Source organism: Rhinoraja longicauda, chromosome 23 (genome assembly GCF_053455715.1).
Source record: "Rhinoraja longicauda isolate Sanriku21f chromosome 23, sRhiLon1.1, whole genome shotgun sequence".
NCBI lineage: Eukaryota > Metazoa > Chordata > Chondrichthyes > Rajiformes > Arhynchobatidae > Rhinoraja > Rhinoraja longicauda.
Genome location: NC_135975.1, coordinates 5,658,926 through 5,719,873, shown reverse-complemented (window position 1 = coordinate 5,719,873; position 60,948 = coordinate 5,658,926). Strand labels below are relative to the sequence as shown.

Below are 60,948 nucleotides of genomic sequence, written 5' to 3'. Positions count from 1 at the left end.
TATGTAGGAATTATACTTCAGTTTATTATTAACACGTGTACCGAGGTATAGTGAAAAGCTTTTGTTTGCGTGCTATTCAGTCAAAGAAAAGACTGTACATGATTGGCGGTAGAGTTGCTGACTTACAGCGCCGGAGACCCGGGTTCGATCCCGACTACGGGTGCTGCCTGTACGGAGTTTGTACGTTCTCCCCGTGACCTGCTTAGGTTTTCTCCTAGACCTTCGGTTTCCTCCCACACTTCAAAGACGTGCAGGTTGGCAGGTTACTATGGCTTGGTATAAATGTAAATTGTCCCTAGTGTGTGCGTAGGATTGTGTTAATGTGCGGGGATCGCTGGTTGGTGCGGACATGCTGGGCCGAAGGGTCTGTTTCCGCGTTGTATCTCTAAGTTAAACAAAGAAATTACAATCTAGGTATCCACAGTGCCCAGATAAAGGTACCACGTGGAACATGGTTGAAACATCTGAAGCAGGAATTGACTGTCTCCACTTGAGTGAGGCACCATATCCTGGCACAGCTAGAAGCACCTTGTTCTACTTGTGTTTCCACATGTTGAGATGAGTGGAAGGCGGGAAGATGTTACCTTTGGGATAGACACAAAAAGCTGGAGGAACTCAGCGGGACAGGCAGCATCTCTGGAGAAATGGAAGAGGTGACGTTTCAGGTCGAGACCCTTCTTCAGACCAATGTCATACCTTTGGGATGACAGATTTAGCGACTAACGGGACAGATATCTTCTATTGCTCATATCTTGTGCAAATACACTGATATCTTTTGTGGCTCCAAATCACTGGGTCTCCGACGCTGTGCCAGGCTGGCCCCTTTTTTTTTTTCTTTTTTTAATTTTTTTTTTTTAATATAAAAGTTTTATTCCAAAGAAAAACATACAAACATACTAAGCAAAATGTGATCAAACAAAAGCCGCCCGTATCGGCAGTTTACAAATTAAACAATTATCACATTAAAATCCCGCCATCTCTGTCAACAATACATTCAACCCCCCGCGGCGACCAGCGTTCCCGGAAGGCCTCCAGAGTTCCCTCTCCAGGGACACGCGGGCACGGACGTAAGCCCGGAACAGGGGTAGGCAGCCGACTTCTGTGAGGCCGTCGACTGCCCGCTGCCTGGACCCGCGGATGGCCATCTTGGCCAGGCCCAGGAGCAGACCGACAGGGAGACCCCCTCCTCCCTCCTGACCCTCCCCCCTCTGTACCGGGTGCCCAAAAATTAAAAGCGTAGGGCTAAAATGGAGCCAGAACTTGAGGAGCAGCCCTTTCAGATACTGGAACAGGGGCTGTAACCTCACGCACTCTGTATACAAATGGTACACGGTCTCCTCCTCACCGCAGAAGCGACAGGCGGCAGACGAGACCGTGAACCGGCTCAAGTACCTGTTACAGGCTATAGCCTTATGCAACACTCTCCACCCCAGGTCCCCGATGTAAAGCGGGAGGACCCCCTTATAGAGAGACCTCCACTGGGGACCGCTCCCGCCGTCAGGTGGTAACACGGACCGCCAGGGCGTGTCCGGACGGAAGACGAGAGCGAGGAAGTGGAGAGTGTGCAGGAGCAGCCTGTACAAAACGCGCCTCTCCGCGTCACGGAACGGCACGCTGGGCATCTGGGAAAGGCGGCTCATATTGCGTGGGGCCGGCTCTCGGGAAGGGACCCGTGCCGTGGGCCCGATGAGCAATTCCGATGGAGCGGGGGTAAGCCCAGTCGGAATCGCTCCCCGCTCACGCCTCTCCTCGACACCCACCGTGACATGGTGAGGACCGGCCCCCCTCACAACCACAGCACCCCCCTCCCCCTGAGGAGCAGCGCCCTGGCTGAAGGTGACCAAATTCCTGGCTCTCAGGAGATCACGGTAAAAACCAGGCAACTCCCGCCTAGCGCGCTGACTCATGCCCGCTACCGGGAGCCGTGATCCCTCCTGGAGGCAGCGCCCCTGGCAGAAAAAGTACGTGGCCAGCGAGTGCCATCTGGGAGGGCACTCGGAGTACACGTACCTCCGCAAGGTCCTGAGTCGGAGGGCTGCCACCTGAGTGCGGACGCAGACCAGCGCCTGACCGCCCTCCTCCAACGGGAGACTCAGAACCCCAGCAGAGACCCAGTGGTTCCTCTCACCCCAGAAGAAGTTAACTAACCTCCTCTGTATCATGGCGATGAAACGAGAGGACGGGACCAGAGTGGCCAGCCGGTACCACAGCAGAGAGGCCACCAGCTGGTTTATGACCAAAGCCCTACCCCGATATGATAACACACCAAGGAGGCCTGACCAGCGCCCCACACGGGCGACCACCTTCGCCTCCAGCTCCTGGGTGTCGATGGCAAAGCTGCCCCTGTAACCCAGCTTGAATCCTGATGTCCGGTGCTGTCTCTGGGGCCACAGTTTGAGAATAAGGGGTAGGCCATTTAGAACGGAGATGAGGAAGAACTTTTTCAGTCAGAGGGTGGTGAAGGTGTGGAATTCTCTGCCTCAGAAGGCAGTGGAGGCCAGTTCGTTGGATGCTTTCAAGAGAGAGCTGGATAGAGCTCTTAAGGATAGCGGAGTGAGGGGGTATGGGGAGAAGGCAGGAACGGGGTACTGATTGATAGTGATCAGCCATGATCGCATTGAATGGCGGTGCTGGCTCGAAGGGCTGAATGGCCTACTCCTGCACCTATTGTCTATTGTCTATTGTCTATTGTCTGTGGAGTCTGCATGTTCCCCCAGTGACGGGTCAATTGCCCCAGTGTAAATTGCATCTTGTAACGATGTGTGGTGAAATCTGTTGTCAGCGGATGTAAATACAGGGAGAATAAAGAACACGTATCCATGACCACTACGACGCTAAAGATAGAAGCTTGACTCGTACTGTAGCTGTTGACCAGTTTGTTATCTGGTATTTGTTAGCAACATTTGTGTGACTGAAAAACAGAAGCTTGCTCCATAATCTCCATTTCTCTCAAATGACATGCTGGATAATCTGCTCTTAATTCCCTGGTAACGTTTTATCAAATCTTGGGAGGTTAATTGTTAACAGTACAATCCCAGCCTCAAATATGTTACTGTGTTTTGAGACTTGGTGGAAATGTAACTGCAGACCACAGAGGAAGTGATATCATGTGGTACTGGACTATAGAAAATATGTTGTCCAATTGTGTGCAAAATTTCAGTGATTATTTTGTCACCTTCTCAATTGTGGCGCAGCGGTAGAGTTGCTGCCTCACAGCGCCAGAGACCCGGGTTGGATCCAGACTACGGGCGCTGTCTGTGCGGAGTTTGCACGTTCTCCCCGTGAACTGCGTGGGTTTTCTCCAGTTGCTCTAGTTTCCTCTCGCATTCCAAAGACGTGCAGGTTTGTAGATTAATTGGCTTCTGTTCATTGTCCTGAGTGTGGGATAGTGCTGGTTGGTGTATGGGTATATCGGGATCACTGGTCGGCGCGGACTCGATGGGTCCAAAGGGCATGTTTCCACGCTGCATCTCTAAAGTCTAAAGTGAATTGGTGCTCAAAGGGACTAATATCCCGATTGTTCAAAAATTATATGAATCATCTCCATCAAAATGTCAAAAACTCTTCTTTAAAGCAAGGTTCGGGCCATTTTTATGTCTGTTCCTTAAATTTATGAATGACCAAATCCTTTCAACGTCCCTGCATCTAGGTATGAATCAGATATTTAAAGAGCCAAACAGCCTCTCTGAGTCATCGTGCGAGTCTGTGACTTACCTGAATTTCTGATGCGTGTTATTGAGGCACATATCAGATGATTGCAGTGTTGATTAGATGAGTCATCTTCCAGCCTGGGCTTCTCCACCTCTCCCCCCCCCCCCCCCCCCCCCCCCCAAACCCGTGAACCCCACCATCAATAAACGACAGGGCGGCAGGTATGTGTAAACACCGCTCGAACATGCTCCTCTTTTGCACTCGTCACCCCGGCTCCGAAATACATTGCCATCACCACATCAGAATCATGCATCAGCATTGTGGGATTAGTATATAGAATGCGGACGGAGACCCGAGCACCCTGAGGAAACCCACGAGGTCACAGGGGAAGGTGTACAAACTCTGTCCGCACAGCACCCAAGGTCAGGATCGAACCCGGTTCTCTGGCTCTTGTGAGGCAGCAACTCTACTATTGTGCCACCGTGCTGCCCCGTTGTCTTGATGCAAGGAGTAATCCTTGCTGCCCTTACCTTCACTGACCTGGTTATTAAGTACTTTGAGATGCTGGCAGCTATCGTTGGCTTTGACAGCAACGTGTACGATCTGGAAATAATTCATTTTTTTTTAAAAGATAGACTAAGAGCAGACCACCTAACAAGATGCATGGGACCAGGTCGGTTTCCTGTTACGTTTAGTTTGGGAGAGCACTGGGAAATCACAGCTCCAGCTATGTATTTAAAAACATGGATGCGATTTGTAGTGTAAGCCTCAAGAATTTAGACGGATGAGAGGGGATCTTATCGAAACGTATAAGATTATTAAGGGGTTGGACACGTTAGAGGCAGGAAACATGTTCCCAATGTTGGGGGAGTCCAGAACAAGGGGCCACAGTTTAAGAATAAGGGGTAGGCCATTTAGAACGGATGAGGAAAAACCTTTTTCAATCAGAGAGTTGTGAATCTGTGGAATTCTCTGCCTCAGAAGGCAGTGGAGGCCAATTCTCTGAATGCATTCAAGAGAGAGCTGGATAGAGTTCTTAAGGATAGCGGAGTCAGGGGGTATGGGGAGAAGGCAGGAACGGGGGTACTGACTGAGAATGATCAGCCATGATCACATTGAATGGCGGTGCTGGCTCGAAGGGCCGAATGGCCTCCTCCTACACCTATTGTCTATTGTCTAATTATTTGGACAACACTTGCATGGATTTTTAACTTGGCAGAGCCAAAGGATACAAGTGCAGAATGCATATAGAAGATAACCATTGGCAGCAACTGGCATATTTGGGCAACTTTACATCGGATATCGAAGCCTTATTATCTATATGCTAAAACTCTTGTTTGTTTGTTTGTTCCTGAACTACAGCCAACGCAGTACATGATAGCGTGACAATTTTAGGCCCACCTTACTCACCGTCGCCCTTTGGTGTTAATGGAAGAAGTTTCATTGAAATCGGTGTTATATTTTTAAAGTTATTCACATTTTAAAGTTGAAATCTATCTCGGAGGGAGGGAGGGGGTTGGAGGGAGGTTGAGGGGATGGAGGGGGGAGGGAGGTGGAGGGAGGGGGTGGAGGGAGCGTAGGGGATGGGGGGAGGGGAGGAGAGGGTGCTGCACCAATGCAGGAGAGAGAGGTTTGGGCCCAACAGGTCCACTTGGTCTAGTTACTAAATAAAACCCAGAGCACGTGACAGAAATAGTTATAGAACCTCCATTTAGTGTGAAATTCAGGTCAGCTAAATTTGACACTTGAATAATGTTTTCCTCAAAAAAATATTTTCCATCCTTAAGAAATAGTCTCTGTGTCTCAGACCAAATCTATAACAAATTGCTGAGTATCTGGATGAGAATTTATGAACACATACTTGGCATGGCCTCTTATGTATTATGCGCACAGCAATACTTTGCATTTTCATTAGATGTGTGGAACGAGCTGCCAGAGGAGGTAGTTGAGGTAGGGACTATCACAACGTTTAAGAAACGATTAGACAGGTACATGGATAGGATTGGTTTCGAGGGATTTGAGCCAATCGCAGGCAGGTGAGACTAGTGTAGCTGGGACGTTGGGCTAGTGAAGTCGAGCAGTCTGTTTCCTCGCTGTATGACTCTGTGGCTCTATCACCCCTGATCCTCCCGCGCTCCGAGGAATAAAGTCCTACCCTCTCCCTATAGCTCAGGCCCCCGAGTCCAGGCAACATCCTCGTAAATCTTCACTGCACCCTTTCCAGCTTAACAACATCTTTCCTATAACAGGGTGATCAAAATCGAACACAATACTGTAAATGTGGTCTCCCCAATGTCTTGTACAACTGCAACATGACCTCCCAACTTCCATGTTCAACACTCTTTCCCACAGAGGGCCATAAGGAGTAGTAGAATTAGGCCATTCGGCCCATCAAGTCTACTCCGCCATTCAACCATAGCTGATCTATCTCTCCTGCCTAACCCCATTCACCTGCCTTCTCCCCATAACCTCTGACACCCGTACCAATCAAGAATTGATTCTTGTGGTGGGCGTATGGAACGAGCTGCCAGAGGAGGTAGTTGAGGCAGGGACTATCGCAATGTTTGGACAGGTGCATAGATAGGGCAGGTTTAGAGAGATATGGGCCAAAAGCAGGCAGATGGGACAGGTGTAGATGGGACAAGTTGGCCAGTGTGGGTGAGTGGGCTAAAGGGCCTGTTTCCTCGCTGTGTTCACTCTCTGACACTCTCTGTGAATGGCGCAGTTTGTTTCTACGCAGTAGCAGTACTAAAGAACATTTGATTCATCCGTATTGTTGATTTATTCCCAGTGCGTTCAATGAGATGCTTCAGATCTTTGTTACATTGGAATTTCCCATATTTGAAGTATTCACCTGGGGGTTAAATTTCTACTGTGGGTTGAAATTTGACGTTGTGTTCAAGCAGAGATAGCATCTCATTCTCAGAAGGAAGCGGTTAACTGCAGTTCCACGTTTTATATTTACACACTGTATTTAACAACCCAAGATATCCTGGAGCATTTAGTGAGTCAGTTACCGTTGTGATGTGGGATGTACAGCTGCCACTATGGGTGCCATTGAACATTCGTACATTCCAGTAGGATAAGAAAATAACTGCAGATGCTGGTACAAATCGATTTATTCACAAAATGCTGGAGTAACTCAGCAGGTCAGGCAGCATCTCGGGAGAGAAGGAATGGGTGACGTTTCGGGTCGAGACCCTTCTTCAGACCGATGTCAGGGGGGCGGGACAAAGGGAATAAATCAATACGTACATTCCAAGCTCCTGAGAGGGACTGATTCATTCATAAGAGAGAAATAATCCAAAGAAGAGTTTATTTGTTCTTGGTGATATTTGTGTAGAGCACATGTTGGCTTTGCCTTTGTACAGAATTGGACTTTCTGTGGCTGAATTTTTTGCCTGTTGTCAAACAGTTCCAAGAATTATTTTTCAAGTTATGTTTAAATGTATACTAGACCAAGTGGACCCATTGGGTCCAAACCTCTCCTGCATTGGTGCAGCACTCCCTCCTCCCCTTCACCCCTCCTCCTCAACCCTCCCCCACCCCCTTCACCCCTTCCCCTATCCATCCCCAACCCCATCCCCTTCCTCTCTCTCCCTTCCTCCTCCCTACCCCCTCCCTCCCTTTTCTCCCTTTCCCCCCTCCCTCCCCTCTCTCCCTTTCCCCCCTCCCTACCCCATCCCCTTCACCTCTCTCTCCATTCCCCCTCCCTCCCCTCTCTCCCTTTCCCCCCTCCCTACCCCATCCCCTTCACCTCTCTCTCCATTCCCCCTCCCTACCCCCTCTCTCCCTTTCCCCCCTCCCTCCCCTCTCTCCCTTTCCCCCCTCCCTACCCCATCCCCTTCACCCCTCTCTCCATTCCCCCTCCCTCCCCTCTCTCCCTTTCCCCCCTCCCTACCCCATCCCCTTCACCTCTCTCTCCATTCCCCCTCCCTACCCCCTCTCCCCCTTTCCCCCCTCCCTCCCCTCTCTCCCCTCCCTACCCCATCCCCTTCACCCCTCTCTCCATTCCCCCTCCCTCCCCCCTCTCTACCTTTCCCCCCTCCCTCCCCTCTACCCCCTCCTACCCCATCCCCTTCACCCCTCTCCCCATCCCCTTCACCCCTCCCTCCCCTCTCCCTCCCCCGGGGCCATGGGTGGGTGAGAGTGGATCAGGAGAAGGCACTGTCCTCGGCCCCATTTCTCCTGCTGCGAGCGGCTGGCGACGGCCATCTTGTTGGACCCTCTGCGGCGCCCACCATTGACACCACCTGCGAGTCGCGCTGCCTCTGGAAAAACAACCAACATCATCGAAGACTTGTCCCACCTTGGTCCTTCCTTCCCCCTGCTCCTGTTGGGCACAAGTTTGAACGTGCACACCGCCAGACTCAGGAACAGCTTCTTCCCCTCTGTTACCAGGCCTCTGGATGGTTCTTCCATAAGCTAGGGTGCGGTCCAGTTCACCTCCACCCCATTGTGGACGTTCGACCTTGCCTCTCGAACTAGTGTGCGACAATGCTGTGAATTATATTCTGCACCGGTATTTTTTATTTTGCTCCTATCTATTGTACTGAGTTTGGCTTGATTTTGTCTAGAGACAATAGACAATAGGTGCAGGAGGATGCCATTCGGCCCTTCGAGCCAGCACCGCCATTCAATGTGATCATGGCTGATCATTCTCAATCAGTACCCCGTTCCTGCCTTCTCCCCATACCCCCTGACTCCGCTATCCTTAAGAGCTCTATCTAGCTCTCTCTTGAATGCATTCAGAGAATTGGCCTCCACTGCCTTCTGAGGCAGAGAATTCCACAGATTCACAACTCTCTGACTGAAAAAGTTTTTCCTCATCTCAGTTCTAAATGGCCTACCCCTTATTCTTAAACTGTGGCCCCTTGTTCTGGACTCCCCCAACATTGGGAACATGTTTCCTGCCTCTAACGTATCCAACCCCTCAATAATCTTATTTGTTTCGATAAGATCTCCTCTCATCCTTCTAAATTCCAGTGTATGTGTCTATGTGTGGTTTATCTTGAATACCATGCAAAACAAAGATGTTTGCTGTGCCTCGGTACGTACACCTCTAATGTGTTGAACTGTTGCTCGGCAGCATGCTTTCAAGCAGAGAGCTCTACTTCCCTCCCTCTTCAGGTGAAAAGACCTTTCCTCTATTCCTCCCACCACTTATTTTACATCTATCTCCCATGGTTACTGACCTCTGCTAAGATCTACAGTACTTCCTGTTTGCCCTGTTCAATTCTCTCACCATTTAATACTCCAAGATTAACTTTCTGCACACAGTTCTTTGTTCCAAAGGCACCTACTGAAATCAAGACAATATCTCCTCATAAACATTCTTTGACCCTGACAACTGCCCGATAAATCTTCACTGCACTCACTCGAGCGTTAATGCACACCCTGAAATGTGATCAGTAGGACAACAGAATAACACAAACCAACCTCCCTTCCATTGACTCGATCTACACTTCACGCTGCCTCGGTAAGGCCACCAGCATAACCAAGGACCAGCCTCACCCCCAGTCACTACCTCTTCTCCCCTCTCCCATCAGGCAAGAGGTACAGAAGTGTGAAAACGCACACACCTCCAGATTCAGGGACAGCTTCTTCCCAGCTGTTATCAGGCAACTGAACCATTCTGCTGCCTTCTCCCCATAACCTTTGACGCCCTTACTAATCAATATCCTGCCAATCTCTGCTTTAAAAATACCTAATGACTTGGCTGCCACGGCCATCTGTGGCAATGAATTCCACAGATTCACCACCCTCTGCCTTAAGAAAATCCTCCTCACCTCCTTTCTGAAAGTATGTCCTTTTATTCTTTCCTATCCATGTACTGGTCCAAATGCTGTCAGAGAACCTGCCTCAACTACCTCCTCTGGCAGCTCGTTCTATAGAGCCACCCATCCTCCGTGTGAAAACGTTGCCCCTTGGGTTCCCATTAAATCTTTCCCCTCTCACCTTAAACCCATGTCCACTGGTTCTTGACATGGATAGGTGGCGTTATTGCTCAAGAAATTCCTCCTCTTCTTCCTAAAGGTCCGTCCTTTTATTCCCCACTGGTCTTTGTGGGCGAAGGAGCATAAAAGCTCATCAACTTCCCTCCAATGGTTCCATTACATAATTAATCCTGTGCCGTGTAGAGATGGTGCACTCTGCCAAGGGATCTGTCCGTCCGTAGGCTTTGCATCCATTTCCTGACCTCCACCTACCCACCACGACTGGAGAACAGTCTTGTACCACTATCTACATTATTGGTGACCATCGGACTATCTGATAAAGACTTTACTGTCTTTATCTTGCCCTAAACGCTATTCCCTTTATCGGGTATCTGTACACTGTGAGCGGCTCGATTGTAATCATGTATTATCTTTCTGCTGACCAGTTAGCACGCAACAAAAGCTTTTCACTGTGCCTCGGTACACGTGACAACAAACTAAACTGAACTCTCCACTGTCGTCTTTACATAACCTGAAAATATTCCTCACCGGCCATTTTCATGCCGACCGCAATGTTTACCCTGATGCTCATGGCTGATCATTCTCAATCAGTACCCCGTTCCTGCCTTCTCCCCATACCCCCTGACTCCGCTATCTTTAAGAGCTCTATCTAGCTCTCTCTTGAAAGCATTCAGAGAATTGGCCTCCACTGCCTCCTCAGGCAGAGAATTCCACAGATTTATAACTCTCTGACTGACAAAGTTTTTCCTCATCTCCGTTCTAAATGGCTGACCCCTTATTCTTAAACTGTGGCTCCTTGTTCTGGACTCCCCCAACATTGGGAACATGTTTCCTGCCTCTAACGTGTCCAACCCCTTAATAATCTTATATGTTTCAAATAAGATCCCCTCTCATCCTTCTAAGTTCCAGTGTATACAAGCCTAGTCGCTCCAGTCTTTCAACATACAACAGTCCCGTGATTCTGGGAATTAACCTAGTAAACCTACGCTGCACGACCTCAATAGCAAGAATATCCTTCCTCAAATTTGGAGACCTAAACTGCATACAGTACTCCAGGTGCGGTCTCACTAGGGCCCTGTACAACTGCAGAATGACCTCTTTGCTCCTATACTCAACTCCTCTTGTTATGAAGGCCAACATTCCATTGGTTTTCTTCACTGCCTGCTGTACCTGCATGCTTCCTTTCAGTGACTGATGCACTAGGACACCCAGATCTCGTTGTACGTCCCCTTTTCCTAACTTGACACCATTCAGATAATACTCTGCCTTCCTATTCTTACCACCAAAGTGGATAATCTCACACTTATCCACATTAAACTGCATCTGCCATGCATCCGCCTACTCACACAACCTGTCCAAGTCACCCTGCAACCTCGTAGCATCTTCCTCACAGTTCACGCTGCCACCCAGCTTTGTGTCATCTGCAAATTTGCTAATGTTACTTTTAATTCCTTCATCCAAGTCATTAATGTATTTTGTGTCTACCTTTGGTGTAAAGCAGCATCTGCAGTTCCTTCCTGCACATGAAGCCAAGACCAACCCTTATCTGCCTGCACATGATCCATAGCCCTCCATTCCCTGCACATCTGTGCACCTATCCAAAGGCCTCTTCAATGCCACTGCCATGCCTGCTGAAGCATTATCTCCTTGCTTTAAACGGATGGATGGGTGATGCTTTAAATGGAGAAACGCCCATTGCTGCCCTTGCATGAGTTGAATGTTCTTTTTCCCCCCACGTGTGTGTTCCTTCGTGTTCATGAACGCAGCGACCCCCCCTGTCCGAAGCTTAAGGATAAGAGACAAGGGAGGATACAGTGTTCAAAAAAGGAAATACCATCCCCCCTCTCTGGGTCCCTCAACAGATCTCTGGAGCCAGAACCACAAAGTCACACAGCTGGATCTTGGCACTAGGCATCCCTCAGTCTGGGTCTAAAATGTTCACCATCCTTAATTATTGTGGATTTATGGAATGTGCTCTCATCACAGGAAGGAGGATTAGGAAGAGTGCCAGCGAGATCTGTGCATTTTTCTGAATCAACAATAATTTAAACTATGTCTTTGAAAGCTCCATGGGGTCCTTTTATCTTTCGGCTTTTGAAGAATAGTGGTAGCCTGCCTTTTTCTCAAACCCCATGCATGTCAGAAACCGTCCGACACTGTATTTGAAAACAGATTTGTTGTTCTGCAGGCGTGAAATTGGAGCGGGGCCTCGTGCTGTGACCGCCTGAGTGGAATCAGAGTTTTCTCCTGCCGTCTGAGGTATAGGAGCGACTCTGTGGCCCTTTTGACAACGTCAAACCTGTTTGTTGGCGGTGCTGGAATTGATACAGTTCAACATTTTATAAACAAGACATGTATCTCATTTCCAAATAGGCACAGTTTTTTTTAACAATGGTTGCTGTTGTGGAAAGTGCCCGTAAATCTCCGGGATTAATGTTTTTGCCCGTTTGACTGGAACTTTTAGCTGTTACTAAGTCTACTTGGCTTCAAACAATGCCCCTCGCCACTGCTTGTTCAAGCAAAGAACTCGAGTTATGTTTGACTGAGCCCAACGTGTGGGTGGCTGGCAGATCGGGTTCCTTCAGCGGTGCCTTTCTGAGCGTTTTAAAAAGTAGAAGAGTAATTGAGGCATTGTGTATAACGCTTGCCCAGCCTGAAAACCAACTGCTCTTGTGCAGTATGTGTAAGGAAAAAAATCTGCAGATGCTGGTCTAAATCGAAGGTAGACACAAAATGCCGGAGTAACTCAGCGGGTCAGGCAGCATCTCGGGAGAGAAGGAATGGGTGACCTGAAACGTCACCCATTCCTTCTCTCCCGAGATGCTGCCTGACCCGCTGAGTTACTCCGGCATTTTGTGTCTACCTACTCTTGCGCAGTTCACTCCCTGCCTTCCTTCTGCGGAAGGTGTTAACTTGCTTGGTTGTGCAAAGGCACAGCAGACTATCTCTTCTCCACGAGTGACCCTCATCTCCCAGTGTCATCCTGCGATGGACATCTTACCTGCTTCACGTTAAGGGGGTTGTTAGCAAGGGCCCAATGTCTCGCCCCTGTTGTGATATTGCAAGGGCTACTTTGTTGTATCACAGGGACTACTTTGCTTGCCTGTGTAGTAACATGTATATAAGAGAATGAGGTGATTTGGTGGTCACTCTGGTTCCAAGTGGCCATGGAATAAACAGCCTGGATTTAACCTCCAGCATTCTAACCTTTTAAACACGTGTACTTGTGGTCCATCCAGAGTCATAACAAAGGTATAACAGATACCGCACCACGAAGTACAACATCACTTATATACACGTATGGGGAGAAGGCAGGAACGGGGTACTGATTGAGAATGATCAGCCATGATCACATTGAATGGTGGTGCTGGCTCGAAGGGCCGAATGGCCTCCTCCTGCACCTATTGTCTATTGTCTATCGGGGACCCTCGGACTATCTTTGGTCAGACTTATTCAGACTTATTCACAAAATGCTGGAGTAACTCAGCAGGTCAGGCAGCATCTCGGGAGAGAAGGAATGGGTGACGTTTCGGGTCGAGACCCTTCTTCAGACTGATGTCAGGGGGGCGGGACAAAGGAAGGATATAGGTGGAGACAGGAAGACAGAGGGAAATCTGGGAAGGAGGAGGGGAAGGGAGGGACAGAGGAACTATCTAAAGTTGGAGAAGTCGATGTTCATACCACTGGGCTGCAAACTCCCCAGGCGAAATATGAGGTGCTGTTCCTCCAATTTCCGGTGGGCCTGACTATGGCACTGGAGGAGGCCCATGACAGAAAGGTCAGACTGGGAATGGGAGGGGGAGTTGAAGTGCTCAGCCACCGGGAGATCAGTTTGGTCAATGCGGACCGAGCGCAGGTGTTCAGCGAAGCGATCGCCGAGCCTGCGTTTGGTTTCGCCGATGTAAATAAGTTGACATCTGGAGCAGCCTTTACTGGATTTACTTTGCACAAAACGTTATCCCCTTATCATTTATCTAATCTGAACACTGCACAAGGCTCGATTGTAATCATGTATTGTCTTTCCGCTGACTGGTTAGCACGCAACAAATGGTTTTCACTGTCCTTTATTTCACAAGTGACAATAAACGAAACTAAAACTGAACTAAAAATATTCAAACAGTGCTTGGGTCTGTAGAGGCAGGTCACAAGGTAATGTGTGTAGTGGGTGTATGGAATGAGGTGCCAGAGGAGGTATTGAGGCAGTGATTATCACAACTATGACTCTATGACTCTAACTGCAGGTGCTGATTTACCAAAAAGGACACAAGTGCTGGAGTAACTCGGCGGGTCAGACAGTATTTCTGGAAGACATGGATAGGTGACGTTTCAGGTTGGGCTCATTCTTCAGACTTTCTCATCGTTGCTGAGGTGGTGGTTAGTCGTAAGGTCATAAGTGATCGGAGTAAAATTAGGCCATTCGGCCCATCAAGTCTACTCCGCCATTCAATCATGGCTGATCTATCTCTCCCTCCTAACCCCATTCTGCTGTCTTCTCCCCATAACCTCTGACACCCGTGTTGGGCAATGTTCAAGAACCTGATGGTTGCTGGGAAGAAGCTGAACCACTGGCCATGGTTTTCAAGCTCCTGTACGTCCGGGTTGAGTCTTGGGTCTGTACTTGAGCTACAGCTTGCAGGGTTATGAACCAAGTGCTGTATAGTTGGATTAGACTGGGACTCACTTTTTCACTCGTATTGTGAATGACCTCCTTTCGCATCGTGAATGTGCTCTGAATCTACAGTCTGGAACTGAAATGCCCCTCCAGCTCCAGATGTCAATTCCTGCACCCAGCTGTATTTTTAGTCAGGCAACTAGGAATGGGAAGGATGGTAATATCAGGACTAGGGTGTGCGTTAATGTTGTAGTCCATGTTATCATATCATATCATATCATATATATACAGCCGGAAACAGGCCTTTTCGGCCCTCCAAGTCCGTGCCGCCCAGCGATCCCCGTACATTAACACTATCCTACACCCACTAGGGACAAATTTTACATTTACCCAGCCAATTAACCTACATACCATACATGTTGCTGCCTTACTGTACCAGATTGTTAATAAGAGGCTGGAACTTGAAAGCAAAAACTGCTGCTGTAACATGGAGACAGCATGGAATTGGTGGGCATATGAGAGAAAGAGAATACACTGGTATTTATTTGAGAACACAGATTTCATGAGCTAAATTATTGTTCATATTGTAAGGTGAATATAAACTAATATCTAAGCTTTCTTCTAATCTCATTAGTTGTTTTAAATCCATGTCGCAATAGTTTTTGACCCTTCTACCAAGGGAGTTAATGTTTATTCTAACTCGACTCCTCATCCTTAAGGATTTTCTTAAGGCAGAGGGTGGTGAATCTGTGGTATTCATTGCCAGAAATGGCTGTGGAGGCCAAGTCATTGATATTTCCAAAGAGTTTGACAGCTTCTTGATTAGTAAGGGTGTCAAAGAGTATGGGGGGGTTATGGGAAAAGCAGGAGAATGGGGTTGAGGGGAAACGAGCGATCAGCTACGAGTAGAATCGATGGGCCGAATGGCCTAGTTCTGCTCCTGTGGCTTCTGAACATATGAAAGGTTTTAGAGGGATATGGGCCAAACGTGGGCAGGTGTGACTAGCCTAGATGGGGAATCTTGGTCGGAATGGGCAAGTTGGACCGATGGAGGTACTCGGTGCTGTGTGACTCGGACTGTGCTACTCGACCCGCTGAGTTACTCCAGCGTTTTGCGGGGGGGGGGTTTTGTAAACAAGCATCTGCAGTATCCTGTGTCGACACAGTCTCTCTCCTTTGCCTTGAAGTCTTGCGGGTGGAACATGGGTCTGGAGAGCTGTGAGGCAACGGCACTAACTGCTGCAACACAATGCTGTCCAAGTTTGATTTGGGTTGGGTTTGTTTTTGGAACAATTAGAGGGATGGACGGAAATTTGTTTCCTGGAAGGTTGCATCTGCAGGAAGGGATTCAACATAGAAATATTCAGACATTTGGCATGGATTTGGTTGGTTTCCCAAAGGAAGGAATGACTAAATATGAGGAACGTGGATTCCAATTATGCTCGTGACTGGTTGCCATGTGTCTTTGCGGTGTTGACTGAGCCACACGGTTTATCTTTACTTGCCTTTATGTCTAGCAGGTGAGGCATAACAGTGTCACCAACTTAGCAACTCGAAGTTAGATATCCCAGAATAATAAGGTGAAGTTATTGAAATAACAGTCTGTATCTCTCTCTGTATGCCTCAGTGTCATCTTCTAGCTAACAATAATCTATTCTATACTTTCCTTGATCTCAACCCTTTGATGTCACATTTTCACACCTTGCACTTCCTTATCTTTGTGGCTCCCTCTCCCCCTGACTCTCAGCCTGAAGAAATGTCTCGAGCCGAAACGTCACGCATTTCTTCTAACTAGAGATGCTGTGCCTGCCCCACTGATTTACTCCGGCATTTTGTGTCTATAGTCTGGACAATAATATGACTTTAATATCTACCATAGACCACAAATTAGTAGCATTAATCCTTGCTCAAAAACTATCAGTGACCAAAATACGTCTGACATATCTGCTGGTATGTTAATGGTTTAATAATCATCTTGTGATGGTGCGGATATCAAAGCAGTTAGTTATCAGAGTTATTTTGTAGTTAAACAGTATTGGTGCTTGTGGAAGGCCCTGATAAGGGAGGGGACCAAGCTGTTGCTGTGTTTGGGTGGGCACGCTTTCAAGCTTCTGTACCTTCTGCTGTTCAAGAACAGGGAGAGGAAAGAATGACCGGGATGGGACAAGTCTTTGATTATGAGGAGTCCAGAACCAGGGGCCACAGTTTAAGAATAAGGGGTAGGCCATTTAGGACGGAGATGAGGAAAAACTTTTTCAGTCAGAGAGTTGTAAATCTGTGGAATTCTCTGCCTCAGAAGGCAGTGGAGGCCAATTCTCTGAATGCATTCAAGAGAGAGAGCTAGATAGAGCTCTTAAAGATAGCGGAGTCAGGGGGTATGGGGAGAAGGCAGGAACGGGGTACTGATTGAGAATGATCAGCCATGATCACATTGAATGGCGGTGCTGGCTCGAAGGGACGAATTATCCAACTCCTGCACCTTTTGTCTAAATGTCTAAAAAATGTTGGCTGCTTTTCTGAGGCAGTGTGAAGTGTAGATGGAGTCAATGGTGGGAAGCCTGGTCTATGTGATGGCAGAGGTCGCAAGTTTGGGAAGTGTGTCAGAGCACCCTTGACAAGTAATTGAAATGGACTTTGTAGATGGTTCACACTGCAGCCATTCTGCGCCAACCCTGGAGAGGGAGAAAACAGCAAGGGAGCTAAACCATCTGCTTTATCCTCAATGGTTTGGAGCTGCTTGTGAGTTCTTGGTGCTGCACTCACTACTCATCTTGGCATGTCATATCATATCATATCATATCATATATATACAGCCGGAAACAGGCCTTTTCGGCCCACCAAGTCCGTGCTGCCCAGCGATCCCCGTACATTAACACTATCCTACACCCACTAGGGACAATTTTTACATTTACCCAGCCAATTAACCTACAAACCTGTACGTCTTTGGAGTGATAACATAGAGTGATACAGTGTGGAAACCTGCCCACACCGACCAACATGTCCCAGCTACACTAGTTCCACCTGCCTGCGCTTGGTCCATATCCCTCCAAACTTGCCCTAGCCATGTACCTGTCTAACCGTTTCTTAAACGTTGGGGTAGTCCCTGCCTCAACTACCTCCTCTGGCAGCTTGTTCCATGCACCCACCACCCTTTGTGTGCAAAAAGCTACCCCTCAGATTCCTATCAAATCTTTTCCCCATCACCTTGAACCGATGTCCTTGATTCCCTTGAATCCTTGATTCCCCTACTCTGGGCAAGAGATTCTACACGTCTATCCGATCTGTTCCTCTCATGATTTTGTACACCTCTACAGCATCACCCCTCGTCCTCCTGCGCTCCAGGGGAACAGAGACCCAGCCTGCTCAACCTCTCCCTACAGCTCAGACTCTCCAGTCCTGGCAACATCCTCGTGTAGAGCACGCGGAGAGCATTCCTGACCCGTGCTTCCATCGATGGTCAAACGACCTTGTTCTACGTTGCGGAATATCAGTTGGAAGTGTTGGAACAGCAGCTGATGATGATCATGCCTTATTGCCACATGTACCTATGTACCCACGCACAGTGACAATCTTTGCCTACATTCCAGTAAAACCACACTATAGATATGCTCAATCATAGATAAATACAAAAGTGCAATGATCGCGGTGCAATAGTAGACTTCACCAAGACAGTACACAAAGAGTTGTCATGTTTCTAGTGCAGACATTGAATGAATTAAACTTTCTTCACAAAATGCTGGAGTAACTCAGCAGGTCAGGCAGCATCTCAGGAGAGAAGGAATGGGCGACGTTTCCGGTTGAGACCCTTCTTCAGACTGATGTCAGGGGGGCGGGACAAAGGAAGGATATAGGTGGAGATAGGAAGAGAGTGGGAGATCTGGGAAGGGGGAGGGGAAGAGAGGGACAGAGGAACTATCTAAAGTTGGAGAAGCGATTAAACTTTATTGTCGCTAAGTTTGATTGCAGTCTTGGAGGCTCGTTGTCCTGATGACACTTATAGGTTTTACTCGAGTCCCTGAGTAGACCTGCCTGGCTTTGGAATTACTGGCAGTTCATCCACTCACAATTACGCTTATACCTGGCCCAATTGTAAGCTGGGCGACACACTGAGCGATGGACACCAGGGTCCAAGATTGCAGTCATTCTGCCTCTACAATCCTAGTGCACGGTTAGAATCCGTTTGCACAGAGAGATCAGGAAACAGTGGTGTGTCAGGAGGAACTGCAGATGCTGGTTTGTACCGAAGATAGACACAAAATGCCGGAGTAACTCAGCGGGTCAGGCAGCATCTCTGGAAATACCGAAGATAGACGCAAAACGCTGGAGAAGGGTTCTGACCCGCAACGTCATCCATTACTTTTCTGCAGAGACGCTGCCTGACCCGCTGGGTTACTCCAGGATTTTGTGTCTATCTTTGGTATAAGCCAGCATCTGCATTTCGTTGTTACTCTATCCTACGATGGAATCCTCAATGATTTGACAGGACTTGAGGCTCTTGCCCTGGCTGCCCCTTGTCCAGGGTTGGCATGGTGACCTAAATGTAGGACTGAGGCCTACCTGGCACTTGGACTCACTAAGCCTAACTCAGGGAATCAGGGAGGCCTAGGACAGTTGGGCCCGTGCTTTACTTCCCGGTGGAGTAGGCGTGCGTAACGCCGAGGTTCAGGGCTGAACCATGCACAAGATCTAGCCTGTAATGCTGCTGTTTCCATACTGAAGCTCTTTCTTCAGAGTGGTTTTGTCTGTGGTGTAACATGCATAAGTCTAATGAAAGGGCTTAACTCACAAGCTGAATATTTATCATCGACCACCAGTTCAACGATACAATTCCTAATCCTAGGAGTTCAAGAGGTTTTCTTCCAGCTGTTCATCTTGAGTGTGGGCAATTCATACAGTCTCCATGTGGTGCAGAAGAAATTCCAAACAAGTGTCTTGCCGGGTTAGTAACAGATCCTAGGCAACACTTTTACAACCTGTGCTTCAAGTAGACATCAGTCACCATCGCCTCATCAGCTTGTTTCTAATAGAAACATAGAAAATAGGTGCAGGAGTAGGCCATTCGGCCCTTCGATCCTGCACCGCCATTCAATATGATCATGGCTGATCATCCAACTCAGTATCCCGTACCTGCCTTCTCTCCATACCCCCTGATCCCTTTAGCCACAAGTGCCACATCTAACTCTCTCTTAAATATAGCCAATGAACTGGCCTCAACTACCTTCTGTGGCAGAGAATTCCACAAATTCACCACTCTCTGTGCGAAAAAAAACTTTCTCATCTCGGTCCTAAAAGACTTCCCCCTTATCCTTAAACTGTGACCCCTTGTTCTGGACTTCCCCAACATCGGGAACAATCTTCCTGCATCTAGCCTGTCCATCCCCTTAAGAATTTTGTAAGTTTCTGTAAGATCCCCCCTCAACCTTCTAAATTCCAGCGAATTTATCTATATCTTCCAGCGACTATATCTTCTATAGTTTCAGAAAACGGGAAATAAGTTTGCTTCAAAAAAAATGTATGTCATCGTCATACGCAATACTGTGAAACAATCCTAATACACTTCATCCTTAACTTCACATAGTTCAATTTAGTTTAGTGATACAGCATGGAAACGGGCCCTTCGGCCCACTGAGCCCGTGCTGACCGTCGATCACCCGACCACAGTAGTTCTATGTTATCCCGCTTTCTCATTAACTCCCCACACACTAAGGACAAGACCGGAGAAAACCATGCAATCACAGGGAGAACGTACAAACCGCGTGCAGACAGCACCTGTAGTCGGGATTGAACTTGGGTCTCTGGCGGTGTAAGGCAGCAACTCTACTGCAGCGCCACCGTGTTTCCAAATCCAAGTCATTGAGCAGAAGCATTGGTTGCAACAGCGCATCACGATAGGCCTGTGAAGAGAAAGAGGCAATTTAATATGTACAGCAACAAATTGCAGATATTGCTTTAAATCAAAGATAGACACAAAAAGCTGGAGTAACTCAGTGGGTAACTCAGAAGGAGTAGGTGACGCTTTGGGTCTGAAGAAGGGTCTCGACCCGAAACGTCGCCTATTCCTTCTCTCCAGAGATGCTGCCTGACCCGCTGAGTTAATACCAGATTTTTGTGTCCATATCTTCGTCAATTTAATATCTTGGGTGGGAGTGTTCTCTGTAAGCTGGTGTTTTCATTGAATATACCAGTCTCTAATAGAGTTGGAACCGCGCCTGGAACAATAAATTAAAAATTCATTTTGAATCCACCATTTCCGACAGTTAGCAATGTCGTGGCGATGCTCTGGGCATGTGGCAAAGTGGACCCGCCCTCAATGAAGCTTGGCTTTAAGTTGGCCACTCGGCTGTTACAACAAATAACCCGCGGCTTGGATAAATGACAAAGTGTTTGTGAGGCAGTGGAAAGATGAACAATGATCTAAGGCAACAAGTCCCAACTCCTTTGGGCGATATGACTAACTCCGGAACCACTATCAGATGAACTTGTTGAAAACAAAACCGGATTGTGTTTCTAATGCAAATGGAAACGAGGACAAAAAGAATATCTCTCGGTTCCCTTCATCCATTGTTCCAGTGTGGTGAATTATTCTACGTATCATGACACGCGGCCCTTCCTGGGCCATGAATCATGGCATGAAAACCATGGGAAGCGTGGCCCTGAGGGTAGGAATGTCAATAGACAATCGACAATAGACAATAGGTGCAGGAGGAGGCCATTCGGCCCTTCGAGCCAGCACCGCCATTCAATGTGATCATGGCTGATCATTCTCAATCAGTACCCCGTTCCTGCCTTCTCCCCATACCCCCTGACTCCGCTATCCTTAAGAGCTCTATCTAGCTCTCTCTTGAATGCATTCAGAGAATTGGCCTCCACTGCCTTCTGAGGCAGAGAATTCCACAGATTTACAACTCTCTGAAGATATGGACACAAAAAGCTGGTATTAAATCTAATGTTCGCAGAGGGGTAGAGGTGAATTGGACAGTACCCTAGCTTGTGGAAATGACCGTTCAGAAGCCTGATAACAGAGGGGAAGAAGCTCTTCCTGTGTCTGGTGGTGTTTGCTTTCAAGCTTCTGTATCTTCCTCTGAACAGGGGTGGGGAGAAGGCAGAATGACCGGGGTGGGGGTTATTGATTAGGTTGGCAGCTCTGCCGAGGCAATGTGTAGTGAAGATGGTATCACAAAATGCTGGAGTAACTCAGCGGGTCAGGCAGCATCTAGGAGTGAGGGAATGGGTGATGTTTCGGGTCGAGACCCATTCGTCACCCATTTCCCTCTCTCCTAGATGCTGCCTGACCCGCTGAGTTACTCCAGCATTTTGTGATACCTATGAGTTGAGTTGAGTTTAGTTTACTGTCACGTGTACTAAGGTGCAGTGAAAAGCTTTAGTTGTGTAGGAAGCAGTCAGTGGAAAGACAATACATGATTACAATTGAGCCGTCCACAGTGTGCAGATACTTGATAAAGGGAATAACATGAATAACGTTTAGTGCAAGATAAAGCCAGTAAAGCCCAATCAAAGATAGTCTGAGGGTCTCCAATGAGGTAGACGGTATCTCAGCACTGCTCTCTAGTTGTTGTCTGAAGAAGGGTCTCGACCCGAAACGTCACCCATTCCCTCTCCCCTAGATGCTGCCTGACCTGCTGAGTTTCTCCAGCATTTTGTGATACCGTCGATTTGTTCCAGCATCTGCAGTTATTTTCCTACATGAAGTGCAGATGGAGTCATTGCATTGCACTCCAGGTCTGTGCATTCATGCCATCAGAAAGGCATTGTCCCATGTAGTACCTGACGTCGTTTCACAGCTCTAACGGAGCAAAGAAAAACGTCAGTGACTAACGTATTTGTATTGCACGCACAGATGTGTGACCGCTGTACCTCGAGGCTAAAGAATGTTCCGGGTTGCAGTTGCGTGCTAAGATGTTGTAGACCCCTCTTTGGCGTTTGCTGGATCACAGAGCTAGAGTGAATCTGGCCGTCTTGTCAGCTGCACTTGCCAGGGGGGTGGAGAGTAGGTGGTTTAGAAATGTGTTTCCAATGGATTGTTGGCTTGTCGCCATTCTCTTTGAAGGTGCCTCGAACACCGAAGGGAGCTGTCAGCTCGCACCAGGGAGGCTTTGTACGTCTCCAGGCAGTTCTCTGACGTGTCATCTCACAAGGACACCAGAATCAATGCAGCCCTCAGTGAGGAGTGAAAGATGCCCACGCCATATCTACACAGGCAGCCCACACAGGTCCATCAACACAAAAGGAGCAAACCTACTTCAAACAATTAGCGGCAGCATGAAAGGAGCAATCTCCTCATATATATTGGTGCAATCTGTTTATTTAGCTTCTGGAAGGCATGGTGGCGCAGCGGTAGAGTTGCTGCCTTACAGCACTTACAGCGCCAGAGACCCGTGTCCGATCCCGACTACGGGCGCCGTCTGTACGGAGTTTGTACGTTCTCCCCGTGACCTGCGTGGGTTTCCTCCGAGATCTTCCGTTTCCTCCCACTCTCCAAAGACGTACAGGTCTGTAGGTTAATTGGCTTGGAGTAAATGTAAAATTGTCCCTAGTGTGTGTAGGATAGTGTTAGTGTGCGGGGATCGGCGGTCGGTGGGCCCAAGGGCCTGTTTCCGCGCTGTATCTCTAAACTAAACTGAGTGTAGTTCGGAGATGCAGCATGGAAATGGGATCGTCGGTCCACAGAGTCCACGCCGACCATCGATTGCCCGTTCACACTTGTTCTATGTTTAGAGATGCAGCCTAGAAACGGGCCCTTTGGCCTACCCAGTCCATGCCGACCATCGATCGCCCATTCACACTAGTAGGTTTAACAGTACAGCACGGAAACAGGCCCTTTGGCCTGCCGAGTCCATGCTGGCCATCGATCAACCCGTTAACACTATTTCTACAATCATGGCCCACCTAGTCAACACTTGCCATTGATCATCTGTACACTAATGCTACGTCATCCCACTTTCTCATCAACCCCCTACACACGAGGGGCACTTTACAGAGGCCAATTAATGTACAAATCCGCATTGCTTTGGGATGTGGGAGGAAAGCAGATCACCCGGAGGAAACCCACACAGTCACAGGGAAAATGTGCAAACTCCACACAGACAGCACCTGAAGTCAGCATCGAACTCTGGTCTCTGGCGCTGTGAGGCAGCAGCTCTACCCTCTGCACCACTGTGCTGTTATCTCAGTTTCCCATCCACTCCCTAAACACTGTTTTCCCCTGTCATATTTTTGGATTTATATACATGGAAAACCTCGGGAGATCTTCGGGCGCTTTATAACTATGAATTTGCAAATCAACTCTTGTGGAAAACCGGCTTGCCAATTTGATTTTGTTTTGTTTCTTAGGTTTCTGTGAGGAAGTTGGTTTGAAGGAATCTTCTCCATCCAAATGTCATGCATCAGATCTTTCCCTCCTGAGGTGAATTTTAAATTTATGTCGATTAAAGGCCAAATGGACTATCATATCATACTTCCTTTTGAATATTCTTTAAAGATATCATTCGTACAGGTGTCAGGGGTCACGGGGAGAAGGCAGGAGAATGGGGTTAGGAGAGATAGATCAGCCAGTATTGAATGGCGGAGTAGACGATGGGCCGAATGGCCTAATTCTGATCTATATTTTATGAGTGAGGATCGTCAGTCAGATCTCTAAGTGAGAGAACATGAAATGGAGTCTGATGAAGAGTCTCGACCGAAACATCACCCACTCCTTCTGTCCAGAGATGGAGTTGCTGTCTTGCTGAGTTACTCCAGCATTTTGTTTCTATCTTCAGTTTAAGCTAGCATCTGCAGTTCCTTCCTACACATGAAATGGAGAATTTAATTCATGGCTTGCACCGTTCAACGGAAGCAGTTGATCCTGGGAATTCAAAGGTTTGTTTAGATTTGTTGCCATTCCCCAGATCAGGGAATAATCAGTGAAAGTAGACACAAGGAACTGCAGATGCTGGTTTGCCAGCAAAGACACAAAGCGCTGGAGTGACTCAGCAGGTCAGGCAGCATCTCTGGAAGAAGTGGACGGGTGTCATTTTGGGTCGGGACCCTTCTTCAGACCACTTGTAGTAGGGAGGAGAAAGCTGGAAGAGAGGTGGGGGCAGGCGGATGGCGGAGTGGACTCGATGTGCCGAATGGCCTTATTCTACTCCTATAACTTGTGAACTTGTGAGAGGGGAGGGGTGGGGTGGAGGGAGGGAGGGACAAATGACGCTGTAATAACTCTCATTCTTTTGCAGGATGAAGTTCTGTGCGGGAAGGTGGGACATCGTTTGTGAATTTTCCTCCTCTCGCCTGTTTGTGGAGATTTATTACAGGTCGTCAAAGCTGCTTCGTTTTAAGCAAGAACGAATGGCTGGCCGTCTCTAGTTGGCATCTCCATCACCCCCAACAGGTATCAACATCTTTTGACTGAGTGGTTTAATGACTGCATCAGAAAAATGCAAATAAAGGGAGCGCCTAAATGCAAGTTAAGTGTTTTTATGCCAATACTCCCACACAAGTTCAAAGTCCCAACATTTTTTTAAAATATTCTTCTGCGGTTAACTTTGGAACCGTGACAATCCGCAAACATCCAGTGTTAATCGGGGCAGTGCTTCCCCCTCCTGGCCGTGTGGGGAGATGCAGTGTAGAAACATGCCCTTTGACCAAAGTCCACACTGACCATCACGTGTCCATTTTTACATGCGTTCAGTCTGAACACATCTTATTCTCCTCCCCAAACCCCCCCCCCCCCCCCCCCCCACTACGCCAATTTCTCTCAATTGCTCGCACGGTTCCACCATTTAGATTTAGAGATACAGCGCGGAAACAGGCCCTTCGGCCCACCGGGTCCGCGCCGCCCAACGATCCTTGCACATTTACACTATCCTACACACACTAGGGACGTTTTTTACATTTTACCCAGTCAATTAACCTACATACCTGCACGTCTTTGGAGTGTGGGAGGAAACCGAAGATCTCGGAGAAAACCCACGCAGGTCACGGGGAGAACGTACAAACTCCGTACAGACGGCGCCCGTAGTCAGGATCGAACCTGAGTCTCCGGCGCTGCATTCGCTGTAAGGCGGCAACTCTACCGCTGCGCCACCGTGCCGCCCTACAAATTACAGGCAATTGGGAGTTAACCTTCCAACACACGCCTTTACTTTAGTTCTTAACTTTAGGACTGCTGCACAGAAACGGGCCCTCAGCCCACCAGGCCCACGCCGACCAGTGACCATCCCGTACTCTATCACTGTTCTACACGCCCGGGACAATTTAGAATTTTTAACGAATCCAATTAGCCTACACACCTGCACGTCTTTGGAGTGTGTGGGGGAGGGGGGGGGGGGGGGTAAACCCACGTGGTCACATACAGGGAGAACGTACAAACCCCCTACATGCAACGCCCGTAGTCAGGATCGAACCTGGGTCCCTGGCGCTGTGAGGCGGCAACTCTTTACCGCTGCGCCACCGTGCCGTCGTCTTTTTGGGATGCTCACGGGGAGAATGTGCAAACACTCCCCAGTTAGCGGCAGAGGGCAGGATTGAACCCAGGGTCACTGGAGTCGCGAGGCAGCAGCTCCACCTGCTGCGCCACTCTGCCGACTCTGAAGATGCTGAGAAAGGTTTTATGGTGAGGAAGGCTATCCTACTTAGCCCAGAGCATCATGCAAACCAAACTCCCCCGCTCCCTTCAACTGACTCCATTTACAATTCACTCTGCCTTGGCAAGGCCACCAGGATAATCAAGGACCAGTCTCACTGCCTCTTCTCCCATCAGGCAAGAGGTGCAGAAGCATTGAAACACACACCTCCATATTAAGGAACAGTTTCTTCCCAGCTGTTATCAGGCAACAGAGCCATCTTATCACCAACTAGAGAGATCTCCTGATCTGCCATCTACCTCATTGTAGACCTTCGGGCTATATTTAATAAGACTTTGCTGGTCTTTTCCTGCACTAAACGTTATTTCCTTCATCCTGGATCTGTACACTGTGGACGGCTTGATAGTAAGTCTTTGCTGACTGGATCGCATGCAAGATATTCCTGCTGTTGGCACTGGTCACGATACATCCTTGACATAGTAAGACCATAAGACAGAGGAGCAGAATTGGGCCATTCGGCCCATCAAGTCTAGTCCGCCATTCAATCATGCCTGATCCATCTTTTCCTCCCAACCCCATTCTCCTGCCTTCTCCCCATGACCTCTGACACCAGTACTAGTCACGAATCTGTCGATCTTTCCTGGAGGCATTGACCAGCTCCATCAACAGCTCGCACAGGTCTTCTCCGAGTGCTTTCCCCATCCAGCCGTTGCACACCATGGATTAAGGCCAACCCACTCCCCTTTTCCAGGTCTGGCCTGTCATGCTGGTCCTGTTACCTCTGAAGGCTAGTGGGAAGTAAACACAGAATGTAACTGATAAATCCCATCAAAATGGAATCCAAATCAGATTCTTTCTATTCTATAATGTTTATAATGACTGAGTTTATTAATGCTGTTCTTTAGACTGACAGAGAACAGTACAGCACAGCCCACAATGTTTGTGCCTAACATGATGCCACGTTAAACATCTCTCATCTGCCTGTACGTGATGTATTTCCCTCTCTTCCCTGCATCTCCATGTGTCTGCATAAAAGCCTCTTAAATTATACTAAAGTATCTGCCACCGTCACCAACCCTGCCAATGATAATGAAGATGATTTTTTTAATGGTGGATGCCTGGAACTAGGGTTGCCAACTTTCTCACTCCCAAATAAGGGACAAAAGGTGGCGTGACCTCACCCAGCCAACGGCCACGTGCTCCCGCTCCACCGACGGCGGCCGCCCGGGCCGGGAGACGGGTTGCTACGCAACCTCCGTCAAGTGGCGCCCAGGCCTCCGGGCCTACACTGCCCGGGCTTACAGCGGCCCCCGGGCCTACAGCGCCCCCGGCCCTAATACGGGACAAGGGCGGTCCCGTACAGGACAAACCATATTAGCCCAATACACGGGATGTCCCGGCTAATGCAGGACAGGTGGCAACCCTGTCTGGAACACACTGCCAGGCATGGTGGTGGGGGCGGATACAATGGTGGTATTTAAGAAGCTTTTAGATTTGCAGGGAATGGGGGGATATGAATCGTGTGCCGGCAAGGGGGGATTAGTTCAACTTGCATCATGTTCAGCAAAGACATTGTGGGCCGAAAAGCCTATTCCTGTGCTGCACTGTTCTATGTTCTAGGATTATTAAAGTGTGTATAATTTATAAAGGATTATCTTTCCTCTGTGTGGAGTAACTGTGAATTATGTGCTGTCTGCTATGTTATAATTTATTCTGTGCTAACTTAATAAGCAGCCACATGATCTGCTTGCAGACAAAACCTGCTCGCAAGTGAAGTCTCTTCGATGTGCCTCTGTCTCTCTCTCCACTTCCTCCAGTCAAGACAGCAAATTGGTAGCGAGTGGACACGTCTGCAGATGCTGGAATCCTGAGCAAAATACTGCTGGAGCAACTCAACTGGACAGGCGTCATTTATGGAGAGAAATGAACAAGTGACATTTCGGTTCAAGAAGGTATCACAAAATGCTGGAGTAACTCAGCAGGTCAGGCAGCATCTAGGAGAGAAGGAATGGGTGAGGTTTCGGGTCGAGACCCTTCAAGACCTTTCTACAAGACCAGGTGTTGCTAGCACTTGAGGGCCTGAGCTACAGGGAGAGGTTGGGCAGGTTGGTGAGGGTGATCTTATAGAAGTGTATAAAATCATGAGGGGAACGGATAGGACAGATACAGAGTATTTTACCCAGGTTAGGGGAGTCAAGAACCAGAGGACATAGGTTCAAGGTGAGGGGGGAAAGATTCAACAGGAACCCGAGGAAACTTTTTCACTCAGAAGGAAGTGGATATATGGAACGAGTTGCCAGAGGAGGTAGTTGAGATCGGTACAATAACGACATTTAGACAGGTACATGGATAGAAAAGATTCAGAGGGAGATGGGCCAAACGTGGGTAGGTAGGACTGGTGTAGATGGGCCAGCGTGGGCAAGTTGGGCCGAAGGGCCTGTTTCCACGCTGCATGACTCTATGTAAGAAACTTGCTTATGAAACACATCCTGTGGATTTGAATGCAGTGCAGGGCCAGTCTAGTTCGTGTATCCTCACCCAGCAAAATAAATAGTCTGTGTTTTACTAGTAGATGCATGGGAGCTGGACATGAATGATTAGTCCAGCTCTCCAGCTATGTGTTACATATTTATGTGTAGGAAAGAACTGCAGACACTGGTTTAAATCGAAGGTAGATACAAAATGCTGGAGTAACTCAGCGGGACAGGCAGCATCTCTGGAGAGAAGGAATGGGTAACGTTTCGGGTCGAGACCCTTCTTCAGACTGATGTTTCAGGTCGAGACCCTTCTTCAGACTGACGTTTCGGATCGAGACCCTTCTTCAGACTGATGTTTCGGGTCGAGACCCTTCTTCAGACTGACATTTCTGGTCGAGACCCTTCTTCAGACTGACGTTTTGGGTCGAGACCCTTCTTCAGACTGACATTTCTGGTCGAGACCCTTCTTCAGACTGATGTTTCGGGTCGAGATCCTTCTTCAGCCTGTTACATATTTATACTTCTTACTGAATCCAGTTTCTATTTAGTTTAGTTTTAGTTTCGAGATACAGTGCGGAAACAGGTGTTGGCGCCGCCCAGCGATCCCCACACGTTAACACTATCCTACAACCACTCGGGACAATTTTTACATTTCCCAAGCCAATTAACCTACAAACCTGTACGTCTTTGGAGTGGGGGGGGAAACTGAAGATCTCGGAGAAAACCCACGCAGGTCACGGGGAGAACGTACAAACTCCGTACAGACAGCACCCGTAGTCGGGATGGAACCCGGATCTCCGGCGCTGCATTCGCTGCAAGGCAGCAACTCTACCGTTGCGCCACCGTGACCGCCTTTCTGCTGTGTGCCATTTTCTTAGCTGCTTATCGATGTTGGATCCTGTTCCCCTTTTGTTTTTCGAGGGGCGATCGTGAATGTCGTGTAAAGAAATGTTTCTCTTTTGTCTCTCTGAAGGTTCTCAACAAAGCCCCAGTAAACATTTCTCCAGGAGGCTGGTTCCATATGGTGGTTTAGATTTGACTAACCAGTGTCTAGCACCATTTGAAATCAGTGTTCTTGGAGAAAGATTTTCGCCTCCTTCGAAGACCAATATCGAAGAATGCACGGAAGAACGGTGTGCTCGTCAATGGAGGTTTATTAACCCTGCATTTCTTCTGTTTGGTTTGGCTGCTTTTTTGCTCTAAGGTCTGCTCTGCCGAAATGACAAAATGGAGGGAATGACATTGAGGTGACCTTTAGGAAGCAGGCGTTGATTTTGTGGTGCAGTCACTCTTCGCTGATCTCAAAGAAAACGACCCATGGCAAACTACACTTTTTTAGGAGTTGTAGTCGTTCAGCACAGAGAGGTCTTGCTTGTTCTCGAAGGTCTGAGCTATAGAGGTAGGTTGACCAGGCTCGGACTCTATACCGAGCAGCGCAGGAGGACGAAGAGCGATCTTATGGAGGTGTATATAAAATCATGAGAGCAATAGATCTGGTAGAAGCCGTCTCGAGCCCAGAGTAAGGGAATCGAGAACCAGAGGACATGGGTGTACGGTGGAGAGGAAAAGATTTAACAGGAATCCGAGGGGTAACTTTTTCACACAAAGGGTGGCGGGTGTGCGCAACAAGCTGCCAGAGGAGGTAGTTGACTATTGCAACGTTTATGAAACAATTAGGACAGGTTTGGAGGGATATAGGTGGGACTGGTGTAGATGGGAGATGATGTTGGTTGGCGTGGGCAGATTATCCGCGCATGTCCCCAGGGTAGAACACTATGTGCGCGGTCGGGATGGTTGTTCAGCTCCCTGCAGTGGTGCAGTCAAAACTCCAGAGCAGAACTGCAGTGTGTTGACAGATTGAATGAGTTGTGTGTTTGGCTGTGGATTTGAGGCATTTGCAGGGCTGCCAATGTAGATTGGCGAAGAGCTCTCCTAAACATGAGACTGCAATTTTTTTCCCCGTTAATTCGGCCTCTGGAGTTAATCCTCTCTCGCATTTCCATTTCCATTTTCTGTGCATTTCAACAGCTAATCTCCCTCGAACATCAGGAACAGCTTATTTCTGTTTTGCTTCTGGATTTTATTAATTTTCATCTGCACCGTGGCAAGGGAAAGGCATGTTTTGTGCAGTAAAGAACTTGACCTGCTTTCACTTGGTGCATGTACCGAGAAGTCCTCTTTGGGGGGGTGGGGCGGTTTCTCTTTATTTGGTCGTAAAACACCCACTAACAGGCCTTTCATCTTGATTCTCGCTGCTGCCCTGCAGTGCTTTAGTCAAATTCCCACACACATTCCTACTCGGGGAGAAATCACTTGACACCATGCTGTCAGGGAGTTTGTATTTCACCAGTCTGCAGCAACAAGGCCGGTAGCAAAAATGATGTATGAAATCATGGGAGGAATAGATCGGGTAGGTGCGCAGAGTCTCTTGCCCAGAGTAGGGGGAATCGAGGACCACAGGACATACTGTAGGTTCAAGTTGAAGGGGAAAAGATTTAATAGGAATCTGAGGGGTAACTTTTGGTGAGTGTATGGAACAAGCTGCCAGAGAAGGTAGTTGGGGCAGGGACTATCCCAACAATTAAGAAACAGTTAAGACAGGTACATGGATAGGACAAGTTTGGAGGGATATGGACCAAGCGCAGGCAGGTGGGACTAGTGTAGCTGGGCATGTTGGCCGGTGTGGGCAAGTTGGGCTGAATGGCCTGTTTCCATACTGTATCACTCTTTGACTCTGTGACTCTATGTCCTGCATGCACAGAGGGAGCAGTGCCATTGTAACCGTGCTGGTTAACTGCGCCTTGCTAAGAGCCTCTCGACACACGCAAAGGTCAAGTGTCCATCTTGAGCCGGTGGGGATACGTAGGATGTCATAAAGAGGAACTGCAGATGCCGCTTTACCAAAGAAAGGCGTAAAGTGCCGGAGTAACTCTGCAGCTCAGGCAGCATCTCCGAAGAACATGGATAGGCGACGTTTCAGATCTAAGGAGGGTCCCCGCCAGAAATATCACCTGTTCATAAGTTGTAGGAGAAAAATTAGGCCATTCGGCCTATTGGGTCTACTCCCCCATTCAGTCATGGCTGATCTATCTTCCCCCTCTCAACGCCATTCGCCTGCCATCTCCCCATAACCCCTGACACCCGTACTAATCAAGAATCTTTCAAACTCCGCCATAAGAATATCCATTGACTTTGCCTCCACGGCCGTCTTTGGCAATGAATCCCACAGATTCACCACCCTTTAACTAAAGAAATTCCTCCTCATCTCCTTTCCAAAGGTATGTCCCTTTAATTCTGAGTCTGTGACCTCTGGCCCTGGACTCGCTAGTGGAAACATCCTCTCTCCATTCACACAATCTAACCAGGCATTTCATTATTCGGCAAGTTTCAATGAGGTCCCCACTCATCCTTCTAAACTCCAGCGAGCACAGGCCCAGTGCCGTCAAATGCTCATCATATGTTAACCCAAACATTCCTGGGATCATTTTCGTAAACCTGTTCTCCATAGATGCTGCTTGAACCACTGAGTAACTCCAGGACTTTGTGCCTTTGGGTGATGTAGGAGCACTTGTGCACACCAACTCTCACCAGTGTCAGTTATACCCTAGGGCATGGCGTCAATCCTTTGGCCACAGAATGTACTCAAATTTGCGGTTTAATATACAAGTGTAATATTTAATAATTGGACCAGCTTCCAGAATTTTTGTTTGTGCTGGGAATTATTGAGTTGGATCTGCTTTTCAGGTGAGCTGTTGGTCGTTATATTCAGTGACATTAAATGTTGCTCGTGTTCGTGGGCTTTGACCTGTATCATTGCTGCTTGACATCTTGGATATGCTGCATCCACAAACTACCTCCCTCTCCCCCTTGGAAGATGACCGATTTCTCTTGGTGTTCAGAGTTTCTCTATTTATCTAGCACCATTTGAAATCGGTTATAATGATTGGGGAAACACGGCCTCTCGTCAAGTCTGAACGCAGTGATGCACGCACGTGGAAGAATAACGCCTCGTGGAATACAGATATGTTGTTCCAGGTATCTCTTTCATTTATGGCAACAGAACTGATAATTCCATGTACCCACATATCTCCTGCCAGTACTGAACGAATGCGTGTACGATTGTTCAACCCTATTAAACGACAAGATTGATTGATACATTATTGTCACATTAGTTCAGAGATACAGCGCGGAAACAGGCCCTTCGGCCCACTGGGTCCGCGCCGACCAACGATCCCCGCACATTAACACTATAATATACCCAGTAGGGACAATTTTTTACATTTACCAAGCCGATTAATCTACATATCTGTACGTCTTTGGAGTGTGGGAGGAAACCGAAGATCTTGGAGAAAACCCACGGGGAGAACGTACAAACTCTGTACAGACAAGAATAACACTATCCTCCACACACACAAGGGACAATTTACATTCATACCAAGCCGTCTTTAGAGTGTGGGAGGAAACCGAAGATCTCGGGGGAAACCCACGCAGGTCACGAGGAGTACGTACAAACTCCGTACAGACGGCTCCCGTAGTCGGGATCGAACCCGGGTCTCCGGCGCTGTAAGGCAGCAACTCTACCGCTGTGCCACCCACAAAACCACTTGAAATTGGTACAGTGAAATTTTTTGTTTTGCATTCAGTATGCAAGTATGCAGTTACAGGGCTGTGGCAAAGGTACAAAAGTATTCAATATAATCCTGAGGGTCTCTTCCTTCGTTCTCCCCGGGTCGGGTCCCTCTTTGTTCTCGGCTCCTTCCCAACTCGGTTCCCCCTTTGTTCTTGTGCAGGAAAATAACTGCAGATGCTGGTTTAAATCAAAGGTAGACACAAACTGCTGGAGTAACTCTGCGGGTCAGGCAGCATCTCGAGACCCGAAATGTCACCCATTCCTTCTCTCCCGAGATGCTGCCTGACCCGCTGAGTTACTCCAGCATTTTGTGTCTACCCCCTTTGTTGCCCACACCGGCCAACATGTCCCAGCTACACTAGTCCCAGCTGACTACATTTGGCCCATATCCCTCCAAACGTGTCTTATCCATGTACCTGTCTAACTGTTTCATAAAAGTTGGGATTGTCCCAGTCTCAACCACCTCCTCTGGCAGCTCGTTCCATACACCCACCTCCCTTTGTGCGAAAAAGTTACCCCTCAGATTCCTATCAAATCTTTTCCCCCCCTCACCTTGAACCTATGTCCTCTGGTCCTCAATTCACCTTCTCTGGCCAAGAGACTCTGTGCATCTGCCCGATCTATTCCTCTCATGATTTTGTACGCTTTTCAGATCACCCCTCATCCTCCTGCACTCCAAGGAATAGAGTCCCAGCCTGCTCAACCTCTCCCTGTAGCTCAGACCCTCGAGTCCTGGCAACATCCTCGATGCTGGTGCTTCAGTGCAGTGCGTGAGGTGATGCTGCATTGCTGGAACTGCCCTCAGTTGCATGGGAAGGCATGTTTTAGATTTAGATTTAGAGATACAGCGCAGAAACAGGCCTTTCGGCCCACCGAGTCCGCGCCGCCCAGCGATCCCCGCACATTAACACTATCCTACACACACGAGGGAAAATTTTTACATTTACCCAGTCAATTAACATACAAACCTGTACGTCTTTGGAGTGTGGGAGGAAACCGAAGATCTCGGAGAAAACCCACGCAGGTCACGGGGAGAACGTACAAACTCCGTACAGACGGCGCCCGTAGTCAGGATCGAACCTGAGTCTCCGTTGCTGCATTCGCTGTAAAGCAGCAACTCTACCGCTGCGCCACTGTTGTACGCGGAGCGATGCATATTGTGCTGCCGTGAACAACGCCCATTCGTCAATCAGCAACGTTTAATGTGGCGTTAATATCGTCCCCCTGTGAAGACACAGCTAATTGGAAATCAGGACTATATCTGCCAAGAATATCAAATTGATTGCTCTCAAACAGCATGTAATAAAAAGTAACTGCAGATGCTGGCTCCTAGCAAAGAGATTCACAAAATGTTGGAGCAACTCAGCGGGTCAGGCAGCATCTGGGGAGAAAATGGATAGGTGACGTTTCGGGTCGGGACCCTTGTTCGAGCTGAAGAGTCCAGACCCGACCAAAATCACCTATCCATTCTCTCCAGAGATGCTGCCTGACCCGCTGAGTTACCCCAACATTTTGTGTCTATCCCTCTCAAAACTGAAGGGTCCCGACCTGAAATGTCACCTGTCCGTGTTCTCCACAGATGCCTCCTGTCACGCTGAGTTACTCCCGCATTTTTGTGTCTTATCTTCAAACTAAAACAGGAACTTGGTTCCAAAGTGGCTCGGCGACACTCTTGACATTCCAAGACTTCACCTTCCCTGGGGTACAGGAATTTCATCATCATCATAATCATACTTATAACCATATAACGACTACAGCATGGAAACAGGCCTGTCCGGCCCTACCAGTCCACGCCGACCATTCTCCCTGACCTAGTCTCATCTACCTGCACTCAGACCATAACCCTCTAATCCCCTCCTATCCATATACCTATCCAATTTACTCTTAAATAATAAAATCGAGCCAGCTTCCACCACTTCCACCGGAAGCCCATTCCATACAACCACCACCCTCTGAGTAAAGAAGTTCCCCCTCATGTTACCCCTAAACCTTTGTCCCTCAATTCTGCAGCTATGTCCCCTTGTTGGAATCTTCCCCACTCTCAAAGGGAAAAGCCTACCCACGTCAACGTCAATCTTCCCCACTCTCAAAGGGAAAAGCCTACCCACGTCAACTTCATTAGCTAAATATGTTTTGCAACAAACGAGGAATTTCATTTGCCACACAGTCATAACAATAAAAAGCAACAGAACACACACAATACATTTTAACATGAACATCCACTGCAGTGACTCCACATTCCTCACTGTGATGGAAGGCGAAAAAAAGTTCAATCTCTCCCTTCTTTGTCCTCCAGCGGTCGGGGGCCTCGAACCTTCCGTTGACGGGACGATCTTGACTCCCCTAGCCTCTTCGGGGTGATCAAGCTCCTGCATCGGGGGGGGGGGGAATCTCAGCCCCCCCCCCCTGTGCCGGGCGATCTACCCCGGGTCGGGGCTTGTCGAACGTCGTGCGGCTTTTGGAGCTTCCTGACGTCGGTCCTTCGTTGTTCTGAAAGTCCAACTTAATTTGAGGCTTGTGCGCTCCTAGTTCAAGGCCGGTAAAGGCTAGTATTCAGCCTAATCCAGGTAAAGGCCCGAGCCTCTTCCGCCCACATGCTACAGACCTGCAGTCCCATGAATCAGTCAGGTGAACCTTCATTGACCTCTCTCTATCGCAGGTGCATCTCATTAGAAACAAAGAAAAATAGATGCAGGAGTAGGCCATTCGGCCCTTCGAGCCAGCACCGCCATTCAATATGATCATGGCTGATCATCTAAAATCAGTACCCCGTTCCTGCTTTTTCCCCCCATATCCTTTGATTCCGTTAGCCCTAAGAGCTAAATCTAACTCTCTCTTGAATACATCCAGTGAATTGGCCTCCACTGCCTTCTGTGGCAGAGAATTCCACAGATTCACAACTCTCTGGGTGAAGAAGCTTTTCCTCATCTCAGTCCTAAATGGCCTGCCTCTTATTCTTAAACTGTGATCCCTGGTTCTGGACTCCCCCAACATCTGAAACATTTTTGCTGCATCCAGCCTTTCCAATCCTTTTAAGATTTCTATAGGATCCCCTCACATCCTTCTAAATTCCAGTGAACACAAGCCCAGTCGACCCACTTCATCATATTTCAGTCCTGCCATCCCGGGAATTATCCTGGTAAACCTACGCTGCACTCCCTCAATACCAATAATGTCCTTCCTCAAATTAGGAGACCAAAATGCACACAATGCTCCAGGTGCGGTCTCACCAGGGCCCTGTACAACTGCAGTAGGACCTCCTTGCTCCTAAACTCAAATCCTCTCGCAATGAAGGCCAACATGCCATTAGTTTTCTTCACTGCCTGCTGTACCTGCATGCTTACTTTCAGTGACTGATGTACAAGCACACCCAGGTCTCGTTTGCACCTCCTCTTTTCCTAATTTGACACCATTCAGATAATAATCTGCCTTCCTGTTCTTGCCACCAAAGTGGATAACCTCACATTTATCCACATTATACTGCATCTGCATCTCACCCTATCCAAGTCACCCTGCAGCCTCATAGCATCCTCCTCGCAGCTCACACTGCCACTCAGCTTTGTGCCATCTGCAAACTTGGAGATGTCACATTTAATTCCCTCATCTAAATCGTTAATATATATTGTAAACTGGAGTCCAAGCACTGAGCTTTGTGATACCCCACTAGTCACTGCCTGCCATTCTGCTTCCTGTCTGCCAACCAGTTCTCAATCCATGTCAATACCCTACCCTCAATACCCTGTGCTCTAATTTTGCACACTGATCTCTTGTGCGGGACCTTGTCAAAGGCTTTCTGAAAGTCCAGATGCACCACATCCACTGGCCCTCCCGTATCCATTCTACTTGTTACATCCTCAAAAAATTCCAGAAGATTAGTCAGGCATGATTTCCCCTTCATAAACCCATGCTGACTTTGACCGATCTTGTCACGGCTTTCCAAATGTGCCGCTATAACACCAGTAGATGAGACCTGAATAAAGGCTTGGATAGAGTGGATGTGGAGAGGATGTTTCCACTAGAAGGAGAAACTAGGCCGAGGGGTCAAAGCCTCAGAATTAAAGAACGTTCTTTTAGGAAGTAGATGAGGAGACATTTCTTCAGTCAGAGGGTGGTGAATCTGAAATTTGTCACAGAAGGCTGCGGAGGCCATCAGTGGATATTTTTTAGGCAAACATAGATTCTTGATTAGTACAGGTGTCGGAGGTTATGGGGAGAAGGCAGGAGCACAGGGTTAGGAGGGAGAGATAGATCAGCCATGATTGAAAGGCAGAGTAGGCTTGATGGGCCGATTGGCCTATTTCTACTATTCCTTATGACCCGATGAGACCAGACCAAGCCTTGCACTGTAATGTGTAGGAAAGAACTGCACGTGCTGGTCTACACGGAAGATGCACCCTAAAATGCTGGGATATCTCAGCGGGTCAGGCAGCAGATCTGGAGAAAAGGAATAGGTGATGCTTCGGGTCGAGACTCTTCATCAGACTGAGCGTCAGGGCTGCACTGTAATGTTATCCGAGGTTTATTCCTGTTATGGGATGTGGATGTCGCTGGCAATGCCAACATACATTTTCCATCTTTAATCGCTCCCACACTGAGAAGACATGAAGAGACCATGGTGGTGAGTCCATGGGTGGCGGTGCGCAAGGATGAAGGATCTTACTTCCCGAAAAGCGGTGATGAATCAAACTGGGTTTTCCAACCGCGGTCTGCATTGGCAAATATCGTTTTCAAATGCCAGTTTTTTTTATCGACCCCAGATAATGTGCATGATTTTTAAATTGGTCCAGGGATCAGCGTTTGGCCTCCAGTCGAGTAACTTAATCAGTTTCAAAATGGCTCACTCCAGAGAGACACAAAATGCTGGAGTAACTCAGCGGGACAGGCAGCATCTCCGGAGAGAAAGAGTAGCTGACGTAGGTGGGGACCCTTCTTCAGACTCAAAAGTAGAGGTGGGGAAGGGAGGGAGGGAGGGAGGGAGGGAGGGAGGGAGGGAGGGAGGGAGGGAGGGAGGGAGGGAGGGAGGGAGGGAGGGAGGGAGGGAGGGAGGGAGGGAGGGGGAATAAACTGGAGGCAAGAAAAGGCCAGAACAAATCAGGGCCGGCCACAGATGACATCAGGAAGGGTGGAGCCCACAATGGGCCATTGTTGGCTGGGGAAGGTTTTAGAGATACAGCGCGGAAACAGGCCCTTCGGCCCACCGAGTCCGCGCTGCCCAGCGATCCCCGCACATTAACACTATCCTACACACACTAGGGCCAATTTTTACATTTACCCAGTCAATACCTGTACGTCTTTGGAGTGTGCGAGGAAACCGAAGATCTCGGAGAAAACCCACGCAGGTCACGGGGAGAACGTACAAACTCCGTACAGACGGCGCCCGTAGTCGGGATCGAACCTGAGTCTCCGGCGCTGCATTCGCTGTAAGGCGGCAACTCTACCGCTGCGCCACCGTGCCGGACGATGTGATAACAAGAGGGATACAAGGATGAGAACAGTGGAACTGGAGGGACGCGGAGGGGGGGAGGGAATGCAGTAGTTAATTGAAATGAGAGTAATCAACGTTCATACCGCTGGGATGTAAGCTGCCCAAGCGAAATATTAGGTGATAGTAATCTAAGATGCATAATCAAATAACTTTTGAATAAAGCATTTTTCACCACACGAATTTGGATGAAAACTTAATGTTCGCAAGCAGAAACATTTGGCCAAGTTGTGTTGGCTGCAGTTGGCAGACCTGAAGGGAATTATTGGCATTTAGGTGCTCATTAGATGAATAAATCCTGGGTTTAAACAGACCTAGTGACGTGCATCTTAATGCATCTGTTCTCTCTGTAACTATATTTGATTAGTACGGGAGTCAGGGGTTACGGGGAGAAGGCAGGAGAACCTGGTTGACAGGGAAAGATAGATCAGCCGTGATTGAATGGCGGAGTAGACTTGATGGGCCGAATGGCCTAATTCTGCTCCTAGAACGTATGAACGATTGGATGGAATATGTCTGCTCTCCTGTGAAGGCACATCGTCAGAGAGCCGGAAGTCTCGGCAAATAAATAATCACTAGACCAAGTGGACCTGTTGGGCCCAAACCTCTCCTGCATTGGTGCAGCACCCTCTCCTCCCACCCTCCCCCTCCTCCCTCCCTTCCTTCCCTCCCCTCCTCCTCCTCCCTCCGCTCCCTCCTCCCCCCCTCTCCATCCCCCTCAGCGTCCCTTATGCTCCCTCCCCATCCTCCCTCCACCCCCCTCCCTCCCTCCCCCATCCTCCCTCCCTCCCCCATCCCCCCCTCCCACCCCCATCCCTCCCTCCCCCATCCCTCCTTAGGAGATAGATTTAAACTTTAAAATGTGAATAACTTTAAAAATATAACACCGATTTCAATGAAACTTCTTCCATTAGCACCAAAGGGACGACGGTGAGTAAGGTGGGCCTAAAATTGTCGCGCTATCGTGTACCGTTTTGGCTGTAGTTCAGGAACAAACAAACAAACAAACGAGAGTTTTAGTGTATAGATTAATTGGACTGCCTCGTAAATAGACCTCTGCCTTTCTGGCTGTGTGAAGCCTGTGTCTCAGTGCCCCCACGAGGACATTAAACGGGCACACATCTGGGTCACGAGATGTACCAGACTCCGACACATCTGCCAACTCCATTCCCCACTGAAGATCATCTGAGAGTCAACAGAATGGTTTCCAGGAATGGATGAATGAGCCTTTATAATCGCCTGTGACATGCCACAATGACACTCTTTGTTTTGCACACACGAGTCTGCAGAGTCTCCACATATAGACGGTCCCCCTTTGTTCTCTGTGGCCCCCCGCACACCAGGTCCCTCTTCTACCGGCCCCCCCGCACACCAGGTCCCTCTTCTACCGGCCCCCCGCACACCGGGTCCCTCTTCTACCGGCCCCCCCGCACACCGGCTCCCTCTTCTACCGGCCCCCCGCACACCGGCTCCCTCTTCTACCGGCCCCCCGCACACCAGGTCCCTCTTCTACCGGCCCCCCCACACACCGGGTCCCTCTTCTACCGGCCCCCCCGCACACCGGGTCCCTCTTCTACCGGCCCCCCGCACACCAGGTCCCTCTTCTACCGGCCCCCCCCACACACCGGGTCCCTCTTCTACCGGCCCCCCCGCACACCAGGTCCCTCTTCTACCGGCCCCCCGCACACCAGGTCCCTCTTCTACCGGCCCCCCACACACCGGGTCCCTCTTCTAACGGCCCCCCGCACACCGGCTCCCTCTTCTACCGGCCCCCCCGCACACCAGGTCCCTCTTCTACCGGCCCCCCACACACCGGGTCCCTCTTCTAACGGCCCCCCGCACACCAGGTCCCTCTTCTACCGGCCCCCCCACACACCGGCTCCCTCTTCTACCGGCCCCCCCACACACCGGCTCCCTCTTCTACCGCCCCCCCCCCCCCCCCAACATACTGGGTCCCTCTTCTACCGCCCCCCCCCCACACACACCAGGTCCTTCTTCTACCGCCCCCCCCCCCCCCCCCACACACCAGGTCCTTCTTCTACCGCCCACCCCCCCCCCCCCCCCACACACCGGGTCCCTCTTCTATCGGCCCCCCCACACACCGGGTCCCTCTTCTACCGGCCCCCCCCACACATTGGGTCCCTCTTCTAACGGCCCCCCCACGCACCGGGTCCCTCTTCTCTCGGCCCCCTCCCCCACCTACGCCAGGTCCCTCTCTGTTCTTGGTGGCACCTCACCCACCGCACGCCCACCCGACCTCGGGCATGCTCCGCCATACCTGGAGATTAACGAGGAAAATATAAACTAGGTGATTTGAGGTCACGAGGGACTGCAAAGGGCCTTTCGGCCCTCCCGAGCCCACTCCGACCATCAATCAACTGTCCGCACCAGTTCTATGTTATCCCACTTTCACATCCACTCCCCACACACGAGGAGGCAATCCTGCAGAGTCCAATAACACTACAAACCCGCACGACTTTGGGTTTGTTTGCCTGGAGTAACAAAACAAGCAGGGTCTCAACCCGAAACGTTAACAGTCCATTTGTCTCCGCAGATGCTGCCTGGTCTTTCCAGTCAGAGAGTTGTGAATCTGTGGAATTCTCTGCCTCAGAAGGCAGTGGAGGCCAATTCTCTGAATGCATTCAAGAGAGAGCTGGATAGAGCTCTTAAGGATAGCGGAGTCAGGGGGTATGGGGAGAAGGCAGGAACGGGGTACTGATTGAGAATGATCAGCCATGATCACATTGAATGGCGGTGCTGGCTCGAAGGGCCGAATGGCCTCCTCCTGCACCTATTGTCTATTGGTCTTCTGGGTTCCGCCAGCAGTTTGCTTTCTTTTGTGCTACGATATTAATCCCTTCAGTTTGAATCAATCAATGTTTTATGATCAGAATTGCTAGCTGCAAACAAGGGCTGATTAATTTAGTTTAGTTAATTTACAGTGGAAAGTTTTTTGTTGCATGCTATCCAATCAGCGGAAGGACCATACATGATTACAATCGAGCCGTCCACAGTGTACAGATCCAGGATAAAGGGAATAACGTTTAGTGCGAGATAAAGTCCAGCAAAGTCCGATTAAAGATAGTCCGAGGGCCTCAAATGATGGGAGGTGAGGACGGCCCTCTGTTCGTTGATCGGATGGTTCGATTGCCTGATGATAGCTGGGAAGAATCAGTCCCTGAATCTGGAGGTTGGCACAGGTAATGCTGTTCCCTAGTTTAGCAATGAAGATGAAATGGGAGAGGACTTTATAATTTACGTCAGAGATTCAGCACGGAAGCAGGCATTTCGGCCCACCAAGTCCACGCAGACCAGCGATCCCCGCTCATTAACTCTATGCTAGGTTCAGTTTTTACATTTATACCAAGTCAATTAACCTACAAACTTGTACGGTCGTGGGAGGAAGCCGAAGATCTCGGAGAAAACCCGCACGGTCACGAGGAGAACGTGCAAACTCCGTACAGGCAGCACCCATAGTCGGGATCGAACCCGGGTCTCTGGCGCTGTAAGGCAGCGAATCTACCGCTGCGCCACCGTGCCGCCCATAGGGAGAGCTAAGTACACAAAGAGAATTAATTTGTGCTGTCTTCACATTCAAATGTTATTTTCAATGAAATGCAGCGCGTATAAACCTGGTAATGGCAATTTGTACCAGTGTTTCTCTCGCGAGCCACAGCATTGAATTAATCTTCTCTATCCTCCAGTGTATCTACTGTTGTGATTTGCAGTTATGTATTTGATTAACGTTCATCCAGTTACCCGACGTCTGTCAGCCTGAGAATGTCGTATCGCGTTCCCTCCTAAGAATCTTGAGGTTATCTGTTTATTGAATTTTCTTCCCTTTCCCGTAACAGTATTGATGGATTTACATGTAAAGGACGCCGTGTCTTGCCTCAGACACATTCTGAAATTGCCATTATTTCCTTTCTTCACATAAAATTGTGTGAGAATGAGACTGAGAGAATAGTCAATAAACAATAGACAATAGGTGCAGGAGGAGGCCATTCGGCCCTTTGAGCCAGCACCACCATTCAATGTGATCATGGCCGGACATTCTCAATCAGTACCCCGTTCCTGCCTTCTCCCCATACCCCCTAACTCTGCTATCCTTAAGAGCTCTATCTAGCTCTCTCTTGAATGCATTCAGAGAACTGGTCTCCACTGCCTTCTGAGGCAGAAAATTCCACAGATTTACAACTCTCTGACTGAAAAAGTTTTTCTTCATCTCCGTTCTAAATGGCCTACCCCTTATTCTTAAACTGTGGCCCCCGGTTCTGGACTCCCCCAACATTGGGAACATGTTTCCTGCCTCTAACGTGTCCAACCCCTTAATAATCTTATATGTTTTGATAAGATCCCCTCTCATCCTTCTAAATCGATAAGATCCCCTCTCATCCTTCTAAAGTACTGCCTGGTGTCTCATTAGCCTTCATTCGCACTTGCTGTGCTGATAGAACTGCCTTCAATGACTTGTGTGGAAGGTCACTTAGAAATACCTCTTTGATAATTCATACCACTCAATTTCTCTCCAACAAAAAAATTATTCGGTTTCGTGCATTTTTCCGTATTGCAACGGTATTCATATCATATCATATACAGCCGGAAACAGGTCTTTTCGGCCCACCAAGTCCGTGCCGCCCAGCGATCCCCGTACATTAACACTATCCTACACCCACTAGGGACAATTTTTACATTTACCCAGCCAATTAACCTACATACCTGTACGTCTTTGGAGTGTGGGAGGAAACCGAAGATCTCGGAGAAAACCCACGCAGGTCACGGGGAGAACGTACAAACTCCTTACAGTGCAGCACCCGTAGTCAGGATCGAACCTGAGTCTCCGGCGCTGCATTCGCTGTAAAGCAGCAACTCTACCGCTGCACTACCTTGCCGCCATGTTGTCCGAGAGGGCTTTCTGTGTCAAATGGGAACCAGTGGACCTAGGTTTAAGGTGAAGGGAGAAAAATTTAATAGGAATCTGAGGGATAACTTTTTCACACAAAGGGTGGTGGGTATACGGAACAAGCTGCCGGAGGAGGTAGTTGTGGCTGGGACTATCCTAACGTTTAAGAAACAGTTAGACAGGACAAGTTTGGAGGGATATGGACTAAACACAGGCAGGTGGGACTAGTGTAGCTGGGACATGTTGGCCGGTGTGGGCAAGTTGGGCTGAAGGGCCTGTTTCCACAGTGTATCACTCTATGACTCTCGGAAGGATATTGTTGAGCTAGAAAGAGTGCAAAGAAGATTTATACGGATGTCGCCAAGACTTGAGGGGCCTGGTCTATAGGGAGAGGTGGAGCAGGCTTGGACTCTATTCCTTTTATGCGCAGGATGCTGAGTGGCGATCTTACAGAGGTGTATAAAATCATTAGAGGAATAGATAAGGTGAATTCACAAGAGTTTTTGTAACTCATGATAGGGGAATCAAGAACTAGAGAACATAGGTTTAAGGTGAGATGGAAAAGATTTAATAGGAACCTGAGGGGCAACATTTTCTCCCAAAGGAAGGTGGGTAAATGGAACGAGCTGCCTGAAGAGGTAGTCCCAAAACACTGGAGCAACTCAGCAGGACAAGCAGCACCTCTGAAGAGAAGGAACGGGTGACGTTTCGGGTCGAGACCCTTCTTCAGACTGCCAGAGGAGGTTGTTGAGGCAGATTTGGCAGGACTTTTGGCCTTTTGCCAAGTTAAATGTGCTCACAACTGTATCTGTACACCTACACTAGTTCCACCTGCCCATATTTGGCCTATATCCTTCTAAACCTTTCCTATCTACGTACCTGTCCAAATGTCTTTTAAAGGCTGCTTTTCGCACCTGCGTCAACTACCTCCTCTATCTAGCACCTGCAGTTCCTTGTATCTCAGATATTCTTGCTCCTCACTGTCCTCCCCCTTTGGTACTCTGTTCTTTGACCTTGTTTCTCATAACGAAAAGCAGCTTCAGAGGAGAAGAGCAAAAGTGCTGTGCGACGGTGTTGCCATGACAGCATGCGGGCACAGTTGGATACCTACAGCTCTCTCCGCTGTCAGAAACATCACCGTGCATCTCTGCACTCTACCCAAACACACCAAGGCTCGGTGGTGCGGCCAGTCCATGCCCCTCCCCCACACACCCTTTCACCTATCGTATATCGTCTGCGATGTAACTCATGTCAACTGGAGCGAATCAAGGGCGGCACAGTGGCGCAGCGGGTAATGCTGCTTCCTCACAGAGCCCGAGACCCTGGTTCGATCCTGACTCCTGTCTGTGTGGAGTTTGCGCGTTCTACCTGTGACCGCATGGGTTTTTCTCTGGGTGCTCCGGTTTCTTCCCACATTCCAAAGACGTGCGGGTTTGTAGGTTAATGGAACCCTGTAAATTGCTCCTAGTGTGCAGGGAGTGACGTGAAAGTGGGATAACATAGAACTAGTGTGAACGGGTAATCAATGCTTGGACTAAGGTTAATTCCCGGAATGGCGGGACTGTCATATGTTGAAAGACTGGAGCGACTGGGCTTGTATACACTGGAATTTAAAAGGATGAGAGGAAATCTTATCAAAACATATAAGATTATTAAGGGGTTGGACACGTTAGAGGCAGGAAACATGTTCCCAATGTTGGGGGAGTCCAGAACCAGGGGCCACAGTTTAAGAATAAGGGGTAGGCCATTTAGAATGGAGATGAGGAAAAACTTTTTCAGTCAGAGAGTTGTAAATCTGTGGAATTCTCTGCCTCAGAAGGCAGTGGAGGCCAATTCTCGGAATGCATTCAAGAGAGAGCTAGATGGAGCTCTTAAGGATAGCGGAGTCAGGGGTTATGGGGAGAAGGCAGGAACGGGGTACTGATTGAGAATGATCAGCCATGATCACAGTGAATGGTGGTGCTGGCTCGAAGGGCCAAATGGCCTCCTCCTGCACCTATTGTCTAGTGACTCGGTGATGGATGCTTGGACTCGGTGGGCCAAGGGGCTTTTGTAAGTTGCAACTAATGTGCAACTGAGTGGACGTGAAAGTGGGTTAACGTAGAACTAGTGTGAACAGATGATTGATGGTCGGCATACACTAAGTGGGCCGAAGGGCCTGTTACCATGCTGTATCTCTAAACTAACCTGGACATGTGTGAACTTTGTCGTATCACTCAGTTAAGCCATTAATTCAGTTGCTAATTGCTTTACTCAAGAATATAACGAATCTTTAAAGACCAGAGAGGTTCCTGGTTCATACCTTGATCAATGCTAAATCTCTAAACTAAACTGTAGGTCACGGTGGCGCAGCGGTAGAGTTGCTGCCTTACAGCGAATGCAGCGTCGGAGATCCAGGTTCGATCCTGACTATGGGTACGGAGTTTGTACGTTCTCCCCGTGACCTGCGTGGGTTTTCTCCGAGATTTTCAGTTTCCTCCCACACTCCAAAGACGCACAGGTTTGTTGGTTAATTGGCTTGGTAAATGTAAAAAACGTCCCTAGTGGGTGTAGGGTAGGGTAGTGTTAGTGTGCGTGGATCGCTGGTCGGTGTGGACCCGGTGGGCCGAAGGGCCTGTTTCCGCGCTGTATCTCTAAACTAAACTAAACTAAAGCAAGGGAAGAAAGCACAGACTCTGTGGGCCGAAGGGCCAGTTTCCACGCTGCATCTCTAAACTAAACTAATCTAAATGGGGCATGTTGGTTGGTGTGGGCAAGTTGGCAGAGAAGTCCTGGATTTTAACCCAGAAGCAATGGTGGAACTGTGGTCCCACACATAAACCAGTGTTTAGTGCATCTGGGAATGGAATATGGAGATGCCCTAGTATCTTGACTGTGATGGAGATACAAATCTGATAAACTAATCAACTAAAAAAAAAAAATTTAATGTGAGGGGGGAAAGATTTAATAGGAATCTGAGGCATAACTTCATGTCTCAAAAAGTGTGGTGGGTATCTGGAACGAGCTGCCGGAGGAGGTAGTTGAGGCAGGTGCTAAGGGACAGGTAACATGGATAGGATACTTTTAGAGGCATATGGGCCAAACGTGGGCAGGTGGGACTATGGTACGGTGGCGCAGCGGTAGAGTTGCTGCCTTACAGCGCCAGAGACTCGGGTTCGATCCTGACTACGGGTGCTGTCTGTACGGAGTTTGTACGTTCTCCCCATGACCGTCTGGGTTTGCTCCAAAAGATGTGCAGGTTTGTAGGTTAATAGGCTTAGGTGAAAACTCCAAATTGTCCCGTGTGCGTCGGGCAGCGTTAGTATATGGGATGATCACTGGTCAGCACGGCCTCGGTGGGCCGAAGGGCCAGTTTCCGCGCTGTCTCTCTAAACTAAACTAAACAAAATGGAGCATGTTGGTTGGTGTGGGGTAGTTGGGCCGAAGGGCCTGTTTCCGCGCTAACTCTGATCCAAATTCTCCCAGTCGCTGCCTTGTGGTGGTCACCACTGCCATCTGCTGGACAAACTAGTCGACTACTTTCTAATTATTTTACAATGTTGTGACTAACCCTCTGGGACATCTTTCAAGAGAAACAGTGTTCGCTGTTTAATTGGCTGCAGTTTGATGCTTCCGGTTCTGGAGAAGTAGTTGACTATTTTCATCCACTCAAGCTCCATGTGGGAATTTATTCAAAGATAAATTTGAGAGCGTGGAGCGATTGTATTATGTGACTGTGGATTTGCTTCTGTGGTCTAGCAGGCAGACAGTCGCCTGGGATGGGCGCCATCTTGGAGGCTTTTCTCGCTAGATGCTGAAAAAGCATTTGATCAAGTAGAATGGCCCTATCTTTTCTCAGTGATGGAAAAATTTCAACTAGGTGAAAATTTTTGTGCATGGGTGAAACTTTTATATACATCCCCAACAGCTAGAATATTAACTAATCAAATGCAGTCATCTAAATTTCATTTAGCTAGGGGTTGTAGACAAGGATGTCCACTATCACCACTTTTATTTGCCCTTATTATAGAACCACTTGCTGAGAGTATTAGATCAAATTCAGATATTTATGGCTACAACACTAAACATACAACCAATAAAATTTCTTTATATGCGGATGATGTATTAATATATATTACAAAGCCAGAAATTAGCATTCCGAATTTATTAAATCTCATAACTCAATTTGGTTCATTTTCAGGTTATAGAATTAACTGGTATAAAAGTGAAATTATGCCAATAATGGAGCATAATCCGGCCATACTTCAACAATGTCCTTTTAAAATTGCCTATGAAAAGTTTAAATATCTTGGAATTTACGTGACTAGGAAATATACTTCTTTATTTAAATCAAATTTTCCTCCTTTACTTGCTAAATTACACAGAAATATCCAATTTTGGAAAACACTTCCTATATCATTAGTTGGTCGTAGTAATGCTATAAAGATGATCTTTCTTCCACAGCTACTATACTTATTTCAAGCAATTCCGATCTACCTTCCAAAAAATTTTTTTTTTTAAATTGATTCAATTGTTACTAATTTTATTTGGGACTACAAGACTCATAGAATAAATAAAAGACACTTATGTAAGTCTAAAATTAATGGAGGAATTGCTTTACCTAACTTTTTATTTTATTATTGGGCGGTTAATATTAAAAATATAACCTGCTGGTTGGATGACTCTGATCAACAACCGGATTGGTTAAAGATGGAGAAAGAGGATTGCTTACCATTCGATATTGGTGCGATCCTCTTAGCTCCAATAAATTTAAATAAAAAAACATATGGAGGTAATCCCATTATACATAGTGTTATCCGTACCTGGAAACAATTAAAGCTTACGTTAAAATTGAGTAAATTATCTGTTTTCCTTCCTATTGCGAATAATCCTTCTTTTAAACCGTCTGTCTTAGATAGAGGCTTTGCTCAATGGAAAAGTTATGGAATCAAAAGGGTGGGAGATCTTTATCATAAGGGAACTTTTCTTTCGTTTCAGGAGTTACAGCAGAAGTACGGATTACACGTTAATAATTATTTTAGATATTTACAACTTAGAGATTATGTAAAATCACATATGCAAGAATATAAGTTTAGAGGTCCAGAAACACTTGATGTATGCCTGAATCGACATTATAACTCAAATAAATTAATATCTTTTATTTACAATATTCTCCTTGACATTGACATTCCGTCATCAGAATCTTATAGACGAGCATGGGAGGACGAATTGAATCAATTTATAATGCAAGATATATGGGATGAAAGTTTACAACATATACATCAATGTTCATTGAATACTAGACATTCCTTAATACAATTTAAAATAATACATAGATTACATTATTCGAAGACGAAATTAAATAGGATTTTTCCTAGTATCTCTCCTATGTGTGATAAATGTCAATTTCAAGAAGCTAATTTAACTCATATTTTCGTAACTTGTATAAAAATGCAAAACTTCTGGTTGGAGATTTTTAAAATAGTTTCTAAAGTTATTAATAAAAAATTAGATATGGACCCAAAATTAATTATATTAGGATTATCAGAACATACTACAAATTTTACAGTAAGTCAGGTACATTTTCTTGATTACAGTCTAATAACTGCGAAAAAACTAATACTTAAATTTTGGAAAAAACCAATAACCCCCACAATTAAAATGTGGACTATGGAAATGACAGAGACCCTGCATTTGGAAAAAATAAGGTTTGCCTTAATCGACAAACCTGAGTTATTTTTAAAAATATGGTCTCCATTTATTGAATTTTTAGAAAAGTAAATGGGTTTGGCACAGGACTAAAATAAAAAATAAAATTTAAAAAAAATTTAAATAAAAAGTTGAAACTTGAGTTGGGGGTTGGATGTACAGCTGTGGTTTTTGTCTCCCGGATCTACTCCCGTTAATTTTTATTGTTAGATCCTTTTTTTTTTTTAACCCTCTTACTCTCTCTTCCCAAGTTTATAGTTTTATATTTTTATTTTTACTTTCTCTCTTCAAAAATTTAAAAATTGAAGCTATGTAAGAACTTTGTAACAAATGTGTTTTTTTAAAATTTCGATTTGTACATATGCTTTTCAAAAATAAAAAAAAATAAAAAAAAGAAGTAGTTGACTATTTTCATCCACTCAAGCTCCATGTGGGAATTTATTCAAAGATTTAAAAACAAAATTGCCTGCCTGTTTTGGATTTGCTGTGAGCTGTGGGAATGAATCACTAAACCTATGGCCAGAATTTTGTTTTCGGAAGACATTAATCATTTGCCTTCAAATACATGTCTGAAATATATCTTTTACAAAAAAAAAATTCTGCTCCTCACTGTGGACGGATTTATTGTAATCACGTTAGTCTTTCCGCTGACTGGATAGCACGTAACGAAAAAAGATAGTCTCGTTTAGTTTAATTTATTGTCACGTGTACTGAGGTACAGTGAAAAGCTTTTGTTGCATGCTAAGCAGCCAGCGGAAAGACGATACATGATTACAATCGAGTTATTTACAGTGTGTAGATGCATGATAAGGGAATAACGTTCAGTGAGAGATTTGAGAGCGTGGAGCGATTGTATTATGTGACTGTGGATTTGCTTCTGTGGGCTAGCAGGCAGACAGTCGCCTGGGATGGGCGCCATCTTGGAGGCTTTTCACTGTTCCTCGGTACACATGACAATAAACTGAACTAAAAGAGAGGTATCCTTTAATAGAATAGAATATCGGGCGGCATGGTAGCGCAGCGGTAGAGTTACTGCTTTACAGCGAATGCAGCGCCGGAGACTCAGGTTCGATCCTGACTACGGGTGCTGCACTGTAAGGAGTTTGTACGTTCTCCCCGTGACCTGCGTGGGTTTTCTCCGAGATCTTCGGTTTCCTCCCACACTCCAAAGACGTACAGGTATGTAGGTTAATTGGTTGGGTAAATGTTAAAAAAAAAAAAATTGTCCCTAGTGGGTGTAGGATAGTGTTAATGTACGGGGATCACTGGGCGGCACGGACTTGGAGGGCCGAAAAGGCCTGTTTCCGGCTGTATATATATGATATGATATGATATGAATGTGATCGTGGTGTTTAAGTGGCACTTCAATATACATTGGAGGGAGAGACCTGGGTAATGAGCGGGCAGAGGAGATGAATTTATCTTGGCGTTATGTTTGGTACAGACCTTGTGGGCTGAAGGGCCTGTTCCTGTGCTATACTGTTCTATGTTCATTAATTCACCTTCTCCGTCTTGCCCAAACCATGTGGTCCAGCCTCCCAAGAGCCAGCAGTTGTTCATGTACTGTTCTATGTACTATAATATTGGCAGCACTCATCACTCTACTGATGTCGATGGGAAAATACAGTAGGAGTCCAACTAAAGCAGGAATTTATCTTAACAGTGGCCTGTTCCCTTTATCATCGTTACTTTTGTTGCTATACTGTTCTATATCTCTCCACATCACTGTCTATATCTCTTGTTTCCCTTTCCCCTGACTCTCAGTCTGAAGAAGGGTCTCTACCCGAAACGTCACCCATTCCCTTTCTTTCGAGATGCTGTCTGACCTGTCTATCTTCGGTCTGAACCAGCATCTGCAGTTCCTTCCTACACAATTTGTATTATATGCTCTGGCACGGTGGCGCAGCGGTAGAGTTGCTGCCTTACAACGAATGCAGCGCCGGAGACCCGGGTTCGATCCTGACTACGGGTGCTGTCTGTACGGAGTTTGTACGTTCTCCCCGTGACCTGCGTGGGTTTCCTCCGAGATCTTCGGTTTCCTCCCACACTCTAAAGACGTACAGGTTTGTAGGTTAATTGGCTTGGTAAATGTAAACAAATTGTCCCCAGTGGGATGCAGGATAGTGTTAGTGTGCGGGGATCGCTGGTCGGCGCGGACCCGGTGGGCCGAAAGGGCCTGTTTCCACGCTGTATCTCTAAACTAAACTCTAAACACCCCACAGACTCTTCTTCTGAATTCCAAAGAATACAGGCCTAATCTGAAGAAGGGTCTCGACCCGAAACGTCACCCATTCCTTCTGCCCTGAGATGCTGCCTGTCCCGCTGAGTTACTCCTGCATTTTGTGTCTTATCTTCGATGTAAACCAGCATCTGCAGTCCCTTCCTGCGTAGTTTATTTTCCTGTTCGAAATGACGCAATCCTCTCACCCCAGGAACGCGCCTGGTGACTAATTCCAATGACAGTACATCCTTTCTGAAGTAAGGGAACCAAAACTGTGTAAAGCACTCCATATGTGGCCTCAAGTATTAACGATTCTAATAATACTTCCCTATTTCCAAACTCTAACCATCATGCATTTAAGAGCCAATAAAGACGTCGCTATGGAAACCAACTTGGATTGAGCCCTGTCTGTCTCTGTGCAAAATATATTTAGAATTGCTCTTTGCCTCAACCAGTGTTCTTCCGACACAGGTTTAAGGTGTGAGGGGAAAGGTTTAATAGGAATCTGACGGGCAGATTTTTCACTTGGAAGGTGGTGGGGACATGGAATGAGCTGTCAGAAGAGGTTCAATAACAACAGGTACAATAACAACATTTCCTCTGTCCCTCTCTTCCCCTCCTCCTTCCCAGTTCTCCCTCTATCTTCCTGTCTCCACCTATATCCTTCCTTTGACCCGCCCCCCTGACATCAGTTATTTTCTTACATGGACAAGTAGATGGATAGGTAAAGGTTCGAGGCAGATGTGACAAATGCGGGACTAGCTTAGGTGGGCCAAGAAAGGACACTAAGTGGAGGAGTAACACAGCCAGTCAGGCAGCATCTCTGGAGAACATGGATAGGTGACGTTTCAGGTTGGGACCCTTCTTCAGGCTGATGGTCAGCACGGATGAAGGGCCTGATTCTGTGCTGTATGACTATGAGTTGCAGTGACATGTCCATCTTACAAACCCTTGCCATTTAATGATCAGTGATGGACAAACAATGCTCTACATTCTGTTAGTGTGCTCGCTGCAGTGACCTGGATCAGAGTGTAAGTGAGCACGTTCATACTGTGAAAGCAGAAACAAGAACAGATTTCATTTAAGTGACACACAGTAAGACATTGTTAAGGCTGCTGAGCCTGACAGGTCCTGATGACTTAATGACTCCTGCACATTTTGCTTGAGATATTTTTGTCCTCTTAGAGTCATAGAGTCATTCAGCGTGGAAACTGGCCCTTTGGCCCAAGTTGCCCACCATGACCAACATGCATTACTAGTCCCTAGTATCTCTCGTCCCTAATACCTACACTAGTCCCACCTGCCTGCATTTGGCCCATATCACTCTAAACCAGTCTTATCCATGTACCTGTCTAAATGTTTCTTAAACATTGCTATAGTACCTGCCTTAACTACCTCCTCCGGCAGCTCGTTCCATACGCCCACCGCCATTTGTATAATAAAAAGTTGCCCCTCAGGTGCCCATTAAATCTTGTCCATCTCACCTTAAACCGATGACCATTCTCTGGTTGTCGATTCCCCTACTCTGGGCAAGAGACCTTGTGCATTTCCAGGTCTTTCCAGGTGAGACAAAGGTTCACCTGCACCTCCTCCAACCTCACCTATTGCATCCGCTGCTCTAGATGTCAACTTATTTATATCGGCGAAACCAAGCGCAGGCTCAGCAATCGCTTCGCTCAACACCTGCGCTCGGTCCGCATTGACCAAACTGATGTCCCGGTGGCCGAGCACTTCAACTCCCCCTCCCATTCACAGTCTGACCTTTCTGTCATGGGCCTCCTCCAGTGCCATAGTGAGGCCCACCGGAAATTGGAGGAACAGCACCTCATATTTCGCCTGGGCAGCTTGCAGCCCAGTGGTATGAACATCGACTTCTCCAACTTTAGATAGTTCCTCTGTCCCTCTCTTCCCCTCCTCTTTCCCAGATCTCCCTCTATCTTCCTGTCTCCACCTATATTCTTCCTTTGTCCCGCCCCCCTGACATCAGTCTGAAGAAGGGTCTCGACCCGAAACGTCACCCATTCCTTCTCTCCCGAGATGCTGCCTGACCTGCTGAGTTACTCCAGCATTTTGTGAATAAATACCTTCGATTTGTACCAGCATGTGCAGTTATTTTCTTATACTACTTGTGCGTTTACCCAATCTATTCCTCTCATGATTTTATACACCCCTGTAAGGTCATCCCCTTAACCTCCTGCGCTCCGAAGAATAAAGTCATAGCCTGCTCAACCAGTCCCTGTAGTTCAGGCCCTCGAGTCCTGGCAACATCCTCGTAAATCGTCTCTGCACCTTTCCCAGCTTGACGACATCTTTCCTTGAATGATTGCCATGTAATGATTGACCATGGACGCACAATGCTCGACATTCTGTTAGTCTGGTAGCCTGGGCTGCCAACGTCCTCACTCCCAAATACGGGGCAAGGTGACGCCACTGCCCCGCGCCCCACGTGACCTCAACCAGCCAGCGGCCACGTGCTCCCGCTCCACCAATGGCGGCCGCCATTGGTGGAGCGGGAGCACGTGGCCGCTGGCTGGGTGAGGTCACGTGGGGCGTGGGGGCGGTGACGTCACCCTTTGTCCCTTATTTGGGAGTGAGGAAGTTGGCAACCCTAGTAATACGGGACAAGGGCGGTCCCGTGCGGGACAAACTAATTTAGCCCAAAATATACGGGATGTCCCGGCTAATACGGGACAGTTGGCATCCCCACTGGTAGCTGCAGTGACCTGGATCAGAGTGTATAAGAAAATAACTGCAGATGCTGGTACAAATCGAAGGTATTTATTCACAAAATGCTGGCGTAACTCAGCAGGTCAGGCAACATCTCGGGAGAGAAGGAATGGGCGACGTTTCAGGTCGAGACCCTTCTTCAGACTGAGACCCTTCTTCAGTCTGAAGAAGGGTCTCGACCTGAAACGTCGGCCATTCCTTCTCTCCCGAGATGCTGCCTGACCTGCTGAGTTACTCCAGCATTTTGTGGATCAGAGTGTAAGTGAGCACGATCACACTGTGAAAGCAGAAACAAAAACAGATCTCACTTAAGTGACACACAGTAAGACATTGTTAAGGCTGCTGAGCCTGACAGGTCCTGATGACTTAATAACTCCTGCACATTCTGCTTGTGATATTTTTGTCCTCTGGGTTATACTCATAATTTATTTTCTACAGCTCTATAAAGATGTGAAAATTGGTTTCAATTCAGAATTCATGTTTTCTTTGAGATAATTCCCACAGCCAACAGATGTGTGAATGAATACCTTGCGTTTCAGTCTGAGAAATCTAAGGTCCAGGCCAGTTAAAAGGAATGAAGACATTTTACATTGGCCTTACTTGCTTCCACCCTATTTGTGGGCACCCCTACTCATTTGAAGGTATGGGGAGAAGGCAGGAACGGGGTACTGATTGTGAATGATCACATTGAATGGAGGTGCTGGCTCGAAGGGCCGAATCCTGGAAGACTGGAGCGACTAGGCTTGTATACACTTGAATTTAGAAGGATGAGAGGGGATCTTATTGAAACGTATAAGATTATTAAGGGGTTGGACACGTTAGAGGCAGGAAACATGTTCCCAATGTTGGGGGAGTCCAGAACAAGGGGCCACAGTTTAAGAATAAGGGGTAGTTGTGAATCTGTGGAATTCTCTGCCTCAGAAGACAGTGGAGGCCAATTCTCTGAATGCATTCAAGAGAGAGCTAGATAGAGCTCTTAAGGATAGCGGAGTCAGTGGGTATGGGGAGAAGGCAGGAACGGGGAACTGATTGAGAATGATCAGCCATGATCACATTGAATGGCGGTGCTGGCTCGAAGGGCTGAATGGCCTCCTCCTGCACCTATTGTCTATTGTCTATTGTCTATTGAAGTAAGGTCCTGCTCCGAAACGTCACCTGTCTCTTCCCTCCATAGTTACTGCCTGACACACCGAGTAACCCTTAACACTCTGTTTAGTTTAGCTTAGAGATACAGCGTGGAAACAGGCCCACCGAGTCCACGCCAACCAGCGATCCCCGCGCACTTACACTATCCTACACACACACACTGGACAATTTGCATTTACACCAAGCCAATTTAGCTACAAATTTGTACATCTTTGGAGTGTGGGAGGAAACCGAGCACATGGCGAAAACCCGCGCGGTCATGGGGAGAGCGTACAAACTCCGTGCAGACAGCGCCCATAGTCAGGATCGAACCCGGGTCTCTGGCGCCGTAAGGCAGCAACATTATCGCTGCGCCACCTTGCTCAAAATTTCAGCATCTGCAGTTTCTTGTGTCTCTCATCCTGCAGCCATCAATAAATCTGGCCTCACCCAGAAAATAAAATAATTATGACCAGGGAGAAGAGTCGCAAAAAAATGATTTGCTTTTTAAAATAATATTCCCATCTTGGAGATTTGACAGTGTTAATGTGCAGACTCTAATGTTAATGATAGCACGTAGATATGGAGGGACATGGGTCACATGCAGACAGAGGAGATTAGTTTAACGTGGCACCATGTTTGGCTGAGACGTTGTGGGCCAAAGGGCCTGTTACTCTGCTGTACTCTGCAACGTTCTATCTTTAAATGCTTTTAATCTATGCCAGTTATGAATGTTGAATTGTATAGTTGTTTTCTGAAGGGATGGTGCAGCGGTAGAGTTGCTGCCTTACAGCACCAGAGACCCAGGTTCGATTCTGACTACGGGTGCCGTCTGAATGGAGTTTGTACGTTCTCCTCGTAACCATGTGGGTTTTCTCCGGGTGCTCCGGGTTTCCTTCCACACTCCAAAGACGTACAGGTTTGTAGGTTAATTGGCTTCTGCAACATTGTAATGTTTCGGGTCGGGAGCCTTCTTACGAGCAGCATCTGCAGTTCCTTGTGTTTATAGACAATAGCCAATAGGTGCAGGAGGAGGCCATTCGGCCCTTTGAGCCAGCCCCGCCATTCAATGTGATCATGGCTGATCATTCACAATCAGTACCCCGTTCCTGCCCTCTCCCCATACCCCCTGACTCCGCTATCCTTAAGAGCCCTATCTAGCTCTCTCTTGAAAGCATCCAGAGAATTGGCCTCCACTGCCTTCTGAGGCAGAGAATTCCACAGATTCACAACTCTCTGAGTGAAAAAGGTTTTCCTCATCTCCGTTCTAAATGGCCGACCTCTTATTCTTACGGAGAATGTGGATGTGATTAGAAGTTAAGAGCATCAGCATCTCTGCCTACAATCTTACAGTCCCTCACTGAACCACTCTATCTCCGCTTTCAAAACTCTCCCTTAAACCTTCCTTTATGACCAGACTTGAAGGCATCCTGATAAAGCAAGAACTATCTCACTCAACAGATCTCAACAGACTCCTCGCGCTGCCTTGGCAAGGCCAGCAGCATAATCAAGGACGAGTCTCACCCCGGCCACTCCCTCTTCTCCCCTCTCCCATCGGGCAAGAGGTACAGAAGTGTGAAAACGCACACCTCCAGACTCAGGGACAGTTTCTTCCCAGCTGTTATCAGGCAACGGAACCATCCCACCAACAACCAGAGAGCAGTTCCCATCTACTATCTACCTCATTGGTGACCCTCGGACTATCTTTGATCGGACTTTACTGGCTTTACCTCGCACTGAACGTTATTCCCTTATCACGTATCAGTGCACTGTAAACGGCTCAATTGTCATCGTGTATCGTCTTTCCACTGACTGGATGGCACGCAACAAAATCTTTTCACTGTACCCCGGTACACGTGACAATTAAATAAACTGAACTGAGCCCCTTTAAAGAGAAGCATTTGCTTTTTGCTGTGCCCAGTTATGTGTCTTAGTGCTTCAGTTACATTGAAATTCAGGACGAAGGCCTGTGGTCACACAGTTGTCAGGTGTGAAGGGCACTCAGTCAATATCTAAACATGGCACAGATGCATAAATGCTGATGTTTGATTGTAAATACGATGTGAAGCAATCTGGGTTGATGACTGTATGACTGTATGCTTTGGAACCTGGAGCTGGGCTTTGTTCTAAATTTCCTCTCAGATAATCCAGACAAAGTCAGTGGTAATGAAATCAGGGGAGCTTCATTCCAGGAGACAGTCTATTAGTGTCTTCACAGCTCCGCTCAACACGGTTACCAATGGTAACAAGAAGAGTGTCACAAGCTGCTGGCAAAATCTCCACTCCCTGTAACATTGGCAAACTGATTCTTAACACTTCATCGCATATTGCATACCAGAAGAAAAAAAAAACTGCAGATGCTGGTTTAAATCGAATGTAAACACAGAATGCTGGAGTAACTCAGCTGGTCAGGCAGCATCTCGGGACAGAAGGAATGGATGACGTTTCGGGTCGAGACCCTTCGTCAGACTGAAGAAGGGTGTTGACCCGAAACGTCACCCAGTCCATACAAGTCTGCATGGAGTCACACGGCTCAGGAACAGGCCATGTGACCCAACTTGCCAGTGCCGATTTCAACATGCCCCATCTACACCAGACCCATCTGCCTGCATTTGGCCCATCTCTCTCTCAGTCTTTCCCATCCAAGTACCTGACCAAATGTCTTTTAAATATAAGAAAATAACTGCAGATGCTGGTACAATATCGAAGGTATTTATTCACACAATAGTTCCTGCTGAGTTACTCCAGCATTTTGTGAATAAATACCTTTGAAATGTCTTTTAAATGTTGTTATAGTCCCTGCCTCAACCACCTCCTCTGGCAGCTCGTTCCATGCACCCACCACCCTCTGTGTGGAAAACGAATGCTTTTGATCGCCCTTGTTTTATGTTTTAGATTTAGATTTAGAGATACAGCGCAGAAACAGGCCCTTCGGCCCACCGGGTCCATGCCGCCCAGCGATCCCCGCGCATTAACACTATCCTACACCCTCTAGGGACAATTTTTACATTTGCCCAGCCAATTAACCTACAAACCTGTACGTCTTTGGAGTGTGGGAGGAAACCGAAGATCTCGGAGAAAACCCACGCAGGTCACGGGGAGAACGTACAAACACTGTACAGACGGCGCCCGTAGTCGGGATCGAACTTGAGTCTCCGGCGCTGCATTCGCTGAAAGGCAGCAACTCTACCGCTGCGCCACCGTGCCGCACTTGTTACCCACTTTAGCATTCATTCCCTACACACCAATTAACCTACAAACCTGTCCGTCTTTGGGATGCGTGAGGAAGCCGGAGCACCCGAAGGAAACCCACACGGTCACATGGAGAACATACAAACCCCACAAATACAGCACCCGGAGTCAGCTTCACACCTGGGTCATTGGCGCCGTGAGGCAGGGGTTCTACCAGCTGCGGCCCTGTGCCACCCTACCTCTACGATTCAACTCTTTGGGTCATGTTTGACTCAAGGTTGTGAACCATGAGTCAAACATGGTTGAAATCAAATGGAGCATCATTGAGTAGATCAATGGTCCGACGTTTCCCAACACATCACTGCTAATTGAGAGTAGACCGATTGAGTGGTAGTTAATTGGATTAGTTCTGCCTTTCTTTCGAAACAAATGCAATTTTACACGTTGTCAACCAGATGTCAGTCTCATAACTGTATTGTGAATTGTGATGGCTCGGGTGTCAGGGGTTGTGGGGAGAGGGCAGGAGAATGGGAAAGATAGACCAGCCATGATTGAATGGCGGAGTAGACCTGATGGGCCGAGTGGCCTAATTCTGCTCCTGGAACTTATGAATTAAAAATGATTGTGGATGATGTTTTGTCGCCTACCCTTACTGATTATGGTCTGGGGGTCAGGATGTCAGGGATCAGGTGGCAGAGGGGTGCTCAGTCCTGGGTCCACAACTACGGAGATGAGTTTGGTTGGGATTCAGAGGGGAGGTTGAGGGGAGACTTGATAGAAGGATATAAAATGATGAGAGGCCTAGACAGGGTAGACAGTCAGAACCTTTCTTGCTATTGCGGGCGTGCAGAGTAGGTTTACTAGGTTAATTCCCGGAATGGCGGGACTGTCATATGTTGAAAGACTGGAGCGACTAGGTTTGTATACACTGGAATTTAGAAGGATGAGAGGAGATCTTTTCGAAACGTATAAGATTATTAAGGGGTTGGACACGTTAAAGGCAGGAAACATGTTCCCAATGTTGGGGGAGTCCAGAACAAGGGGCCACAGTTTAAGAATAAGGGGTAGGCCATTTAGAACTGAGATGAGGAAAAACTTTTTCAGTCAGAGAGTTGTGAATCTGTGGAATTCTCTGCCTCAGAAGGCAGTGGAGGCCAATTCTCTGAATGAATTCAAGAGAGAGCTAGATAGAGCTCTTAAGGATAGCGGAGTCAGGGGGTATGGGGAGAAGGCAGGAACGGGGTACTGATTGAGAATGATCAGCCATGATCAGATTGAATGGCGGTGCTGGCTCGAAGGGCCGAATGGCCTCCTCCTGCACCTATTGTCTATTGTCTATTGTCTATTGTTCACCCAGGGTGGAAATGTCCAACACTAGAGGGCGTACCTATAAGGTGAGAGCGGGGAAAGTTTAATGGAGATGTGGGAGGCCTGGGTTTTTACACAGAGAGTGGGAGGGGGACTGGAACTCGCTGCCAGGAGTAGTGGTGGAGGCAGATACGATAGTGGCGTTTAAAAGGTGTTCAGAGATGTGCGTAGATGAGCAAGGAACAGAAGGATATGGATCATGTACAGGCAGATGAGATGAGTCTAACTTGGCTTCATGTTCAGTGCAAACATTGTGGGCACCACTTCCAGACATGCTGACAAGGAAATGACAGGCGCTATGTCAAATCAAGTCAATTTTATTTGTATAGCACATTTAAACACAACCCACGTTGACCAAAATGCTGTACATCAGTGCAGGTACTAAAAAAGAACATACAATAGGACACAAACATGTAAATCCAGTCTTTTCCCCTTCAAATGGTTTAGTTTAGTGAGACGGCGTGGAAACAGGCCCTTCGGCCCACCGGGTCCGCACCTACCAACAGCAATCACCCGTACACTAGTTTTATGACATTCCAGTTTCGCATACCACACACGAGAGACAATTTTACCACAATTTACCTGCAATTCTGCACCTCTTTGGAATGTGGGCGGGAACCGGCGCACCTGGAGAAAGCCCACGCGGTCACGGGGAGAACGTACAAACCCCACACGGACAGCATCCGTGACCAGAATCGAACCTGTGTCTTTGGCGCTGTAAGGCAGCTGTTCTACCGCTGCGCCAGTGTGCCGCCCTGTAACATGTCGGGCTGCACAGTGCTCATATCAAGTCAAGTCAAGTCAATTTTATTTGTATAGCACATTTAAAAACAACCCACGTTGACCAAAGTGCTGTCTGTACATCAGTTCAGGTACTAAGAACGAACATACAATGGCACACAAACATAACAGCACATACATAAACAGTTCACGGCGCCCCCTCAGAGGGCCTCAAACGCTAGGGAGTAGAAATAGGTTTTGAGCCTGGACTTAAAGGAGTCGATGGAGGGGGCAGTTCTGATGGGGAGAGGGATGCTGTTCCACAGTCTAGGAGCTGCAACCGCAAAAGCGCGGTCACCCCTGAGCTTAAGCCTAGACCGCGGGATAGTGAGTAGCCCCAAGTCGGCTGACCTGAGGGACCTGGAGTTAGAGAGGGGGGTTAGAAGATTTTTGATATGGAGGGGGGGGGAAAGCCCGTTAGGGCTTTGTATGTGAATAGGAGGAGCTTGAAGTTGATTCTGTACTGTACAGGGAGCCAGTGGAGAGAGGCCAGAATCGGGGTGATGTGGTCTCTTTTACGGGTACCCGTCAGGAGTCTCGCTGCGGC

At 47.8% G+C, this 60,948-nt stretch overlaps 1 long non-coding RNA gene across 1 annotated transcript; it reads left to right on the top strand.

Annotated features, from left to right (window-relative positions):
* Positions 1-23,569: 23,569 nt before the first annotated feature.
* On the top strand, positions 23,570-28,593 carry LOC144605067 (uncharacterized). Its single transcript, XR_013548808.1, has 3 exons — positions 23,570-23,644; positions 24,459-24,613; positions 27,562-28,593. It is a non-coding gene; the product is annotated as an uncharacterized LOC144605067 (long non-coding RNA).
* The last annotated feature ends 32,355 nt before the right edge of the window (positions 28,594-60,948 follow it).